General features: G+C 30.0%; 6 protein-coding genes and 2 non-coding genes across 11 annotated transcripts; 3 read left to right on the top strand and 5 right to left on the bottom strand.

Moving 5' to 3' along the window:
* Nucleotides 1–1962: 1962 nt before the first annotated feature.
* Nucleotides 1963–2913, bottom strand: LOC109802860 (protein METHYLENE BLUE SENSITIVITY 1). The gene has a single exon (XR_014433376.1). It is a non-coding gene; the product is annotated as a protein METHYLENE BLUE SENSITIVITY 1 (transcript).
* Nucleotides 2914–5219: 2306 nt separating this feature from the next.
* Nucleotides 5220–6018, bottom strand: LOC109802301 (protein METHYLENE BLUE SENSITIVITY 1). Its single transcript, XM_020363611.3, has one exon. The coding sequence runs from the start codon at nucleotides 5850–5852 to the stop codon at nucleotides 5538–5540; it is 315 nt and encodes a 104-aa protein (XP_020219200.1). The 5' UTR covers nucleotides 5853–6018; the 3' UTR covers nucleotides 5220–5537.
* A 6999-nt stretch (nucleotides 6019–13017) lies between these two features.
* Nucleotides 13018–15109, bottom strand: LOC109802211 (inositol diphosphatase DSP3). Its single transcript, XM_020363462.3, has 5 exons — nucleotides 14814–15109; nucleotides 14617–14710; nucleotides 14163–14220; nucleotides 14023–14066; nucleotides 13018–13637 (listed from the first exon to the last, which is right to left on the bottom strand). The coding sequence occupies exons 1-5, from the start codon at nucleotides 14969–14971 to the stop codon at nucleotides 13380–13382; spliced, it is 612 nt and encodes a 203-aa protein (XP_020219051.1). The 5' UTR covers nucleotides 14972–15109; the 3' UTR covers nucleotides 13018–13379.
* Nucleotides 15110–23269: 8160 nt separating this feature from the next.
* On the top strand, nucleotides 23270–25135 carry PSAL (photosystem I subunit l). Its single transcript, XM_020363306.3, has 2 exons — nucleotides 23270–23471; nucleotides 24493–25135. Exons 1-2 carry the CDS (start codon nucleotides 23319–23321, stop codon nucleotides 24982–24984), a joined length of 645 nt encoding a protein of 214 aa, XP_020218895.1. The 5' UTR covers nucleotides 23270–23318; the 3' UTR covers nucleotides 24985–25135.
* Nucleotides 25136–25826: 691 nt separating this feature from the next.
* Nucleotides 25827–27947, bottom strand: RIC4 (ROP-interactive CRIB motif-containing protein 4). The gene is made up of 3 exons (XM_020364338.3): nucleotides 27639–27947; nucleotides 26899–27048; nucleotides 25827–26292 (listed from the first exon to the last, which is right to left on the bottom strand). The coding sequence occupies exons 1-3, from the start codon at nucleotides 27769–27771 to the stop codon at nucleotides 26045–26047; spliced, it is 531 nt and encodes a 176-aa protein (XP_020219927.1). The 5' UTR covers nucleotides 27772–27947; the 3' UTR covers nucleotides 25827–26044.
* Nucleotides 27948–30225: 2278 nt separating this feature from the next.
* LOC109803019 (pentatricopeptide repeat-containing protein At2g03880, mitochondrial) lies at nucleotides 30226–39478 on the bottom strand. The gene is made up of 10 exons (XM_083073778.1): nucleotides 39039–39478; nucleotides 38897–38962; nucleotides 38651–38764; nucleotides 38072–38170; nucleotides 37801–37873; nucleotides 37087–37175; nucleotides 36487–36570; nucleotides 36342–36401; nucleotides 36025–36210; nucleotides 30226–34309 (listed from the first exon to the last, which is right to left on the bottom strand). The coding sequence occupies exons 1-10, from the start codon at nucleotides 39132–39134 to the stop codon at nucleotides 32027–32029; spliced, it is 3150 nt and encodes a 1049-aa protein (XP_082929904.1). The 5' UTR covers nucleotides 39135–39478; the 3' UTR covers nucleotides 30226–32026.
* Nucleotides 39479–42638: 3160 nt separating this feature from the next.
* On the top strand, nucleotides 42639–42710 carry TRNAQ-UUG (transfer RNA glutamine (anticodon UUG)). Its single transcript has one exon. It is a non-coding gene; the product is annotated as a tRNA-Gln (tRNA).
* Nucleotides 42711–48352: 5642 nt separating this feature from the next.
* On the top strand, nucleotides 48353–56081 carry LOC109801862 (zinc finger CCCH domain-containing protein ZFN-like). 4 transcript variants are annotated; one of them, XM_083072995.1, is made up of 7 exons: nucleotides 48353–48740; nucleotides 50005–50162; nucleotides 50651–50713; nucleotides 51921–52094; nucleotides 52486–52776; nucleotides 53484–53801; nucleotides 55458–56081. In XM_083072995.1, exons 1-7 carry the CDS (start codon nucleotides 48692–48694, stop codon nucleotides 55737–55739), a joined length of 1335 nt encoding a protein of 444 aa, XP_082929121.1. In that variant the 5' UTR covers nucleotides 48353–48691; the 3' UTR covers nucleotides 55740–56081. The 4 variants fall into 4 exon arrangements, with proteins under 4 accessions (XP_082929121.1, XP_020218595.1, XP_082929122.1 ...); XM_020363006.3 differs by having other exon boundaries at nucleotides 48357–48740; nucleotides 51921–52040; XM_083072996.1 differs by lacking the exon at nucleotides 48353–48740 and adding an exon at nucleotides 48796–48958.
* Nucleotides 56082–60948: the final 4867 nt, after the last annotated feature.

Here is a 60948-nt window from a genome sequence, read left to right as displayed (position 1 = left end):
TTATTTATATTTGTTTAATTAATTGGTCCATATAGAAATTATTTCAAAACCATTCAATTTTTAAATTTACAATAACAACTTTTATTTTAATATATATTAAAGTGATGTGATATTTAGTGATTAGAGACGACAGAAATTATAGACAGGATTTAGATATAAAAGATTTTCATCCTTCCTCTATCACTTTCTCATTCATGGGCAACAATGTGTGGTGCCATTTTTTTAATTACCGTTTCTTGTATCCAACTTGGCTTCTAGCCTTTGCTTTTTGTTCTTAATTTGTTGTTTTGAATCTCTTACACCTTTGTTCATGCATTTGTATGGATTCTTGGTTGCTTACCTTTACTTATATAAGCTACAAGCATCGCCTAATGCAATATAGGTGTTGCATTACACTCTCTAGACATTGTTCTATTCTTGTTAATTTAGAGTCTTCCATATTATCATATTTGTTTGATTAAGACTTGGATTCAATTTTTTTTTATTTTTATATTTTATATCTTTCCATACAAACTAGCAATAAATAGGATAAATTATTCATAGTTTCACTAGAAATTCTCATAAAAGTAGATAGTAAACTTTGATCTTATATAATCGTGTATTACTCTAATTTAAACTCCTTTATTACTAAAAAAATATTCGTTTGATGTCAACTTGGTCACCTTCATTACAGTCACCCTAACATTAGCCTCCATTGTTGTTGCATCTCATATTAAACTATCTACATGTTGAATACACATTAGTTTAGAGCTTCCCTCATTGATAATTGATGTGGATGTGAAATTTTTTCTATAAGCTAGTTTACAACGGGGAAGTAAACACGATAAAGAATCACCATGTCTAGTCCAAACCAATATTGATACCACTACCATCAACCTTCAGTATTCCAAACCAATATTGATACCACTACCATCAACCTTCATTATTGACAAATTATGAATGTCTGTCTTTATTATGAACCTATTTGTTCACATTATCAATTTTCATTTTGAAGATCGAGATATAGATATTGCGTGTTTTTGTCTTAGGATTTCAGTGTAAAATACGAAGCGTATGTAACAAAGCCATGTCCATAAAGAAAAATAACCCAGAAGCTGCAACTTGTAACGCACGTTCCAGTAGTTAAAAAGTGCACATCTTATAACCCTACCCTACCCAAATACAGTTCCTAACATCAGCACCAACAAGGACAAAGATGTAAAATAATAAGAAATAAGATGCGAAACCAGTAGTTAAAAGGCAAAACCAAACATGCACATCATATAACCTGCCGAAATAAAGTTTCCTAATATCTATACCAACAAGGACAAACTAACAAAGATGTCAAAATTATAGGAAATAAGATGAATGCTGCTGCAGATACCTTCAGAATAATAATAAAAAAATTTATATTAGAGCTCAAATTATCAGTTTCCAGCTAGTAAAAGACTGTCTTATTAACAACTCTAGTATTTCCAGATTCAAGCAGAATGTGTTCATTGAAGTATTATTCCCTCAACATTAAATTATTCGATTAGTCCCTACAGTCCTCATTTTAAGTTTAAATTCCTATATGAGAACGGTAAGTTTTAATCCATGCCATTAATAAAAACTTTTTTGGCGGTATAAAAGTAATACAAACCACTACAAAAAAAAACTGTATAAGGACTAAAACTTACAATTTATTAATATAGGGACTAAAACTTGGGAAATACTGTATAAACCAAATGAATAGTTCAACAAGTTTTAGTCTCTACATATGTACAAAAGATAAGTTTTAATACCTGGCATTAACATTAGAGAAAACATTATAGTGATATAAAACCGCTAAAAAAAGCTATAGAAAATTGTTTACAGTCTAAAACTTATCTGACTTAAATGAATCAGAGCTACCTATCCTTGTACATTATAAACAGAACAGTAACGCAGCAAACAAAAATTAAGACTATACCTAAACACAAGCCATCAATAACAAAAGAAACAAAAACAATCCAACGGAGTTATTAATTAATATACACAACAAGGTTGTAAGTGGTAGGTGAACAACACGATATTATGGAGAACAATATACATTTCATCCTTTAAAAAAAAGGGGGGCAATAAACAACAAAAATCTCATCCTAACAAAAAAGTCCTTCTCTACGATGAATGACCCTAAAAAACATACCCACATCAAACCACCCTAAAAAAATAAACTTGAGGAATCAAAGAAAAAAAGAAGTGAAAAGCATGAAAGAAGGGGTATATGGAATCACTTCTTGAGGCTTCCGCGAACGCCGGGGCGGGGCTTGGAGGGCTCTGGGACGTAGGTGGCGTGAAGGTTGACGACCTTGTCCTCTTCGAACGGGATTTTGGGGTGACGCGCGTCGTGGTGAATCTGCATGGATTTAACATCGGGTGCGGTTACTTTGCAGTGAGGGCACTCGTACTTCGCGTGGCCCCCTTTCTCCACGCCGGACCGATCCGCCAGGCCGGCCTTCCCGCCGCCGCGGTTGGTGGTGGCGGCGTCCGCCTTCGCCGCGATCTCCCTGGCTGTGTGCTTCTTCGGCTTCGCTTTCCCCGTCATCAGCGTTCACTTTTTTGGGATTGGAGATGGTGCGAGGAATTAATTGGGATTTGGGATGGAATGGAAAAAGTAAACCCTAGGGTTGGGAAAACCCTAAATTGTTGTTTTGGCAGGAAAGGGAATTTGGTAATTAATAGGCATGGAGCGAGGGAGGCCATCCATTCAATATTTGAATCTGAATGTGAGGTCAAGCTATGGAATTTGTAGGAAAGAGAAAAAGTTTGTTGAAAAGTTCTATGCTTCAAGCACTGCAGATTGTTTATCTCCTTCTTTCATGGTATCAACCATACTAGAATTTTAATTATTCATGTTTTATTTTTATTTGGCTTTCATCATATCTTTTTACTTTCTGGTAAATAGAAGATGACATGCCCCATAGCCAATGGCATCTTAATTTTTTATTATTATTTATTATTATAATTATTTATAAATTAAATTTTAATATTTTAAATAAATTATCAGTAAATTATTCTTTTTACAATATAAATTCTATCATAAATTTAAAATATAATTAATGTATTTAAAATATCTATTTATATAAATTTTAAATAAAATTTATATATTCAAATATAATATTTATTTATATATATAATCTATAATTTTGATTCTCTTATTAAATATTTAATTTTTTAATAATTAAATTTATAATTTTAATTATGATATGACATTAAGTAAATGACATAAAAAAATTAATATTTAATAATATTTTTCCTAAATTTTACTATTTCCTTTTTTTTCTCGTAGTAGAAAAATAAAATGAAAATATGAAAAAGTTAAAAATTAAAACTACTAATTAGTTTAAATTTTATTAGATATTAATTATTATATTATTTATTCAATATTAACTCATGAACAATGTTAAAATTTCATCAGATAAAATATTTAATAAAAGAATAAAATTATAAATTTTATAAAATTAAGAGACTAAAATTATAAAATTGTAAAAGAACCAAAATTATAAGTTAAGAATTATGTTTTAGTGTATGTATAGATTTTAATTTAATTTAAAAATGATTTACAATCTATACAAAGATTTTTTTTTCTTCTTTTAGATTTACTATCTAATAACATATCTCATAACATATTTTTATATATTTTTAAGAAAACAATATTCTCTTAAAATTGTTCATTCAAATAAATTAGGAATTTTATTAATTTGGTTATAGGCATAATTTTTTTGTATGTTTTCTAGAAATGAAAGCTATTTAGTTGAGTTAAATGGGATAATTTGATTACAAAGAAATATTATTTTCCTTTTTCATTAAAAAATATAAACTTGAAAAAAATTTAACTATTATGAGTATAAAATTATTATTAATAATAAATATTAATGCATATCGTTAGATTAAACTACCATAGTATATTTTATTTACTCCAAATATTAATTTGTGTTTGATTTAAGACTATTGACGAAATCCAAATTTATAAATATAGTTAAAAGTAAAATAAAACTTGTTTTAACACTATTTTTGTTCTCCAAAACTAATTTATAATTTGAAGTTAGTCATATTATTATTTTATAATCATATTATTCATCATAGACCTCACTCAACCAATTCCCGTCAAGAAAAGTCGCTGTTGACTTATAATGGAATGTGGTCTCCCAAGCACTTGTAATTCACCTTGCTTTAATATTATCATATAACTGGTGTCTGGAATTCCACTGCACCAATACTAATTTAACAGGTAACTATCCTTTCCCTATATTGACATGAAATGAGTGTGGCCAGTATATAAGTGAAACATATCAAGATGGAGAGCTACAGGTTGCTTTGCACAAGTAATCTGTCCAGAATAAAAAATCACATTATATTAGAGCTCAAATTAGCAGTTTCCAGCTGATAAACGGTATTTTTAACAAATCTAGTATTTTTATATTCAAGCAAAATGTGTTCATTGAAGGATTATTACCTCATCGTTAAATTATTCACTTAGTCCTTATAGTTATCCCCATTTAAGCTTCAATTCCTAAATGAAAATGGACGTTTTCAATATTTGCACACATAAAAGTTTTAACCCATGCCATTGACAGTGATAAACTGCTGTAGAAAAAACTGTACAAGGACTAAAACTTATAATTTATTCACACAGGGACTAAAACTTAACAAGGGGAAATACAATAGAAACCAAATGAATAGCTCAACCTTAAGAGAAAAATGTAAGTTTTAATATCAATGTATGCATAAAAGATAGTTTCAATACCCGGCAATAACATTAGAGAAAACATTTTAGTAGTATAAAACCGCCCAAAGAAATCGCTAAAAATAGGTTGTATACAGACTAAAACTAGGGAAAATAAAACTTAAAAAGGGGGACTATTATAGGATTCTTATCTTACTTAAATGAACCAAAATTACCTATCCCTGTGCACCATAGTCATAACAGCCTTCACCAAACCCAACAAAGAAAAAACTCACATCACACTAAGATAACACTTACATGGTAATACTATGTCAATTTTGCGTGTATCTCAATCCACAGTTAACAAATATCCTCCTCCGCATTAAACGAAGTGATTATAAAGTGACGGAGAGGAAAATGCACAAAACTGGTGTAATGAACAATTTTCTGTTGTATGTGCCATTACTCAAACTAACCCTATATGCACCAATTAGTTTTCAAAAAAAAAAAAAAAAGTCCAACAGAGTTTATCTTATGAGTTCACACAACAAGGTTGTAAGTAGTAGTAGGTCAACAACATTATAGGGAACAATATACATCCCATCCTTAAAAAGAAGGGCTCAATCAACTACAAAATCAATCTCATCAGACCAAAATAGCCCTTCTCCGTCCCTCCATACACAGCATCTTCAGATTCACACCTAAGATGCATCATATCATAACCCTTCTTCCCCGAAATCAAGAACATACCCACATCCCGATTACTCAACACCACCCTAAAAAAACATCAACTTGGACAAAGAAAAAAAAAGTAAAAGAAAAAACAGAGAACTATGAATGAAGGGACCATGATGATAGGATCTGATTGGAATCACTTCTTGAGGCTTCCGCGAACGCCGGGGCGCGGCTTGGAGGACTCTGGCACGTGAGAGGCGTGAAGGTTGACGATCTTGTCCTCCTCGAAGGGGATCTTGGGGTGGCGCGCGTCGTGGTGAATCTGCATCGACTTAACATCGGGTGCAGTTACCTTGCAGTGGGGGCACTCGTACTTCGCGTGGCCCCCTTTCTCCACGCCGGAGCGGTCCGCCAGGCCAGCCTTGCCGCCGCCGCGGTTGGTGGTGGCGGCGTCCACCTTCGCCGCGATCTCCTTGGCCGTGTGCTTCTTGGGCTTGGCTTTCCCCGTCATCGCGGTCCTCTCTTCTTTTCACCAATCAATGATTGTTCCCTTTGGCTTCGAGTCGAGGTTGTTTGGGTTTTGATTTGGGGGAGTAAACCCTAGGGTTGGGAAACCCTAATTTTAGTTTTGGCAGCAGAGAGGGTTTGTCTTGCGCGTTTGGGTGATGCAGTTTGCTAATTAATAGGCATGGAGCGAGTGAGCCTTATCTGGAACCCATTATTTCCACTGTTTTTCATAATGTCTGAACCTGGACACGTGGCTTTTTCCTATTGATCGATATTCAGGGTTTTAGTTTGCACCAATTCTGTTTTGCCACGTGCTGGTATCAACTTGTGCTTAACGCAGGGTATTAGATTCGGAACGATCTTATCGCCTATCACAGTAAGGATTCTTTATTTTGCAATTATTTTTACATGGGTGCATTTAGTTTAAGACTAGAATTATGCAAGTGCGTTTGTAAGACTCTCGTTTTTATGAATAATATTTATAAAAAAAAAACTTAACTTATCTTAAATTTAAATGTTTTTATTTTAAAATTTAAAATGATAAATAAAAATTATCATATTTATAATTTGATAAACAATATTTTGAATATGTTTGATGGGTTAATAAAAATTTATTAGAAGTGAAAGTATCAAAATACTAAGTATTTTGTCCATCATTCCCTATCCCATTTAATAATTAAAAACAATATAGTAAGATGTGTTTTTAGTTATAAAAATAATAAAATATTTTATATGGCAAAAAAATTATATATATATATATATATATATATATATATATATATATATAAATCTCATACAATTATATAAAATGTTGATTGATGTGATGAGAGAGGGAATAAGAGACATTGATTGACATAAAAATAGTATTTAAAAAATGAAAGAACAGAATAAGATTTGTTATAAAAAAAAAAATTAAATTTTTTGTGTGACAAAAAGAGTATGAAAGTGTTGACACTTGTCCCAAAACAAACTTCTTTTATATATAATAAATAATAAATGATATGATGTTTAAACAATTTTAGTAGTGAAATAAACATAACTACGGTTTGTTGGTTTTAAGATTGGATACGATTAAATTTGTGTATATTGGTCTGAATCATAAATTTTATATTTAAATATATTCATAATGTATGGTAAAGTGGTACATTAGTTATTATTAGTTGATTTAGTTATATAAAGCTAATAACGATTAAGTTAGATAATGATAGATGACATATTTGGTTAATTAGTTGTGGGGGGAATTAAGGCTTCATGAGTGCATAAACATATAATAAATACAATGTGTAAATATTTTGATACTTTAGTATAGTAAAACGACTAATTACAGGTTCCTTACCAAAATATTAGTCATCACCACATAGTTCGTCGCTTACCAAAATTTCAAAATTGATGGTTCAACATCTTACGCAAATCCAAAATTTAAAATGTACAAATCTCAACTATTTTTGTCTCTTAAACCATCCTTGTTGTTTCAGTTCCTACCTTAAATCAAACATTATCTCACCCCAAGCAAAAAATGCTCCATTGGAAAGCAGCACTGCATATTAGTGTCGAAGTTTGCACCACTAAAAGATTTGTGTTTTAGTGGGTTCAATCATTGTCTTTCACCAATCAGTACATTGATTGCTTGTTACAAAGATAATATGCTTTTGATGGACAACTTATTGTATGAAGTTTTTAAAACTTCTTTATTTAGTGGGTTCTAATGTAGTAAGAGTGATGGGACGGAGAACAAAAGAGGGTGAGGAGAGAGGGAACGGACAACAAAGGAGAAAGCGAAAACAAATTGATGTAGAAGGTATAAAATCATACATATGAGTTATAAGGATGATGAAAAGTGGATCACCATGATCCACACATAAAAGTGGTTCACCCTAAAATTCATCTAGTAAAACTTACTTTTTTTCTATGGTTCTTTGACAATTTGCTTACAATTCCTTGAGTTGAATATAAACTTTTGATCTTTTACATGGTATTTGTTAAAACCATAAATTCATTGGTGAGAGTAAAGGGAATAGCTTCAATAGTTATAAATAATCCTTTATTGATAATTGACAAAATTCATTATTCTTCATTGGAATGAGCGGCTAAATAGTAGAAAGACATTGTGTAACTCTCTTAGACAAAAAAAAGGATTATTTGTACGATAACTTGCAACTTGTGATGGGCGCAAAAGACAATAAAATTTCATAATTGAAATGATATGCATAATTGTTGAGAGATTCAATTAATGTTACATATCACAAGTTATGTGAATGACAACATCGTTTGATGCATTTCCTAGTAATCAACATTAAATGCACCTTGAGAATTGCAAACATCAAATTGAGCCTTCTTATGATATGTCAATTGATACATTGAGTCTAATATTGTCATTACAGTATTCTCTTGGTTGTAATCCTTTTCATCAACTTGTTTAGCTCATGGTTATTAGGATATGTGTCCTCTAAGTTATTGGGTTGAGATATTAGATTGATTGTGAGCCTTTTTTTTTATAATCTTGTTGGACTTAAAGTTGGGGGTTGTGCACTCTCTTGAAATTAGACTCAGGATTATCGAGTTAGGTCCCCTTGCATTAAAATATATACATAATGTATGTCAAATTGAAAATTTTATTATAATTAATTAATCCAATTGAAGTTTGTTAACAATAGTTAAAGTTGGATGATGATAGAAAAATACTTGGTTAGTTTTGTGGAGGTTACACAAAACATCATATTAAAAGCAATATGCACAATAACTAAGAAACATACAAAACATCTCATTTTAATTAACATAGAGAGTGGCCAAGAGACATAGTTAATGCCACCCAACGTGAGGTTATGATGACAAATGACACATGCCTAATGTCGCTAGACAAGAAGCCAAAATTTGCATATATATCATAATAATCAAAATTATATGCACATTAAGAAACTATAAACTGTCTAAGTAAGCCAACTTATGATGCACTAACTAGCATGATTTAATATAGTTAATAGTTATTCCAGTATCATCTTCACTGTAAAACTCCACAGTAACTTGTTGTGTTCTAGGCTAAATTTCAAATTTAGGATTATTGGTTGAGATCCCTTTACATTACTCACATTTTTATACAATTTTGGTTCATGATCATACATCTTCCTTGATGGTAAACCTGGATAAAAAATCAATATATTAGAATTTCATATTATATGTGTGTGTTAGAATTTTACAAATTAAACATGCTAAATATGCCATTTAATGAGTTATTTTTTAATTCAATAGTGATACTAAAAGAATAGTGATTTTTTAATAAATTTTAATTTATAATAATGAGACTATTATAAAAAAAAGTGTGTCTGATATTCGTCTAATTATAATAACAGAATACAATATTATTATTTTTACACAAATCATATATTTAAGATTATAGAAAGAAAGAAGAGGGGATAGTGAGAGAGCCAATTCTGTAACAAAAATAAATGAGAGGAAGAAAGGAGTAGAAGTGTAGATGAAGAAAATTTGTGAGAATAGAGCTTAGTGAAGGTTGAGCATGGAGAAAGACACGCGAAAGCCCAAAGAACAGTAGAGGTCTCTTCCTTCTTGGGCCGATGGGCTCATTCCAACCCGGCCCGTCTTTTATGATCAGCAGTTGGGCTTCTACATTTTTTTGTTGGCTCGTGATATATACACTTCCTTCTTTTCATAAGTACACTTCCTTTATTTTATTTTTTTAAATTATAAAATATTTGTAATCTTTTTATTTTTCTAATATTATATCTTCAACTTTTAATTTGCTACTTTCTTTTTCTTTTTCTTTTTCACACATTTTTTTTCTTTTTTAGTTTTAACATGCACTATTTTGTTTTTCTCTAATTTCTTACCTATTATCGAGAAAGTTACACACACTTATAATATTATTAAAAACTAGTTATACGTTTTATATGTGTGTGAAAACTGAAATCGGGAAGAGAGAAGATAAGAGTAAGAAAACTAAAAGAGGACGGGAGAAAGTAATGTAAAACCAAAAGAATTAAAATTATCTATCAAAATAGGTGAGGTGAAAGAAAGGTAAGGGAGTACATCTGAAAATTGAAAAAATGAGGAAAGATAGGTAAAAAAAAGGTACTAAATTAAATGTTGTGAGTGTAAAATAAAAAAATTAATATATTTAAAAAAAATTAACTATTTAAAAAAAAACAGAGATGTACTTATAGAAAAAAAATGAGGTGTATATATCATCAACCTTTTTTGTTTTTGTTAAAAATTTGGGTTTGCGTTGCCAAACTTTTGGTCTCGTTTAAAAAAGAATTCAGGTTACACTTGATTTTTCTTATTGTTGGGTTTATTAACGTTGCAAATCCTATTTACTTTCTATTTTATATAAATAATATCATAAAGAAAATTTGACTGCTGGGTAAACGTGTTAAAACGAAATAGAATAAAAGTTAATCATCTATATAATATCAGTGTAAAATTTTTTTACTGGCAACCAATCATATCTTTTAAATTATTTTATTTTTTTTATTTGATTAAATAAGTAAATGACATAACACTATTAAAATATATGATTGGTTACCAGTGTATGGGTGATTAACTCAGAATAAAATATATAAGTTTTATTTTATATTTTGGTGCATTTGAAAAATTATATAGAATGTAACAAAAATAAAAGTGAGTTAATCATTCATACACTGCCAGTGTAAAGTTTTTTACAATGGCAACCAATCATGTCTTTTAAATTATTTTATTTTATTTTTATTTCATTAAATAAGCACACTATTAGAATATATGATTGGTTGTCAGTGTAAAAAAATTTTACACTGTAAAAAAACTTTATACTGACAGTGTATAAGTAATTAACTAAAAAAAAAAGGGGCACATTTTGATTTCTTTAAAAATAGTGGAACTAAATAGAACAAACGGGGAAATTTTTTGTTTTGTCATTTTCACTCATGAAACGTAATCGAAATTTTTTGAAAAATAAATAAATAAAGTTAATAAGAAATTAAGAAAATATTGAATATAAAATAAAAATATGTTGAAACAAAATTGTAAAGTCAAAAGGATTTGGAAGAGTAAGCCAAACACAAATCCTTGATATGATAATTAACAATTCCAAATAAAACCTAAAATTAGTTTTAGAAAGACAAAGTCATTTTGTTTGTGATATTTTACAATTAGTTATTGATTAAAGTGTTATAACATATTTTTTCATACTCATATTTATGCCTTTCAATGATAAATGAAAAGAAAATAAACAATTTTTTTAGTTGTCCTATCAAATTGTTTTTTTTAAGGAAAATTCTAAAAAAAATATCCTTTTTGTATTTGAGTCTGTGCACGTTTTGCTTCTGATCTTCTTTCACTTTCAAAATGTGTAAAATGATTCTTAAGCCTTTTTTGAGTTATAGACGAACAAAAATGCTACATGTCATGCCATAATCAGATTGTAAGGCCTGTATTTTTCCGTTCATTCTTTACTAGTTGAAATAGAAGTGCACAACTCGAAAAATTTAAGAATCTTTTTTTTGTTTTTTAAAAGCCTTCATAAGTCAAAGTATAGGGAAATTATTTTAAGAGTTAATCACTTATACACTTACACTAATAATCAATTATATTTTTTAATAGTGACATGTTAGTTGCTTATTTAATGAAATAATAAACAACTAACATATCACTATTAAAAGATATGATTGGTTGTCAGTGTAAAAAAATTTACATTGACAATATAGGAATGATTAACTCTTATTTTAATGCGTTCACTTTTTTTTTTAACTTCTAAAATACACTTAGTAACCGGCATTATTAATTAGATGCTATCCTTAAATATTGTAGGAATTATTAGGATTCATTGTATAATTATACTATCTTGAATCTCATGTAATAACGAATCCGTACGTATGATTTTTTTTTCTTTTAATAAATATCTTTTTATTCAACTTCTTATTCTTAAAATGTAAGGGTTGATTTAGTACTCTCAAATTCAATTTTTGTTTATGTTAAAAATAATATTTATTCAATGAAAATTATATTCTATGAGCATAAATTATTTCTTATAGGTCATATTCATGAAAAAAAAATCAACTCCTTGCTAATGTATTGATTTAAGGGAAAAAAATATAGCTAGTGTTTAAGAATAATATTTTAATATTATTAAATTTATACAAGAATTTATATGTGACAGTATTATGATACACAGACGTAATACATATAAGATCTTTGTTTAAATATTAATTCCGATATATTAAATATGGACATTCAACAAGAGAGTTAGTAGAGATTTATTTTGACTTCTTAAATAGCTTTGTTTTTATTTATCATAATTATTTATGAATTACATATTAATATTTTAAAACAAGTCATTAATAAATAAAAATACATATATATTTTTTTATCATAAATTTAAAATATAATTTATATGTTTAAAATATTTATGTATATTAATTATATATATATAATTTATTAAAAATTTTAATTATATATAATAAGCATGTATGTGACTAAAATACTAGTTTTATAATGAAATATAAAAGGTCAAATTGCACATTTAGTCCCTTTATTTTAAAATAGAAATATTTAATCTCTCTAATTTTAAAAATATTGAATTTTAATTATATTATTAAATTGACATCTATTAATTAAATTTTAATAATAATCACTCATTAAAATATATACAAAAAATATTAAATATTACATCACTTGATAACAAGTCACTAAATCAAGTAAAAATTGACCCACCAACAAGACTAAAATTTTGTATTTCTAAAAATAAAAGGGCCAAATATTTCTATTTTAAAATAGAAATACCAAAATTAAAAATTGATAGAAATAGAGAGACTAAAATATAATTTATATAGTATTTTCTTGTAAAAAATATATATAAAAAAAAATTAGATAGCTTTTTATATAAAAAAAGATATCACATATTTTTATTTTATATTTGAGTCTTATAAAAACCATGGAATAACACTGTGTATCCCATATATCAAATCCCAAATCCCAATAGAAGTTGAATTGCTTCCCACTTCATTGCCCATCCCACGAAGCTTATTATTGATACCCTTTCTTCGCGAATTTCTCATGGATAAGTCGTAGCAACACATACTAGGTCCCATACTCTTAAATATTTGTTGGCTTTTTCACTAGTCGACAATAAACAGTAACCAAATGCATCATGAAAAAAAGAAATCATATGCATCCAAATCTTGTAAAAACCGTGCCAAAAATTTCTTATATATCAAGATAAGCCATTATTTGCTCATATATACATGGCTTCAGAAGCATGCATAACACAAAATAACAATTGATATGCTCACTTTTTTTTTTTTTGAAAAGGCCATACCCATTTAAAAGAATTGTTTGCACCAAAAGATTTCTGTAGGTGTAAGACAATGAAAACTATAAAGGTAAAAGGGAAGGTGGAAAAGACAAAAAAAAAAAGAAGATCATATGTTCTTCTCTGGCAGTAGTCTTGAGGATCTTTGGAAATAACGATCATCGAATCTGGGCAACTATATGATATGAATTCTATCAAATAATGGAGAAAAGGAATTAAATCCCGCCACAGCTAAAATGATGTGAGTCGGGGCTTCTGTAAATTCTCATCTTTATACATCAACCGACGCTTCTTTGAACCATATCCATGGTACTGGTAGATGATGCTGTAAAGGCACTGCCTCAGGCTTATGATGTCAAACATTTCTATGAATGTTAAATCCATTGCCCTAGATTTAACACCTGCAAATCGTTGGTACTCCTCGAATACAGAGGACAAACACCAGTTCTGTAGCTTCCTCAAGCAACCAACAAGGCATCCTGTTCTATGCTGCATATGAGAAGAAGAGATCAGTCAGAATATTACATAAACATCCAATGAAGAAATAAATAAGGGTCACTTGATTTGAAAAATCTGTTTCCTAAAATGATTCTACGCCACTCATGAATCAAATTCTCATCCAAAATCTATTGAGTAATGAAAATTGTCGTTAAAACAAGTGTTTTAAAAACTACAAAAAAGAAACTGGGAGATGTTTTCTCATACTCTTCTTTTGATTTATGTTAAAGATGTGGACTGGTGTTGCATATAGTGAGACATGATTTTGGTGAGTGTATGCTTTCTTTGTATTTTTATTTTTTAAAATTGAAAACAGATTTCGAAAATGAAAATCAAAAACACCCTAAATTTGTACTTTTTGAGCATCATTCTATACCTTTCCTCGCTTGCAGTGGATAAGAACAGGGTGGTTTCTAACATCTGAAACCAAAATAAATGGAAGAATTTAAGTACCCAATAAACAAACACACACACACAGAAAAAGAAAAGAAAAACATCATTGTTATAACTCAGTACCAATCAAAACTTTCAGAGCATCCATGATAGAATCCTTCAGAATAGGCATAGAAATATCCTGCACACGATACAAAAACTCGCATCAGGAAAGGTTAACAAAGAGACCAACACTGATTCCTTCATGCAAATTTCACGACCAACCACCAACACGTATCCTTGTTTGACTCACATGTCTTCCTTAACCCTAGTAATTTAAGAGAAAACCCAGATTAAGACTATGCCATGATAATTGGCCACAAAAAAAAAAAAAAAAAAAGAAACTACGACAGTCCACACACGGCAGAACCAAACTCATTAATCCTCGACCTGATTGGCATTTAAACAAAATCAGTCACCACAATCACGAGATTCGAATTCCCCCCACAACATCCACAAACACTTCAAAACAACGTGCATCAGATACCATGCGACAAACCACGTTTCAAGTTCCAATTTTTAAGAACACGAAAATTACCGTTTTCCCCTCAATTCCAAATTGAAAGAGACGAATGTTGTGCGAGCGAAGGAACTCTAGATTTTCTTCCGGATAAGGCTCGGGGCACAAGTATCTGCACCAATTAACAACCTCGTACACATTAGTTTCACGCTAAACATTAAAAAACGCAAAAAAAAAAAAAAAAAAAAAAATTATATAGGAAGAGGAAAACTAACATGATGGAGCGAAGGTTTAGGGTTTGGAGAAAGGGGAAATTGGAAGGTTTGGGGAAGCTGGATCGAAAAATGCCGTCTTCAACCATGGAGAAGTTAGAAGGGGGAAGCAAAACGGCGTCGTTTTGGTGATCGTTTTCAACCTCAACTATGATACCCATTGCACTCGTCAATGGCTTTCAACTTCAACGATGGAATGAAATAATAATGGAGTAATGAATAATGAATGGTGCGTTGAGGAAAAAGAAAAATGAAAGGAAAAGAGAGGTTTCGTTTGAGAATCTCTTGAATCTCATGAGTTTCCCCCTTTTAAGGAGGCTCCGAATATCAATACAAACCTACGATACGACGCCGTTTCGAGGGGATCCTCTGATTCCAAAACGGCGTACAACTAGATTTTGCTGTTGCGAGGAAACCGCAACAATCGTCGCTCCATTTTTTTTATTTTATTTTTTCAATTTCTAGAACTACTCATAAGTCACTTCCATTTTTTTATCCCTTTTATTATTTCCTTTCATTTTTCGTACGTAATTATTATATTTCAATGAATATAATTAATTAATACATACATACATTCTAATATATTCACAAAGCATTATAGTATATAATAAGCTTTGTTAATTTTTACAGAGAAAATAATTTTTACGTTAATTGCGTAAATATTTTGTACACTATTGTTTTAATCATACTTTATTATAGTATTTTATTAATTTTTATTATAATTATATTAAAAGTTATGTGAATTGTGATTTTTAATTGATTCATGATATAATTTTTACATTAACATTATTATGGATTTAAAATTACAGTCCATAATTGTGGTTGTAATATTAAGAACTTTTTGACTTTCGCAACTATCACATTTTTTTATTATTTATAATGTCGACAATTATTGTTCATTGTCTATAATTATAATATAGTTGACAGACTTTTTTCACGTATATATTTTGGTTTTAATTTTACTTTTAAACCATTTCTTCATAAATTATAAATTACTCACCTCTTTTAAATAAATATCTCACTCTATTCTTTTTTATTTTAATTTTTTAAACGAGATAAATACACTTTTAAATAACTATTTTTTAATAACAAACACACATAGTACCTTTTTCTGTTAGTGAAATATAATAAATTTTGTTAATTTTGAAACAAAAATAAATTATATATATACTAATTCGGTAAATATTTTATACACCATTGTTTAGTTACAAATTTATATGGTAAGTTTATTAAAGGATAAAAAAAATAGTATGCTTATTAATTTTATAATAAATGCATTAAAAGTTTTGTTAATTAAGATTTTCGATTAATTAATTGTGTAAATTCATACATTAAGCATTACATAGTAATTCACAATTACATGGTAACAATTTTTATTTTAAAACTTATTAATTTATTGCATTTGTAACAATTCATTATGATTCTTAGGCTTGATGGAATTGATATCTAACAGTGGAAAATCTTCAAAACACTACATAAAATTAATACATAAACAGTTCTTGAACATGTAAAGAATATAAAATCTCATATTGATAGTGTATGAAAAACAAATTTCTGTATTATTTTGTGTGGATTAGAATATTTTTTAAAAAGGTATGTGAGTCACTAACAACGTAAATCAGCTGTTTTACACTGTTTTATAATTGCAAACTATCATTCATAATTAATTATTAAATTTTATAATAAAAAAATCAATATAAAATTGTACTAATCGTAGTATGTAATTGATTTATAGTATAAAATTATTTTAAATCAGTGCATTATTATTAAACTTATTTTTATAATAAAGAATAAAAAGGTAAATGACATTGATTATTTGTATGGTAAAATTTACATGGAACATGATAGAAAATATTCGTGGTATGAAAGTTAACTAAAATATAACCTACTTATGGTGGAAAGTATATATTAAATCTTGGATGTATTGTTTGATGGTAACTCATATATAAACAACTTTGCATCGCATGCATTGAATCTAAGGTTGCTGTTTCTTTCACCACATCATCAAATCCATTCAACATCTTTTTTTTTCTTCTTTTTTTTAAACCGTAAAATGCACTTCCACGATGGGGACTCAAATTTCAAAAGGGTCAACACGTAAATGGTACGAATAATTCTAGCTTTAAGGGGTGATTTATGAAATATGACAGAAACAATAAAAATATTAAAATTCAAAAAACTTATCCGAAATTTATTTGATATGACATAAAAGTAGATGAACTATAGTTATAGTTTTCAACTAATATTATATAATAAAAAATAAGAAAAATAAGTAAAATGCAATGTGTTCATCAGCCCCTTTCAATATTTTATTAAAAGGAAATTGGACTTGTCTTCTCAAGTGGTGACCTTCAATCTTTTTCGTCCAAACTCGGAACCTTCGACCTTCTCTCTACCCAGTAATTATTTGAATAATGTTTTTTTTTCTTCTTTGACTCTCTTTTTAAAAATTTAACAGAAGTGTATATTTAAAATTGAAATTTGAAATAAGTTATTGAAGAAGAATATTTTTATGTGGATCCACTTTAATCAATTGGGTGTGTGTAAAGGTTGATTCATAGTCAAAAGAATTAATTTGGACGGTCAAGATAATGTAGCATTCAAACCGTTGTTGTCATTCATTAACTTTGTCCTCTCCTTCCCAAGAAAGAAAGCAGCCATAATAATAATCTTAAAAAAGCAACCACGCATGGACATATCTTATAGGTGTTGAAAAAAAAAAAAGAATTATGATAAATAAGTATGTTTAAATAATTTGTCAAAAAAATATGTTTAAATAAAAATAAGAATTAAATATATTTTTAGTTCTTTAATTTTTATTATTAATTTGTAAACAAATTTTATTTGATTTTAATCTTTGAAAATTTTATTTTTAGTGAAAGAAAAAGTTTAAAGACTAAAAATTGAAAATTAGTTAAAATTATTAAAAAAACTAAAAACAAAAATTTAAAAATTGTGAAGATATATAATCTAAAAATTTAAAAAATAAAAAATCTTGCATTGGGAACTAAGGTCCTGTGTGGGGACTGTGGAGTGTGGAACAAGTATTAGAATTAGATGAGTCAATAACTAAAAAATAAATAAATAAAGAATTATATGACCAATCACAACGCTTTTGACTCGTTCCTCCTTTTTCAAATCCCTTGACTCAGCTGCCACTCAATAACCTAATCCATCAATATCGTAATTTCACCACGAAACAAATACCACACTTGTATTTTATTAATATATATATCTTTTTAAAGTTTGGATAAAGATAACAATATTTTTTATTTTAATTTCCTCTCTGTAGTGTTCGGACTTTTTTTTTTTTAATATACTGTTTTTATTTATTTATTTAAATAACCTAAAGTGAAATATATTTACCTAAATATACCATCTAGTTTTGTAGGTGAGAAATCGGTTACAAAATAACCGATTTCTCAAAGGGATTTTTCCACCTTTGAGAAATCGGTTACTAACCGATTTCTCAAAGGCCCCCCCCTTTTTTTTTCTTTTTTTTCGTTTTCTAGTTTTTATTTTTTTTTAAGTTTTTTTTTTAGATTTATAATTTTTTTTTAGTTTTTCAGTTTAAAATATATAGATTTTAAAAAAAATTATAATGAAATTTAAAATAATTAATTTAGTTATTATTTTAAATTTAGATTATAAAAATGTATTTAAAATTAAATTTAATGAATAAAATTAAATTTAAATAGAATATTTAGAAAAAGAAAATATTATGATAAATGACAACTTTAGATAAAAACAACATTAATTGAGATGAACAAGTTGAAATAAAAACAAAATACAACAATAAAATAGGAGATCGAATAAAAAAGAACAACAACAGAATTATAATGCAATAAACTAGAATCCAACTTTAATGATGTCTATGGCCACCCGTTCCACACCTCGGAGGTTGTCGGTTCCTTGTTGGGTTTCGACGACCAATGCGTGGATGTTGTGGTTCAACCTGGTCCTCGTCATGTTGTATATTAACAGTATCGGTGACTGGATTTGATGAACCACTTCCACCGACCTCAGAGTGATAAGACGAAAATGAAGGGAAATTCATGCTTTGCATGTAATTATATGCACTTTGTGGCGTGTGTACGTCGACGCCGAAAAGATTACTCATGAAGTCCGATGTTGGAGTTGTTGTTGATGGTGGTGTGTACATGAATTGTTCATGGTGTGTATGAAATGATGGATAAGACTGAGGATGTTGTTCCACACTATAAGGTGGGTGATTATCTCCAGCCATTGGGAATGTTGTTGCAGTTGTTGTTGGGAGTTGCGTACTAGAAGTGGATGCATGAGATGAAGAATACTGGCTACAAAGAAATAATTTAAAATTAGCACGAAACCATTGTAAATATTCTGAAGTGTGTTGGAGAGGCCCCTGAAGTGGTTCCCCAAAAATAACATGTTTGCATCTGTCTTTCCAAATGGAAATCCAGTTTGCATGTTGTTGAGCCCAGTTGGTGTCGTTATGTCCTCTCATGTCTATGTCGTGCATTTTATCAAGATTATGAGCTTCGTTGGGGATTGGTTGCCATAAGCCAAATTGCAATTGGACTCTATCAGTTTGATGTCAGACTACAACTGCAAATGAAGTTAAAGCAGTACAAGCAGTCCATATTCTAGAATCCTTATAAGCACGTGGTGACAATGAAGACTGAAATTCCCTATATGGCATCCATAGAAACTGTAAAAGAAAAAGGTTAAATATTTTACTCGTTCGATGTAAAAGAGAGTATGTTTGAGAGAAGTTTACATTGTATTACCTCGTTGTGGTTCATGTTGTCATATCTTAATCTGTAGCCTAGTAAGTCTCCATGGGGTGTCCCTGAAAATCTTAGCCCTCTTCCTGACCACCTAAAACATTTGTACAATTATAAAATTTTAGGTTAAATATTTTACTTGTTCGATGTATTAAAGTGGTATAAAAATTAATCCATACCTTGATGCTAGCGGAAATGTAATATCCCGTTGGACTCTTGGTTGGATGGAGGGCATTCTATACCAAGCCCAAGACTGTAGAAGCAAAGAACATCCACCCATTTTCTTTGAGGATGGATAGATTGCCCTACACAATTCTCTATACAAATGTGCCAAACAAGCAGAACCCCAACTATATTGTCCTGCACGTTCCAAGTCAGCCAATAATGGTAAATACATTAAGTGAATTCTATTACCTGACTTGTCTGGCATAATGACACCACCGATCAACTCTAAGATATATGCTCGACAATGTTGAAGCAATTGTTGTTGAGTGGGTTCATCTGGTAGTGCAATTGTATGGTCTCTTAACCATTTGAGTTTTATGGTTGAGTCAACTAGAGCTTCCCTTTTTGGAGGTACAAAGCCTAACAACTCGTAACATAATTCATCCCAGTCAAACAAAGTTGGTCCTGTTACTGGTTTTCCGTCAATCCTTAAACCCAATTGTAGTGCCACATCTTCCAAAGTCATCGTGCACTCACCAACTGGGAAGTGAAAAGTATGTGTCTCAGGTCTCCACCTCTCTACCAAAGACGTTATCAAACAATCATCGATTTTAAAATGCCTTATTTTCGCAACCTCGGCAAAGCCAGCAACCTCCAACAAATTCTCAATTCTTGGGTCAGGTGTAGGCATGGAATGATAGTAAGATTGAATGACTTGATCACTTGTTTTCTACGAAAATGGTAGAATTGAAATGTTAGTAAAAGATAATATTAGTTGTAAACATTATGCAAAGTATAATAACTTACCATAAGATGAGTTTCATTTGACCTATGGAGGTGTTGCTTCCACAACATAGTTGAAGATGAAGAAGACATTCTTGAAGAACAATAGCAACGAAAATCAATACTGCAATAGCTGAAGAGAAATGATCTTTTGTTGTGTGTTTAGGGTTGGATCGTATGTAGTGTATATATAGTGGAAAAAATCAATGGTTGATGCAGAGTCATCATTACTAAATTGTTCATTTTTTCCTAATCTGATTTCACAGCTTATGGGATGACTGAGCCAAGATTCAATTACTACTACAACACGCTAAGGAGCGAACCAGAAACCGAAGGTGTAATTGAATGGCTCAACACCATACCAAAAGAACAATGGACTCTTGCATGGGACGGTGGTCGATGATGGAGACACATGACTACCAACTTGGCTGAGGCAATTAACTTCATTCTTAAAAAAACAAGAAATTTGCCAACTTCTGCAATCATCATGTCGACTTATAAGAGATGTAATGCCTTATTCATCCAAAGGGGGAAGGAAGTCGATGCTAAACTTAGGGCTGACCAAGTTTATACGGAAATAATGAATAGGGCCACGAGAGATGCAGAATCAAAGGCTAATAGTCATCATGTCCTCGAATTTGATCGTCACAGTACACGTTTCTTGGTGCAAGAGACCATTAACCCAAGGGAAACACGACCTACTAGAACTTTCACGGTTAGACTACATGACAACTGGTGTGACTGTGGAAAATTCCAAAAGCTACACATGCCATGCTCCCATGTTGTTGCTGCATGTAAGCATGTTCACCATGATTATAAATCTTACATAGACCCGGTATACACATTACAATATGTTTCAAATGTGTATAACGAATTATTTGGTGAACTGCCTAATGAATCTTATTGGCCGGATTGTGAAGAACTGCAAATCATACCAAATCCGGAAAACATTAGAAATAAAAAAGGTCGTTCAAAGTCATCCAGAATACGCACTGAAATGGATATGGTTGAACCAGGGCAACCAAGAAGGTGTTCTCTCTGCAGAAATGTAGGTCACTCAAAGAAGAAATGTCTTTATCGTCAAGGGAGTTCAAGTCACCAAGCTTAAAATGTCATCAAACCTTCCAAATATTGTATTTTGTTTACTATCATTTTAAATAAAAAAATTTGTCTTTTTTATTAATTTAAATTCATATTTATTTCATTATTTATTTATTTAATAATTATTTTATTATTTATTCTTATTCTAAAAACTTAACTAAATTATTTTATTTACAATTAATAATTTTTTTTAAAATAACTTAAAATATAAAACTGAAAAACTAAAAAAATAAAATTACAAATCTGGAAAAAAAATTAAAAATAAAAATAAAAACAAAAAACAAAACCAGAAAACGAAAAAAAAAAGGGGGGGGGGGGCTTTTGAGAAATCGGTTACTGGGTAACCGATTTCTCAAAGGGATTTTTCAAAATTTTGGAAAAATCCCTTTGAGAAATCGGTTAGCCAGCAACCGATTTCTCACCTAAAAAACTAAGTGGTATATTTAGGTAAATATATTTCACTTTGGGTTATTTAAATAAATTAAAAAAAAACAGTATATTAAAAAAAAAAAGTCTCGTTGTTATTCTATCCCAGATTGTAATTTTCGGTTTTTTTTCTCCTGTTTGTTTTCCTACACTAAAAGAAATAATACTTAGTTTGTGATAAAATTAGTTTATTTTAGAAACTGAAAATTTATAAATTAGTTGATTGAGTTAAAATATTTAGTGACATTAGTGAATAAGTTAATTGATTAATATATAAAAAAAAAGTACTAAAAGTTAGCAGATATAAAATAAAAAAAAACTACTAGCTTATAAGTTGTTGGATTTATTTAGATAAATTTATTTAAAATTATTTATAAGAGAAAAAAGTTATAAGATTAAATGAAATTAACTTTTCTACAAATTAAAAAACTTTATACATAAACTAATTTTTTTTTAGAGAAGTTAATATTTGAGAATTTTTATAAATTAATTTATGTATAAATTAATTTCGAATTTTGAACATTTTTTATTTTATTTTTTTACTATAAATATATTTTGAGAACTGTATCTGAAGATATCAATTAGTTAAAATGGGTTATGAAAATAAATTAGAAACGACTAGATTAATTTCATATGGCCAACAAACTTATTGGTTAAATCAATTTATAAGTTAATCCAACTAACTTATAACTATACGGATCTACCGCAATTGACACCGCAGCTTAATATTGTACCATTGATTTTGTTTTAATTATTTTTTATTAATATTTTCATAAGTAAAATCAGTTTTCATATTTTACACTTAATGTTACACTTAATGGTTATTAAAAAAAGTTCAGAAGAACCACTAGGGTTAGCCTAATGGTTGGATGGGAGGGCTTGGAGTAGTTAGAAACATGAGGACGTAAGTTTAATCTTCATTGTCACCATCTTTGTAATCTTTCTTATTTTTACAAAAAAAAAAAAAAAAAATTCAGAAGTCATAAACTTGAGTTTGAGTTGGCATGTGAAGTGGTGATTAGGTTTGGGTGGTGGGCCTTGATGCATGGGCTTACCGACCCAAAAGAGCCCATGAATTCACAAAAATATCAAACAAATTTAGGAAGGTTGAGTTTTGGATAAGGGATAAGGTTTTGATATGCATATCTGCCAATGGGATGAGAGGGGCATCCACAGCCACAACCTTGATCTTGCATTTAGCCATGGAAGTACTTAGCCACTCAGGTCCCTCACTGTGTGTAGTAGTATTAACTAACAACACAAGGCCATGGCAGCTGCTTCTCCAATGGCAAGCCAACTCAAGTCCACCTTCACTAGGACTCTTGTCTCACCCAAGGGTCTCTCTGCCTCTTCACCTCTCCAAATCTTGCCCTCTAGAAGGCAATTTACCTTCACTGTCAAGGCCATCCAATCTGAAAAGGTACACTTCTCACTCTCTTTCACCTTTTCTAATTCTAACCATTGTCCTATCTATGTGCAACTATGGATGACCCTTTTATTTTTTCTATGAAAATATATACGAGGAATGTTAATATGTTAATATAGATTGTGGCAATGTATAATTTTGATTATGGATGTGTTATCAGGTATCTGACTTACATACACCCGAGTAATTGGTTAACACACTACATCTCTGTAATGGTAGGATAGAAACACATCACATAGTATAGTGTAGTATTATATACAAAAAAAACAAAACTTACATTTTGTTCCTTAGGACTTTTATGTTATTTTTTCAAGTTCACTTTGCTAATCTATGTTATAAAATGTTACATTAAAGATCAATATGTGGATTATGAACATCCAAATTTAAATTCCAATTAATTGAAGGCCACCAGACTTGTTTCATCTCATTAAATGAATCCCAAGATGATTATATTCAATAAGAAACCAATGAATTGGTTATAGATGGTGATATTAATATATTGGGACTTGATGCAACTGCGAGTGTAATGGAATAATGCTTCAATTGATGTAGAATATTATTGGGATGCATTAGGTTCTTAAGTGGTTTTAATATTCAATCAGAAATTTAAATTTTTATCTTAATAGTCTATATTGATCTTTAATAAAACAAAAACAATTATTATGCTTGAGATGAAATAATTCTAATTAGAAAACAATATTAAAAGTATTTAAAGTTAAGTTTTATCCTAAAATAAACCCCAACATGAAATCATTAAAAAAAATTGAAAAATATTCATACATAAAAAAGTTTTCAGTAGATAAATTGATTTTTTATTTTATGAAATAGATCATGAATGAATCATGTTTTGTTGGCACTTTTCTTTTGATTAATTTTAACGGATCATACATGAATTGCGTTTATTTTAATTCACTCATTATTCAAGCAAATTTATCCAACCTATTAATTTTCATGGCCCAAAAGCCATTAATAAATTTATTGTTTTTGGTTTGGGTTATTGCACTTGCACTGGCAGCCAACCTATCAAGTGATTCAGCCAATCAACGGTGACCCATTCATCGGAAGCCTCGAAACCCCAGTTACATCAAGCCCATTGATCGCATGGTACTTGTCCAACCTTCCCGCATACAGAACCGCAGTGAGCCCACTACTAAGAGGAATTGAGGTGGGCTTGGCCCACGGCTACCTCCTAGTTGGCCCATTCGTGAAGGCCGGGCCTCTAAGGAACACCGAGTACGCTGGAGCAGCGGGCTCTCTCGCAGCCGGTGGGCTTGTAGTGATCCTCAGCATTTGCCTCACAATGTACGGCATTGCATCCTTCAACGAAGGAGACCCATCCACTGCCCCATCACTGACCTTAACGGGCCGCAAGAAGGAGCCCGATCAGCTCCAAACCGCTGATGGTTGGGCCAAGTTCACTGGTGGGTTCTTCTTTGGAGGCATTTCTGGCGTTATTTGGGCCTACTTCCTCCTCTATGTGTTGGACCTTCCATACTACATTAAGTGAAGTACTTAGGTTTGTTTGTTTTTTGTATTCATTCTCTATGAATGGGCAATGAATGGATGCTTATTTGTGCAATAGAGATGGATGTATATGATGTATTTTATGACGACTCTCACCATGTTACTATGTTAATTTCTCTATCTTTTTCCGATCATCTCTTAATGGAATTTGTGAATAGGATCTTCTTGAGTGGAATGCATGGATGGTGATGAAACTTTGCCTAGTTACTAAATGGTATACGTTCATGTTTGGATCACGGTTAGGGAGTCTCAAAAGTACTTGTACTTTTAAAGAAACGATTTTTTCCCTCTCAATTGGTGCCTTGAAATTTGATAATATGCATTGGAATCTCTAAAAGTATTTTTGTAACTTCAATCCAAACATAATCCTTCACATAATATGTCATGTTAACATGAAGGCAAAATCTATGATAGACCTATGATTCATGTGGTTCATGGATGATAAAAGTAGAATTGGACTCAATCCCTTAAATAAGGCTTCAGATTCTATTTTTGTAGATGATAAAAGTGTGATGAAGAGAAGATATCCACTTGAAGTGGCCAATCAAATTCTCTGATAAATAGTAAATATCAAGAAAGTTGATAAATATTTTACATTAATAACATAATTAAAAAATTAGACCCACTAGTGTGTTTATCACAATTTATAACATGTATATATGTATATCTTTCTTTATTTTTTGATATCACTTTGTGTTTGGATTAGCTTATTCGAGATTAATTATTTTTCCATTCATAGCTTTGTGAGAAAACTTACTAAACATACTTCTTTCTAAAACAATGAAATTTTCCTATCTTGGTTTAGTGAAAAAGTTATAGTAGAGATTGAGAGAAAGTAGTACATATATATACTAGGATTGATTACAAACTGATAAGAGATATTTTTATCTCGATTTAATTATACATTTACATAAAAACTTAATCAAGACTAACAATATTGTAAATTCAACTCACCATACTACATGTATATTTATATATTCTTAACAACACATCAAATCACATTTCTAGCTTCACATATATGATGCACAAAATAAAACTTTCACTTAATTAGGAGATGGGTTCTGAGGAGATGATGTTTCAAGTTTTGTGTCCAAGTTAGAGGCTTCTTGGCGCTTCAAAGATTGAGAGGATAGAGAGAGGAGCTCAGGAGGTATGAGAGCATCCCATCCCCTAATGGGTTCAGCAGAAGATGCAATGCCATCCCAACCAATGTGTGTTACATGCTGCACATCTGTTGGGCACCCTATTTCCATGTCTATTTCCACTTCTTCAAACTCATCATCTTTCTCCACTGCAAAATATGTGCAAAGGTTTTAATTTTAAGATATCATTTGATCCTAAACTATCATAAAATATAATAAGATTTTTATTTTTTATTAGGATAATTTTTAACTAGTTAGATGTAATTAAAGATTTTTTTTACTCTCACATAAATCAAATTCATATATAAAAGATGGGATTATAAAACTAGGAGTTTGATTTTTATTTTTTATTTTTTCATGTATTGTGAGTGTAAAAAACTAGAGTTTGATAAAATGGTTATGCATTGATAGTGTGGAATAGTTGTATATCCTCAATTAATTAGGTATTATTATTGGTATAACTTTTTATTAAATAAGTCAACAATTTACTATAAATAATGAATTTGTGATTGAATTACAATATAAAATTACTTTACATGGTTAATACATCACCTAATTTTTTTTAAAAAAATTATACTATTAATTAATTAGACATCAACATCAGTAAGACTTGTAAAGCAACTATTATAAAATTAAAGTTAACAAATTTAGCATTAATAAAAATTTGTGATTAAATAATAGTGTAAAGATCTCTTATGAAGATGATGTATGTATATATTTATTCTTAAATTAAACTATAATGTTAAATTACTCACCAAATAATTGGGAAAAATTTTTGAAACCCTTGAACAACCTATTGAAGCCATTGGATAGGTTAGGTTTCGGTACAACGTCCAACAGTCTCAATGAGTTCTTCATGTTTTCACCAGACAAAATTTCTGAATCCTCAACACCTTTAGATCCTTCTACACTTGTCTCATAATTATAGGAACAAGATCAGATGAAACAATTTAAGTATATCATAATTTAGTGCACATGACACCTAAAAAGTAATTTTTGATTGATTACTTAATTTTATTATTTTCTTTATAAAATACAAACTTAACTAATTTAACCATTAAATCATGTGTTATAATAAGACTAAATCTTTTGATCAAATGATTATAAATTTTGTCCTTTAAAACACTATGTGAATCATATTTATGTACAAAAGAAAAATATATTCTAATAAATTATCACCTATTTTTTAATATTGATACACGTACTAAAAAAATAGTTAACCCAATATGATTGGATTAATAAAATTCATCCTATATTTTTATAGTTTTACACACACATAATATAAATATATAGCTAACAATAATTCTTTTTACCTTTATCATGTTTTTGTCAAACGTGCATGTCTCATATAAATGGGAAAGTGAACATGTATTTGTGTACAAGTGCATTGCTTTTATTCTATCTAAAACTATATATATAGTTGTATATAAAAATGATGAAAAAGAAAAGAAAAAGAAAATTAGTCAAATAAACTAAGAGAGAGAGAGAGAGAGACTTATTGTAGCAGCTGGTAGATTGGTGCCTGGTTTTGATCTTCTTGGTTGTGGAATGCCAACAGCAACACTGGCCTCAGAGATGCAACCAGCAGAGAAAGGAAGAATGACAAGCCTTTCCATTCTTTGTCTCATTCTTTCTTAGAGGATAAGATCAAACTATTGGAATTGGAGCTTGAGCTAGCAAGCGAGAATAACGCAACCTTTGAGTTTAGATTAGACAAGTACCATATATAGCTACCACCTAGGGCTAGCAACCTAGTTGTTTGTTGTTATAATACAATAATGAGGCACAACACGATGGCTTAAATTCAATTTGTTGTGGAGCATGTTATTATTACGTATAGAAAGTCAAGCTACATCTTATTAATAAATCCGTTTGGTGAGTGAAAGAGACATACACACACATACGCAAGATCATATGTTTAGACTTATTTAACATAATATATTGTAATGCAAATGCAATGTATGGTATACTTTTTCATATCGATGGATCCATCCACTTTATGTGTCTCTAACGAACATCACCTTGAAAAAGTTGGTTGAGTAGTGAGTGACTAAAGCGAAATCAAACCCTATGAACCAAAGATAATATCACATCATAATTTTCCCCTTCAAGTGCTCTCCTTTCCTTCACTTACCTCTCTTCTACAATAAGTAACCAATGATATCTTTTTCTTTTAGTTGTTTATAGTGTACATTTTATTTTTCTTTTTAAAATAATAAAGGGTATTATCCGTGTTCTTTTTGTTTACTTGTTTTGGACTCGAACTAGAAGTAGTACATCCCAAGCGAACCTCCCAATGAATCTCCAACTTCTGGCGATGGAGACCAAATTTGATATTTCTTGAATACAAAGAAGAAGGGCATCATTGATTGTAAGAATTGAAAGTGGATTTGTTGAAGGCAGGTTGAGTTGTCTGCCTTCCGGGGCATTTCTCACTAAATTTGATGTGAGTTGATTAACGGAAGCTTAGTAAGTTAATAAAGTTGTAATCAACTCTTACTTAGGGATGAAATTATGTGATAACATAAACTAGATTAAACTTAAAAGTTATTTACAACATCAGTTAAAAGTTTTTATTTTAAAAATATTTAGTTAAAAAAAAACTTTAAAAATATTTTAAAAATATTTAGTTATTATTATTATTATTTATTAATTTATATTATAAACCATAAGTGTGTCTTTGAATTGTCACACATTTTGAAGCTTTAAATGAAAAAGTATGTATGTCAATGAATTAGGGAAAAAAATCTGTTACATTTGATCCAACATTTGTTCAAATGTCTTACGTTATTGGGAGAATTTTTTATTATTAAAAGTAGTTAGATAAATTCTTAACGAAAATTAATTATTAATAAAATTAATAAATATTTCGTATCATTAATATGATTAGTAAGTTATGAAAAAAAATATTATAAATTTTTAAAATTATATACTTGATTTATTTAAGAAATTAGGTCCATTAACCTGCACTATGGCTTACTATGTAAAAAGAAAAATTACTACAAAGTAAATTTTCAACCAAACATTCGAAAAGGTCATATCTAAACCTTAAAAAAAAACGTCCGTGTCAAATAAATAGATAAAACTTAAACCTTAGATTTTGAGAAATAAGTGTGACCTTTTAAAGATGAACTCTAACTTGATTTGTCTCATTTATACTCTTACCCTTTTATTTTTTTATGAAAACTACGGAGTCAAATTTTCTGCAATCAGATTTTGACACATTGACCGCATTTAATGTTTTGTCGAAGAATGAATCAGCGAAGGGATGAATATAGAACTATCTAATGGGTTACATTGCACATCATTATTTACTACAATGAATCTGAACGAGAAAACTACAGGTTTAACAAATTCCTATTCATGATAGTAACAGTAACGTATATACTTATAGTTTACAAAGACCAAATTGTCCCTGTAATAATGCAATTTAATCACTCAAAATAATGGTTAACTTACCTCTTTCTCAACCAGTAATATTGTTCATTTAGTCTATGATTGGTGCAAAGCAGTAAAGAACAAATAATGCGTCCATATAACTGAGAATTAACTTATTCTATGGGAGACAAAAAGTAGCAAGTGGTTCTTAAGCTGTGTCTCACCTATAACGACCACAACAACTTGAATAATAATACAAGATTAAGTCCTTTTCTACACTGCCTTTTTCCCGTAATTTGTAATGTTGATTAGTGAAGAAGTTAAAACATGCACAGCCATACATTGATAAAGCCAATTACCCATATCATTTATTTCTTTGAAATCCAAAATATGAGAAGAAAATGTCAGTGACGTTTCTTCTGATTGAAATTATTAATTGTAATACTAACCACTATATTTTTCATTTGCTTCAATTCAATATCCCGTACAACTGTTTTTGCCAGTTCTGCCTGAAATTATCATTTTATGAAATGGAACAGCAGTCATCAAGATTTTCTGTTAAGAAATAGATTGTGCATATCACTAATACATGAGAAATTAGAGAGCCACTGAGCATCAGAGAAATTCCAATTTGAAGTAATATCAATTAAAAAATAAAATAAAATGAGTTGTGCTTTGCATGATTATAGCAAACATGAGAATAGTGCAAGGAATAATTAAAGTAGTATTGGCTTATAAATAGAAGCTACAAAACCAGAGCCTAGATAACTAAGAAATTGTGCCAGAGCTTCCTTGATGCACACGACCTTGAGTATCAAGATTCAAAAGTTAGGTGAGTCCTCTGTCAGAAAATAAAAAACACAAGACAATCAAGTAGGCAATGAAGGTTGCTTAACATACTGGACCGAACAACGCAGACAAGAAGGTCTTCCATTAATAGGTCATTTATAAGTATCACTGCAAGTTTTTGCTTAGGTTTGTGCCATGCAACCTCCCCAACCTGCTAAACTTTCTCCCCGCAAGCAAACTATAAATTGATTAAATTCAATTCCTTTCAATCAAAAGTTGAGTATTTGGCTGGGAAAAGGTGGAAATACAAGAGCATCATATTCATCTGAACTCTGAAGTACTATTACACCAAACAATTAAGCCATTACTATACCAATGATTTATCTTTGTCAGTCTGTGACGTATAAAGCTGAGCAATTGAGGTGTGAGGAAGTTTCACAATTATTTTATCTGACAAAGATGACCAGAATCATCAGAAGCTATTTCAACATCTTTTTACTTGCATTTATTCACGTTTTAATTTTGCTTTTACGCTATTTTGTACTAGGAATTGAACATTTTTTAACTTGCTATATAAATTTCCCTCCATTTTCCTATTACATTTTCCACTCTTTCATTTTTAATAGTTTTCAATTTTCTCATTTGTTTATTTTTATTTTTAATTTAGGGGACTATACAGGCTAACTTGTTTTAAGTTCTTACTCAAAAATGCTGACTTGATTTTAATTTTGTTAAGAGGAAAAAAAAAGGATGGATAAAAGTAGAGAGAAGAGAAATGGGGTATATGGAAAAAAGGGAGAAATAGTGCAGATTTTAAGAGTGTTTCATTATGGAGAAATAGAAAAAGGAAAAATAAAAAATAAAAAATAAAAAATTGTTTGATATTTCATCGGTACTAATTTATACACTTTCCCCTAACCTGATTTTAAGTTATTTCCCTTCACTTCACCCATTAATTTTTTTCACAAGATCTACAACCTTTTTTTATTTCTTTTGATATTTCATTGTACCAAACAACGTGAGTCAGCGAGTGTTACTGTTATCCACCCACTCTATGTCCACTGTATTTCAGCTCTACCAAACAGAGCATAAAGGAGGAATTAGGAACTCCAACTTGCCAGTCCTGGCCTGGCTTCCCTTGGCCTGGGTGATCAATGCCATTTTGAGGGCTAAATACAATAATAATAATAATAATAATAATAATAATAATAATAATAATAATAATAATAATAATAATAATAATAATAATAATTAATAAATAAATAAAAATAAAAAAAATAAATAATTATGACAATAAGAAAACTGTATTTATAAATCATTTCCCATTCCATGTTTTGAGATTAGCTCCCAGAATATAACGTTCATCTGATCTGATGCTTTACTGCATCAACACATTGTATAGGCATATAGAGGATGAAACATCATAAGATGATATCAAGATTGAAACGATTGGTCAGTCTAACTTCTGATAGCAAAAAATATGCAAATTAGGATCTGATAATAAACAAAAAAAAAAATATAGAAAATATGAACCATAGATTTAGTCTAACATGGAACCAACAACTTAGATTCCCTGCTCTGTTTTACTCCACTGCAACTAGCAGTATCACATGGACTGTTAAGTTGAGATGTACATACCACACTATGTTACCATGAGTGGTTTCAGAGCATCACGACTATATGTTGTAAACTAGGTAATTGTATATTTTATCTTTGTCACCAATAATCTCCACAAGAGCAACTGCCATGCTTAAAATGATGAAACCTATGAATATCTCTCACAATTATTTCGCGATCTAGAAGCTGGGAAGCATTTTTAATGAAGCTATGGCAATCGGTACAAATGCGGAGGTTTTTTATAATTCGAATTGGGCTCCTATTGGCAGTGTTAATGATGCCAAAGACAACTGCAAGCTTTTCACTGTGATGACTAATGAGTACTTCCCCTTGTTCTTCTTCTACATCCTGCATGACCAGTTTCACTTCAAGGGAATATCCAATTTCCTTCAACCTTCCAATTAAAACGTCCAGATATGAATATATCTCCTTGTCTTGAGGGTGAGACCTATCTCCCATGACAAAAGTGTGAATTTGATCCTTTATTTGGATCCAAGATTGACCAGGCTGCTTCTTGACTCCTCTTTGATGCATTAAACTCCTTACCCTGGCAGCCTCATCCCATCTATGGTTAGAAGCACACATATTTGATAGCAAAATGTAGGCTTCTGGATCAGATGGTGCAACTTGAAGTAGCATTTCGGAAACCCACTTTCCCATTTCGACATTTCTATGAAGCCGACAAGATGACAAAAATGATTTCCACACAGAAGTCAAATGAGAGATATCATTTTCAAAAATAAAGTTTTTTGTCTCCATTAAGCGACCTGCTCGACCATAGAGATCAACCATGGAAGTGCAGTGTTCAACTCCAGGATTGATATGATAAGCATCTTTCATCATACTAAAATATCTAAAGCCTTCTTCAAGCAGCCCTGCATGGCTGCATGCACTTAAAACCCCTAGAAAAGTAATCTCATTTGGTATAATTCCCTGTTTCAACATTTCTTCAAAAAGACCAATTGCTTGCCTTCCTTGACCATGTAGTGCACAGCCAGATATCATTGAAGTCCACAATACAACGTTTGGTTCATTGATTTGTCTGAAAACCATCCATGCATCATCCAAGCTACCAGATTTAGAATACATATCAATTAAGGAAGAGCCAACATAAGCATCTATTCTATGCCCAATTTTCTGAATGTAGGCATGTATATGCCTGCCAAATTCCAAAATTCCAACATTAGCACAAGCAGAAATAACGGTTGTAACAGTTCTAATATCCACTACAACCAGTTCACGAACCATTAGTTTGAAAATTTTCAAACAATCTTCGTACATTCCATTCCAAACATAACCAGAGACCATTGAACCCCATGAAACTATTCCTGCCTTTGGTTCCTTCCAAGTAACTCCAATATTCCCTTTTCTCAGAAAATTCAGAGGAACATCTCTGAGAATTATAGACGCCTTATCCGTTCTCCCACACTTACAGTACATCTCAACAAGTGAACTCCTTATGAAACCATCACTATCAAGGCCAAATTTTAAGACCATCCCATGAAGTTGTCTCCCAAGCTCTTCAAGTGACAAAGAGGAAGCCAAAATAAGAGCTATGGAGAAACTAACTGCAGAGAACTCAGTCCCACATTCCACCATACAATAGAGTAATTCCAATGCACGTCTTTCATAACCACATTGCATCAACCCATCAACAATCGTATTCCAACTCACAACATCCTTGTAAGGCAAGTTCCTGAACATGTCAATCGACTTCTCCACATCTCCTGCACGCAGATACGCACCGATCATTATATTCCACGACACAACATCTCCCTCCTTCATCAACTCAAACAACCTTTCAGCGTATTCAAAAACTTTGCATCTCAAGTAAAGATCAAGAATAGAGTTTCCCAGTGCAACATCCACATCAACCCCATTTCGGAGCATCCACGCGTGGATCCCCTTACCCAATTGAAGATTGTTGTCAAGTGAACAACACTTGAAGACACTGGACAAGGTGTATTGATTTGGAGAAGCACCCTTTGTTTGCATTTCTCTGAAAAGGTTAAAGACCACTTGCGAAGAGCCAGCTCTGGCAAAACCAGATATAAGGATGGTCCATGTCTGAGTGTTCTTCTGGGGAATTTCATCAAACAGCTTCTGGGCATTGCCCATGTTGTTGGATTTAGCATAGAGATTTAAAAGATGGTTAGCCGAGTTCAAAGTTTGAAGGGAAGCATTCTTGATGGAGAGGGCATGAAGAGCACTCAGTGGTGGTGGCGCATTGGTTATGGTGGAGTGAAATAAGGAACATGAATGGCGCCAAAGTGGGTGAAATGGAGTAGTAGCAGCAATGCGATAATTGATCACTGAAACTAGACAGACATGGTTGGCGTATTTCAGAGAACACAACCCAAGGTTACGATGACCCATAAAAGGTCATTCATTGAAAGATATAAGTTTCAAATCAGCCTGTCTCATATGATTCAAAACTTAAGAAATTAAATATAAAAAAAAAAAAAAAGCTTATCTGATTTAACATAACACTTTAATTTATTACCAACGTCTGTATCTCAATTCTCAATCAGTATGAGACAATTTTTCTTTTTTACGTTGTTCCTTTTTACAAGATTTTTTTTAATTGCTCAAAAAAATTATTTTTTATTGTCTCTTGTATTAATTATTTTATCTAAAATATTTTAAATTTTTAATTAACACTTTTGGACAAAAACAATAGAAAATATTAGAAATTAATAATTTTTTTTCTCTTATTAGAATTGGAGTACATAAATTTTAAATATTAATTAATTAAGTGATAAATAATTAAATGAAAAGAGATAATTAATTTTAAAAATAATTTATATTATTAATAAATTTAATGCTACTAATTTTATTAATTAATTAATTAGTCCTCATATATTAATCCCGAACATTTATTTTTTTCAAGTGTTTTTAGAAACTTTACTTCAATGATGAGAGATTGTAGAATGTTTTGTAACCTTTTATCTAATTCAATTTTGATTTATCAAATTTATTTATAAATTAAATATTAATATTTTAAAATAAATTACCAATAAATACAATAAATTTTGTTATAATATAAATTATTTATATATTTTAATTTTAAATAAAATTTATATGTTTAACATAGTATATATATATATATATATATATATATATATATATATATATAACTTTTTATAAAATTTTCCATTATACAACTAGAAGCAGTCAAACCATAAACCATTAGCCGATAATCAAAATCCAAAATTTGGAGTGTCACTATTAATCATTCAATCTCAAGCTAGTTAACTAGAACTCTCACCAGTTACCTCTTCCATAACTAGAGGCTTCTCCTAAATCTTCCTTATCATCTCATCATCATCAAACCTTTGTCTTTTCTTGAATCTCCTTGGCAACAGTTTCTTTTTCTTCTTCCATGTTCTTGTTTTCTTTATCTTTGGTGCAGAAGTGATGGAAGTGAGTTGATTGGCATGTTTCCATCAAGAAGATGAAGGGTTTTGTCGACATATCCAAAATTCCAACCCAAATGAAAAAGATGCTTCTTCGCTTTCAGGGATATGTCCCTGCTTAAGGCACAATGGCACTTATAATCGGGCAGTGACGCGAGGATGTACCATTCATGCACCGCTTGAGGGCAGTTTTCGCCTTGAATGTTGATCTCAAGAAGAGCTAGTGTGAGATAGCTACTCAATCCCACATTCTAAGATGGTGATGGGTTATCAGATGAAGATGATGAAGAGGAGTTGGGAAAAGCCTCTAGTTCTATATGTGGAAGAGGTAAGAGTTTATGATTAATTAGAAGATTGAGACAAGATATGGATTTTTCCCAATACATGAAGAGAGTGTGATACTTAACCTTTTGAAAATAATGATAAATAACATATTAACAATGGCTGTCTATATGCTAATATGAGGAGATGAAAACGTAATACAGTATATTTTACAAAAAGAATGGGATTCAAAATCTCACGTTCAAGTTAGTATCGAGCTTTCCTAGGGAATAAGTACAACAAATTCTACAATAAAGACAATTAAGTGAAAGAAAAGAAAAAAAAAAAAAAAAAAAGCAAGATAGAAAGACCACAAACAATTACGAATCAGATTACTCTGCGCTTGTATTTATCATATCATAGAGGTGGGTAGAAGTATGAAGATACGGAAAAGCCGAGGAAGAGCAAGCCACCAACAGTGGCTACTGAGCGTTGGGAAATCCTAGATGCCAGCATGCTTCCTCCCACAACTGCCAGTGAGGTACAAATGGTGTGTCCTATAGTGGCCCCAACTGCAACTCCCAGTGCATTTTTGTGGGTCGCCAGCTGCAGAGGGAAATTAAAGGAAATGAAAAATAGAGAAAATAAATTACTGATGCAGCCAACAAACTAAGACATAGAATCAATAATGATAGCTGAAAATGTTCAATGATCTACAGGGGATCGGTTTTCCTTACAGCAATGGTTGCTATCTGGCTACGATCACCCCACTCAGCAAGGAATGTTAAAATAAAAGACTGCATGAAAAAGAAGATAGAATTAGACGCAGTGTAAATGTGATTATTATCTCGGTCCAATAAATTATGCAAACGTTGTACTTGCCTCCAAAAATATAGGTGTACAAAATCTTGAAAAGAAGCGCCGAACTGAAGTTTTCCCTTGTCCACCTTCCAGTTTTTCTTCAACCTAGTTAACAAGAAGAATAAATTCTTAGCCTGTACCTGATTTGACCCGGATAGTTTTTTTAAGAAAGAAATAAACCAATCAATACATCAAATATTAAATCCCAGCCAGCTGCAGCATGTCTACAGGTAATTAATTGAGCTCCCCTCCCCCTGGCAAGTGCCAGGAGGTGTAATGGAGAAACTACAAATGAAAAAATAAAGCAGCAAAGAAACTAGCATCTTTGTGAAGGAAGATGCTAAATCTTAGCATATTTTAAGATTTGAAGTGTTATCAACACACTCTTTACTACACTCCTTTCAACACTCATCCATTAAAATTTATTAAAAACTGCAAAATGATTAGCAAAATTCATTAAACAAGGAGTGAGACCCACACAAGTTTGTGATTTCCAACAAATTTCAACCAATAAAGGATGTGTCAGAAAAATTGTCAAAGAGTGTGTTGTTAGCATTTTTCTTTTATCATCAAGATAGCCCATCTTCGTTATTTTTCTATACAGAGTTGATAAAAACATACCTCTTCCATTTCTTTCTTTTGTGAGGATTTTGAATCTGATGATCTCCATGCAATGTACAGTAACCTTAACCCAAAGAAAGCATAAAGAACTGCAGGTGACAAGATCGGATAGGGTTAGCTTCATCTTACACAAAAATTGAACTTATAAATGAAAGAAAAACCCATCCATACATAAACACGAGATAATGAATAGAAAATTGGAAACAAATAAATCACAACTGTATAAATGTAATCCAAAAGCAAATGCCTCACAGAATTTTGACTTATAAAACCACAAACAAATTTTAACACAAATGACAATAATTATTTACAACTTCTGACTTTCTATTGCTCACAAGAATTTTCAATAACTGAATACAAATAAAAGACTACCATTTGGAACAGCCACAAATAAACAACCAATGAAGCTAAATCCATAATAATTCTTTATACTAAACACAGTCAAGAATTCGAGGAAACTCCAAAGGCTAGGCACAAATGGAATGAAATAGACATAAGCAACTAACAATGAAGCATAAAATAGTATCTGGAATTAAACAGCATCGATCAGGCACATTGTCAGATCCCTAAAACATCTGAACAATGCTAATGTGCAGAGAGCAGACTTAACCATTATAATTCATAATAATTACTTTTAACCTACTTCTTTGCCAATTTCACAAGTTATAAAATACAAATCTGCTCAACAATAAGCATCAAACGCAGGAATTGTACCTGTAGCAGCACTATTTGTATGCTTCCTAGAAATCAAATTTGGCACAATCCTTCCTAGGCCTGTAGAAAGTACCTAATTGACACGTACAATAACTTTAATCCTGATAACATTGATAAGAAAAGTTAGAGCACCCAGAAATAGTGCTCTGTAGTTGTAGAAACCACTCCATCATATCAGCATAAAAAAAAATATAAAAAAAAAACAGCTTCCCGTGACGAGAACAATAAAGCAGAAAAATTAAAACCAAAAGTCAATTACTGTTGCACTTACTGTCATTATAACCAGGGCACTGAGCGCACCAGACAAGACAATTGACTTAGGGTGACGCATAGCCATAAGAGCTGCTATTATAAACGTCTCATCCCCAATCTAGCATAAGAAATTTCAGTTAAAAGCCATAACCCAAACATAGAAACAGGTATCACTTAAAATAAACATTCTTAATGACATAATCGCAACTATTTGTTACAATACAATAATTTTGGTTAGCATTAGTTAATATAGTTGAGTTAGTTTGCATAATTATCGATTAGCAACTAATCGGTTTCTTTCCCTAGCCTCTATAAATCGCACATTACCTTTGTCTCACACTTCACTCATTCAATCAATTTCAATTTAGTTTACTCTCACAATACTCATCTCTTAAATTTCTCTAGCTCCCGCCATCCTTCACGAATCAATACAACGAGATAAAAACGAAAATTATTATATAAAAAAATAAATAAAAAAAACTCTCGTTCTTGAGATCCGAATTGTATCCAGAGAAAACGCCTGACAACACGTTAGCTATAAATACATAGTTAAAATCAAGCGATGAATGCGAGCACAGCGAAGCTTCGTTAAACTAACCTCACTGACAATGATCATCGACAAACTCGCGAAAAAAGCATCGAAGAGTCCAGGACCGGTGGAGTCCAAGCCAAGAGAAAGAATCGAATCATTCTCCAAAGCATTCAGCGCAATCTGTTCACATAAAGCACACAAATATTCATTTCCAGTTTCCATGCATTCGATTCAGTTCTATCTACAATTCAAACACCGAACAAAGCAACAAATAACGGTTAAAAAATGGAAAGAGAGGCGACGGTTGCTTACCTTGCCGCGGCGACCGAGATCCACGGATCCGCCGGAATCTTCCTTCGCGCTCTGAACGAGAGAATCCTTAACATGGAAAACAAACGCGTTATGGACGCGATTCGTGCGTGGAAACGCGAAGAACGAAGGAGAGGAAAATTACCTGAGCGAAGGTCGGCGAGAGGTGGAAGAAGACAGAGATGAGAAGGAAGAGGCGAAGAGCGTGAACGATTCTTCGATTGTTGAAGCTCGGAGCCATAGCGAGGGAAGGAACGAAGCGGTGGAGAGAAAATTAACGGAAAGAAATATTTTCTCGGGAAAGTGGAAAGGAAAATTTGAGTAAAAAGGATGGAAAGGTAGGGAAAGAGAATTGAATTCAGTTAGCGGGATCTGGTTTTCGGATCTGAAAAATGAAGACGTAAAGAAACTTTGACGGAGAGATCCGGTGCAGATCTCTGAACATTGTATTCATTTCTTTGCGCATTTTATATGAATGAGATTCTGGCTTTGCGAGTTTCTGCAACTAACCAGACAAGAGCCACATAACGCGCTCCTTCCTTTCTCTCTGTCTCTCTCGGCTCATGAAAGGTTTAAACCCACTTCCACAGTGCACAATTAAAATAAGGTCGGGTTAATAGGGGAAATTAAGAAATAAATAAAAAAATGTGTTAAAATATATTAAAAGTTGCAGTAAAAATATTTTTATTTTTAGTAAGTGTATTTAACAGACTGTTTAACCTTGTCTCAAAATATGCTAACTTCTCTTTGTTATTTTGATATATCTATGTGAAGGTTTTTTTCTTAAAAAAATTATGTGGAATTAGTTTTGGTAAAATTAATTATAAATCATTAAGTATAAGTGAGATGTGTGTTTAGATTAATCTCATTCATAAAATTTACATCAAAATTGTGTATTGTGGTAAGATAAGCTGACTTTATATGTAGTATTTGTCAAGTGTTTATATTAACATTTGAAAATAAATTTTAGAACATTAAGGTCAGTGTTTAAGCATGTTTGATAACAAGATGATGTTGATTTGTAGTTACTGTTTTTTCTTAAATAATAAATAGTTGTTTTGATATAAACATTTAGGATCGATTTAATGATAAGATTGAGATAATATATTTAAAATTTAAAATTTATTATCATTATTTTAATTCATTTTAGTATTTTAATTTTTACATTTTACATGCTAAATGTTTATAAAGATATTAAAAAAATTATAATAAACTATATGGACAAATAATTATTGTATTTGAATATATAGATTATATTTTTTTTTATAAATATATATCTTGAAACATAAATATTGTATTTTAAATTTATGATAATTAATTTAAACTGCATCACAATATTTTTTTAATTATTGATAATTTTGTAAAAATATTAAAATTTAATTTATAAATAAATATTATAAATAAAAAAAATTGAATTAGATAAAAAACGTTAAAAGAATTCTTAAAAATGTTTTTGTTGGAAATTAACTCCTAAAAATGTTTTTAGACAAGATAAATTCTGTGTTAAAAAATAGATAAATAAAAATTTGTATTAGATAAGAAATTTAAAAAAATTCTACAAACACTATCATTAAATAATAATTTTTAAAAACATTTTTGCACAAAATAATCATTCACATTTAATATATAAAAATTCATCGATAACAAAAAAAATATTGATTTCATTAACATTTTATAATAATGTGAAAATATAATAATTTTTAAAAATATTTAGACTTAATTGTATTTTTTATATTTTTATGAATTTTGTCACTTAATTTTTTAAAATTACACATTTTATCATTTAATCTTTAAAATTTTACAAATTTTATCGCTTAATATTTGAATTTTTAATGTGACACATTAACATGTAGTAAGTTATCTACTTTCCATTGCGCTCAACTGTGATAAGTGTAGAACCTGTTAGGTCGTTTTTAGCGAGTAAATTTATTATTTACTCATACTTTTATGACATAAATAGGATAATGATTCGCATTTTAAATTTATATTAATTAAGTTCAGGATTTAATTAAATATTTTCGTTATTATGACTTTTAACTTTTAATGTATTTTTCAATCTGTTTTAACTTTATATATATATATATATATATATATATATATATATATATATATATTCACATAGTCATGAGAAGTAAAACATATGTTACTGCTTTCTATAAATGATTCCTGATATAATTTATATTGTTTGGTCTATTGATATGTTTGTATTGCTGATTGTAAACACGTGTAATAGTGTAATTTTGCGTAGTTTTCCCTCGTGATCGTAAGTAGTGTTGGGTTGTGTGAGTTCAATGATGAACCGTACCTAAAAAATATATTTTGACACTCATACCAAAGGACGTCTTCTTAGCAAAAGTAAGATAATCCCCAAGTTTTTGAGGAAAATGTTATGTTTTGCAAGAAAAAATTGTGTTTCTAAAGGGAAGAAAAAATGTTTTAGAACATTGATATCTCTTTTAGTGATTATAGGACAGATTCTTTGTGGACATAAGAAGCTTAATAAATATATATATATATATATATATATATATATATATATATATATAAATATGACTAATTTGTTAGTGTACATTTGTAATGAGATATCTTTTAGTTATTAAGGTATGAAGAATTTTATGATTAAAATTTCAAACAACTTATATAATGTCTTTGTTCAATAGTGAAGTTATGCGCGATTATGCATTTTTGAATTTGATCAATTATTATTTTTCTTTTATTCACCATCAATTGTTGTTAATACAATAGGTTAAACTATGAGAGTTGAGTAAAGATAATTAAGATGAGAGACTCAACCTAACCATAAAAATTTGTACAGCACTCATACTAACTTTATGTTTGTAACACATTTTCAAGTAAAGTAGGTGAACATTAATGACGAAGAGCTTGAAACTTGCATGAGAAAAATGCTTGAATTTTGTGTTTCCAATATATGGGAGTTTGTTTTAATTTATGTATCTTTTCTATTTGTAATGTATGAATACTTTGTCCCGATAGTTTTGTATTAAGTTTTGTAATAGATTTATACTTTAATTCTTATTTAGTTTGGTAAATGATTCTCTATATTAAAAGTTTTTTATGTCTAATTATTTAGGTATGAGTAAGATAATGTCGCCTAATATGTTACATATAATACTAAATAATCTATTTAAAATATAATACAAGTAAAAACTTTTAAATTTAAAGTAAATTAATATACATATATTTATTAATCGCATAATATAAAATATATGATAATTTTAATATATTAAAAAATAAAATAATTATAAATTATTGATTTCTTTATATATATATATATATATATTATTTTATGTCAATAAATGGAATGAAATTATTATAATAATTACACAACTTTCAATTTAAGAAAATTAAAATATTGAAATAAACTTGTTTTTTCCCTTTCTTTTTTTCTCTTTATTTCCCTCATTGTTTTATTCTCATAAATTTAGGAATAACACTTCATTTAATTAAGTTTTTCTTTCTAAAAAAATTTGTTATCACTTCATTTAGTCCTTTTTTCCCCCAAAGTTATCTTTGATAAAATTATTTTATCTAATGATCTTTACAATTTTTGCTTCACATTTAATATTTTTAAAATATTAAGAGAATTCTTTTAATATCTCTAAATATTACAAGTGTGTCAATATTCGTTTTCCTTTTACACATGTTCAACTTCATTTTTTCTATTGTTTGCTTGAGGCGGATGATAACTTATATATACAAATATCATGGAAGCAATAAACCACCTGGTTCTATGGTGTAGTGGTTAGCACTCTGGACTTTGAATCCAGCGACCTGGGTTCGACTCCCGGTAGGACCTTCTTTTTAGCTTTTTTTCACCCCTCATTTTAGATGTTCTAAAATATGAAATTACCAAATTAATATTTCTGTTTTTCCCCCCTATATGAAGTATTCTTAAATGATATGAAGTCTTCTTAATGGTGGAAAAGGTAAACAACGAAAGGAAAACAACTAATGATTATTTTTTTTTATAAATTCAAGTATTTTCTTTTAAATTGAACTTGACAATAATTCAACCAGGCAAAAGAAAAAAAAAAGTTAGCATTATATAAAAAGGCAAATCGACACACTTGCTTCTCACCCCTATTTCTAAGATATATATATATATATATATATATATATATATATATATATATATATATATATTCTGTTGAATTATATTAAAAAAATTCATTATCTTTTACGTGTTTTTCAACAACAGTCAAATTGTAAAAAATATATACATCGTACTAATAAATATTTTATTTATCAAAAAGTTGATATTAGTAAATAGTAACAAATTATCAGATTTGTAAAATGAAATCTTAAACCTTAAAAACATTTTTAAAAAATATATTTTTTATTTTATGAAGAGATAATTTCACCACTTAATTAATATATATATATATATATATATATATATATATTATTTTATTATTATTATATGTTTGGTTCATGCATTCAAAATGCTTTGGCTACCTTGGTTGTTCTTTTATTTGTTTCCTATTTTTTCATTGTTTCAATGAATAGTAAATTTTTAATCTAACGACAATGAATTGTGAGTAATTTTAAAAAGAAAAATAGTAATAGTTTAATTTTTTTCTTCTCAAAGTTTTGTAAAAGGAAATCAATTCCTTGTAGTGAAGAGTTCTACAAGATTGTTCTCACTAATGTAAATATTATCGCATTCAAGGTTTATTCTTCAAATCGTAAATGATCTATATACTTTTTGACACACACATATATATATATATATATATATATATATATATATATATATATATATATTACTTTAGTCCATTATAATTTTTTTCTCAAAAACTTTCATACATATTAGATTATAAATTGACCTTAGCTGAAAAAAAAATTAACAAATTTCTTGACAAAAACGTTAGAGGACTTGATAATCTTATCAATTGTCATTTAGTCTTATATATATATATATATATATATATATATATATATATATATATATATATATATATATATATATATCCTACAAAGATTAAAGTTTGTAAAGGCAACCTATTTATAATTTTCTTCTCTTCTAACTTAATTTTGTTATAGACAATAGTTTTAGAGTTAATCATCCATACATTGCCAGTGTAAAATTTTTTTACACTGGCAACCAATCATATTTTTTAAATTATTTATTTTATTTTTATTTGATTAAATAAGCAAATGACATTGCACTATTAAAAGATATGATTGATTGTCAGTGTAAAAAAACTTTACACTAGCAGTGTATAAATTATTAACTCATAGTTTTATTGAGATGACTCTTGGTAAGCTTTTTAATGATCATACTTCAATTTTTTAGGTCTAAAGATACAATACAATTATGAATTAAGAATGATCATCTATATAAAGTGAAAATCCACATTTATTATGTCATTCTCTAGGTCTCAAGACTCATGTCCCTAATTTTAGGGTCACAAGATGAAATTAAGCAAGAGGCAAACATCTAACCAATATGCTCCTAAAAATAAACTAAAAGGATGACATATTTTACTAAGCAATAAAGAATTTTGAAGTTGAGAAATATGATAGTAGAGAGAAAAAGAGTTAAGGAAAATGATTCAATACTTGATCATGAATAAGAATATTTTTAACCATTCTTTGAAATAACAAATTTTCATTATCCTTCAAGACCAAGTTCAATGAAAGATTTAGACTTTGACCTGAAAGTTTAAAGTTTAGAAGAATCTAAATTTTTTTTGTGTCTTTGAAAAACCTTTTGATGTGACCAAAATTCAATAGGATATTTACTTTAAAGATATTTTTACTAACCTTAAAAAAAATGTTTTACTAGCATTCATAAATAGATTTTGATATTCCTTGTGATTGAGCTTCTCGTTAAATCTTAAAAAGTAATATCATTCTTCAATACTTAACTCATGATTGTCTTTCATATGTTGTCTAACTTGAAGTGAAACATAAATACTGACACACTAAAATAAGATAACTCTTCTAATATCAACTGATCAAAACAAGTAGTTGAATTGATTATGACAAAGGTAATTAAATATAGAAACAAACCAATTTCAAAGAGACTTAACAAAATTTACAAAAAAATGTTCCTTAGGACAAAATGGTCATCATTGAGTTGGAAAAACTACTTTAGAAACTGAGAATGGATAGTTAATTTTGAGCTTGAAAATGACAATTTTTTTTTACCACACTATTATCATGGGATTTGTTATAATTAAAAAGAAATCCTTTGATAATGTTGTTGAATGTCAAGGGCTCAAGATGATTGTATAAGGAGATCAAATACAAAGACTTATTTTACCCATTTATATATTTTTTTTTATAATTTACTTGTAATGCCCTGTAATATATTTAAAAACAAATACATTTTCTTTAGTACTTTTACTTTTGGGATAATTTTAAAAGTTACAATTTAACTTAATAGCTATGTTTTTCCTTTTAATATCACATTTTTTTTAATATGCATTTGTTCCGACACATCCTTGCTAATGGATCCTTGGCAAGTTTTAAATTTCATCACCCTTTTGGTAATTTGGTCTCACACTCTATGATTTCCAATTTTATTAGACTTTGGTCCCAATAAACATATAGTAGTGAGTCCTAGGCATATTTATAGAATTTGGTCTCCAGTACTTTGGTACGTTGGTCCTACATGTCTTATTTGTAATGGGTTCCATCAAAATGTATGAAATATAATATAGTTTGGAGAACTTATAAGTCATAGTTCATTATATGAAGTTAGTTGAATAAATCTAACCTAAATTATCGTCTAATTTGTGACCAACTGGGCATAGTTAATAAATTTTTCTCTCAGCTCCTTTCTTCTCATGCCATACAGTCCATGATTTTTCTTAGGACATGACGTTGGTTTTGGCCTTAACCTTCAGTTTGACCATTGTTTTTCCCTGACTCATTCTTTTTCCTTACTTGCAAATTGAGAGTATTGGCATCTATTTTGACTTGTTTAAGATATCACTCATGTTTGAGATAATTGTTTGCACAAATCCTAAACTCCTCCATATTTTTTGACCTTAGCTTGACTAGGGATAAGCCAAATAGAATGTCTCTTCATGTCAACTTTATCACCATGTGAAGTCGGATATATTTGAGCAAGTTGGAGAAGAAAGCTATTTCTTTCTAGAATCTCCCTAAAAATTCTTGAAAGCATCTTTGCGTAATTGAATAACCATAACAAATGTATATGAATCCTTAGGGTTTCTAATTTTATGATAATTATTGAAAAAGCCAATACAATATTATCTTTCCTATGAATCAATTTTTGAGGAACAAATCAAAACAATCAAAAATATTATCTATAAATGTATTATAAAATTTTCAAAATACTACAACACTAGAATCTTTATAAATAACATTTAACTAAAAAAATAATCAAATCTTTGTTAGGACTTTTCCTTCTATATAGGGCATTTGATATATAAATTTTTTTACTTTATCGAGAATTTGACTTTAGAATATTAGTTTTTCATGTTTGATTTGTTATTTAAAAATAATATTTTTAGAAAATTTGTTTCTCCAAAATAATTTTTAGATAGGTTTCACGTGAAATTGATCTTATGAAAATGTGAGAAATTAGCATTTCTAAGTTAAAAATAATGTTTTAATATGATAAAAATGTTATATTACTTTTATTTGTTTGTTTAATGTAATAAAATTCATTAATTCATATGTAACATTTATAAACATTCATAAAAGCATTTATGATTAACAAAATAAATTTTTATCATCATCAAAAATCACAATTTTAAGTCAATTACCATACTAATATATTACAATAGCATGAAAGATGAGTAAGTGTGTACAAAAATGCACTATGAAACTCAAATCAATAATAATCTCACTAGGATAAAATGAGTATCTTTTATAGTTACATTAAATATTTATATAATTAGACTAAATTTTTTGGCACAAAACCAAATACAAGTGCAAAAGAGGACATTCTACATCGAGTAAATCTATAACCTATGCAAAAGAGAACATTTTCTACATTGATTCCTTTGCAAATGATGTAAAAAAATTGTCAAAATTTTTTAATTATGTCACTGTATACTTTTATTATCTAGGTTATTTAATATAAAGTCCTGACATAAAATATTATTTTTGTACAACTATAAAACTTTTTGTGAACAATTATATTTTGTTTATAAATGTAGTAACACGATAACTTTAAACAAAATGTTTTAGGTGGACGAAATTGTTTGAACCATAGGCTTAATCTGTAACACCAATTAAAATTAAAAGGTAAATATAGGAATTATAAAAAAAATGAAATGAAATAAACTCACATGATTATTAATTTTAAATAATTTTTATTTATTATACTTTATCAAATTATAAATCAGAAACATAAGTAGATTCAAAAGTTAAAAAATAATTTATAAAACTTGAAATAAGCCATTGGGTTAAAAAGACTTGTACTTTCATACAGCTCGAGAGTTAAACGCAATCAGTTTCTAGAGACAAGCTTGATTTATTTCCGTATTTTTTTGTTCATAGCTTTACTTGTTTTTATTTCATTTTATTTTGTATTTTTGTGCATTAATTTCCATTATTTTTCATGGGGGGTCAACTTCATGCTAAAACTGCAAGCCGTCTTCCACGAACTCTTTTTCTGCTTTCCTTTCTAAACCAATGGTTCCAAATTCGATTATCCACTCCTTTCGCCTTTTTTTCTTTTTCTTTATGCACCAATCATCAATCACCACATGATCGTAAATATCAACCATACCTTTTCTTTTCTTATTTCTCAAAAAAATAAAAAATAAAAATCAGCTTTACCAACACCAATAAATTAAAAACAAAGCAAAGAAACAAAAACAACCAAATGAAAGAATGTTACTTGTTAGTTGTTACGGTGACTGTAAATCAAAAAATATATATAAACACTTAGCATATTCTCATGAATATATGAAGAATGTGTTTTATCATTCTTTTAGAAATTCTTTTTAAAAGTATTCTTCAACGTAAAACGCTTTTAAGAAAAGAATAATTTCTATATTCTCATTTTTCTTTATCAGAAAAAAGTGACGAAAAAACACCATTCTCATTATTATATTCTCAGAAATGATATTTTCATAAACAAAAGTAGATAATTTTCCAAGATTGAAAATATTACAAAAATGAAGATTGAACCCTCAATGCTTATTACTTAAAACCAACTTCTTTAATTTTTTTTTCCACACATTTAATATTTTTATTTTTTTCTTTCAAAAAGAAGTTCGTGCGAGTCGTGACAGAGAAGCACTAGGTCACGTGGGAGTGAAAAAGTAATTTCATTTTTCCCATTGTTTTAATCAAGAAAATAATAATATAATAATATTACTACATGTTGACGTAAAAAAGGCATAGAAGTCAAAATTGGCTAATTAAATAAATGCAAGAAAAAGAAAAAGGGTGTGGAAAAAGGATACGCGGTACTAATAGCGATAAACGAACGTGTGTTGTGGAAGACGCGGGTGAAAAAAGCGAATAGTGTCATAGTAACAGTAAGAGATGATTGGCGTAGTGTGATTGGTTGGTTTTTATTCCTTGTTCTCGTTTGTGGAGTGGAGAACACAACGCCACCTCTGGTTCTTTCTTCCTTTTCTCTCTTTCTTTCTCTCCACCAACACACACACTCTCTCTAACACTTTTTTTTTTAATTAGTAAAATGAAAATTATTATTATTATTATCGATTTTATTTAATTGTTGTTGGTGTGGGAGGGTGATCGTAGTTATAGTGAGTGGCGAGTGAGGGGAACGAAATAATGTGTAGAGTGACAGGGCGGTGATGATAGCAGTGTTGTGCGTGTATGGAATTCGATGCCGCGATTCCCGTGTCCCGAGAGCACCTTCCGCAAGGTCCTTTGTTTTTTTTCTCTCTGCGTACTTTTTTTTTTTTTCTTTTCTTTCTTCTTTCTCTTCTGTGATAAATAGCTTTGTTTCAATCTCGTTCGTTCCGATCACGTGCGTTTTCGTGATCTTCTCATCGCGGATGATCCGCGATGGATGATCATCGCGCTTGTTTTTCTTCCTGTTTTGTTGTTCTGAGGTCCGATTGCGTTATTCTGAGATCTGAGGTGCTTCGTCTCTCAATTCTGCATCTGTTATGTATTTTTCACGTTAGGGACTAACTTGCAAATAATTTTTTTATGTTTTTTATTTTGATTGGATTTCACTTCGCTGTATGTGCTTGTTTGTGTTGGTGTTGGTGGTTTCTTAACCGCTTTGGGAATGTTCGTGTTCATGTGCGTGTAATTTGGTTGTTCTGCTTTTTGACTGGACAATAAAAACCGCAATCGGAGCTACTTTTTCTGATTGCGCTTCCTTGTTCGCTTGAATTCAATTTAGTAATGAATATAATATGACTTTTCCTGATTCAAACTAGTAATTGGTTATGCTAGTGCTTTTGTGATTTTAGATTTAGATACTTTCTTGTGCTTTTGTGATAAATTGTTTTTATTGAACACTTTAATAATTACTAATCTAAGCGAGGCGGCCGCAGGCTGCAGTTGTTAAAATAATGTTTAACTGTAAAAATTTCGTCACAAAAGTGTAGATTATTCTTTAGTGTCATATTTAAAACACTGAAAAGAAAATCTAAGTGCTGTTTACGGAAATTTTTTGAAATTTCTTTTATGTTTAATGAATATTTTACGAGTTTAATTTATATGCATGTATAAAAAAAATTATTATCAAACAGTAATAAATCATGTATAAATGAATTCTGAAGTAGTTATTGTAAAAATAATAATAAAATTATTATACTGATTATTTATGATTATGTGAGAGTGCAATACGCGTTACTTTAGTCATAATTTAAATTTTAAACCATTTTTCCCGATCATGCTTTTTAAAAGAAGCCAGGAAATTCAGAAATGCCTTGAGCTCATATCGCTCCCAATAGGGGTTTTAATGTGGTTTGGACGAAAATATCAAACTGAAGAAAATGTCCTTGAAATTTTAATTTTAAATTTCATACAAGTAACTTTCTATGTCAGATACATATTTATAAGCCTAAGCCAAGTTTGTAATGCACTGAGATACTTAAAGTGACAAATAGAAGTCTAAATTAAAATGATGTCTCTTTTTGAGAAATTGACCTGTTCGTATCATGTGATTTCAGATGCAATGTGGCAAATTAACTTGAGGTCAAGTGAAACAATGGAATCAGGACCTTATCCTGAGCATCCAGGAGAACCGGATTGTTCATATTACATTAGGACCGGCCTTTGTAGATTTGGAGCAACATGTCGATTTAATCATCCTCCTAACAGGAAGCTGGTATGATCCTTGCAATGCTTTTGGACAAATTGTACTTGCATATTTGTTATATATGTATTAGATATTATCTACATAGAATATCCCGTAGACAGTTGAAACTATTTTCTGTTGTCCCTTTATATTCTTTCGACAAGCATTTTTTGCTTAGTTTATCCCTAATTTCCTATTAACAATGCTTGCATTTTCCACTTTCTCAATTGGATCATGTCAGTGAGTTAGCAGACAACAAAGATGCACACACACACATACACACCTGGGAGGATATAACTTGCATTTGTGTATAGCTTTTGTTTTCTTTACACATCTGTTTTTTTATGGGCAAATTTCTTTTAGCTGTTTTCACCTTTTTTTTTTTTGGTTTTAAGCTTGTTTCTGTGCTGTCTATGGTCAAAACTATGTTGCTGTATTGTTGGTAATTTTCATTTTGATCACACATTATTAGTTAAATAATATAGTTACCTAATAGTTTTTTCTTTGAATACTGTCAGGCTATTGCCGCTGCACGGATGAAAGGTGAATTCCCAGAAAGGATAGGACAGCCAGAATGCCAGGCATGTACTTGTTTCTCAATGAATGCATAAGGTGCACATTGCTTGTTTATGTGCATGCTCTGTGAATTTTCTTTTTTAAAGGTGGAATTTTATAATTTTTCAAAACTACTTGAACTCTTTAGGATACTTGCAATTGCCTGAGAGAATTCCTCTCAGCCCCTATGAATGTATACTTAATCTAATTTCAATTCAAATCCTAATAGAAGATAGATCCTAAATTGTAAGGATAAGAGATAAGCATATGTTCTATAAGGGACAGGTGATTTGGATCCTTGGTGAACATATCTATTAGTTGATCATTAGAGTATACAAACGAAGTAGTGATATCCCTAGAAAGAATCTTCTCTCGCATAAAATGGCAATTAACCCTGGTGTGTTTGGTTTGCCCAAGACTGGATTGGGGGCAATATGAAATGCAACTAGATTATAACAAATAAATTTATAGGACTTGTATTGCAAAATCTCAACTCTTCAAATTATGGTCAAAGCCATATAATAAGTCCACAAGTTGCAAGAGCCATATCTCAATGCTCTATTTTTGTACTTGATCTTGCAACTGCAATTTGCTTCTTGCTTTCATGAGATGTGGTTACCCCTAATAAGGATACAATATCCACCAGTGGATATTCATCTTCATACCCAACAATGTCTGTATGTCATTTTTTCATAAATCAACCCCTTTATTGGAGAGCTCTTGATATATAAGATCTGAATTACTATAGTCCAGTGGAAGTGGTATTTTGGGTGGAAACTTAACAGAATTTGAATTTTCTTTCTGCATGAATGTCTTTGCCAAAACTTTTAGGCAGCTGATTAATGTTTATCTAACATTAGTTCAGTTTAGCATTCATCTGTCCGAAAATCAGTTAAAAAATTTAGTAGTTAAACTTGAAGTGCACTTTTTAAAATTTTTTAAAAAATTTGAAACTATAAAAAGATTTTATACATTGATTTGAATTGATAGAACAAAGTATTAAATAGTTTTCAATTTTTTTAAAAATTTGCTAACTTGATCTATGCATTAAGAATTTTTAATTCAATGGTTGAATCATTTAAATTTGATATAAAACATGAGTTATTGAATAAAGTAAGTCTAGATAGACTTATTCTTGGAGTAAGTGGATCCCTCCTCATATATATATGTACTTGTATATTTAAATGTTCACCACATTACAAATACTGATCCCTTTTTTTTTATGCTTTCCAGTACTATTTGAAGACAGGAACTTGCAAATTTGGAGCCACATGCAGGTTTCATCATCCTAGAGACAAGGCTGGGATTGCTGGAAGAGTTGCCTTGAATTTTTTAGGCTATCCACTCCGCCCAGTTAGTATTGAATACTTATCTCTTATTTTATATCTAAATACAGCTAAGCCTAAGGTAGTAATTGTTTGTAATTTTTGGCCCATTCTTGTTTGATTGCTTGTTTGGTTTATAGCACAATTAACTTGCCTGATACGTTTCTAGACTTAAAAGCTTTAATAAAGATGATGCTTCTTTCTCTTTCTGTTCTGTATACATTGTCTAAAATTTTGTGGCCTTGCAACTTGTATACTTTTATTCATATAACACTTCTATTATATATACGACACTGGAAAGTTTTGCTAGATTGTTGATATTAATAGTCTAGTTCTATATTTTCTCGTTTCTTGCTGATACGGAATGACCCTGAGCAGATAATGATTCTATTTAATGTCTGACACCTGATTGTTTCGTGGGTTTGTTGATATTTATAGTCTAATTGTATATTCTCTGTTTATTGTTGATACAGAATGAGCCTGAATGTGCCTATTATTTAAGAACTGGACAATGTAAATTTGGTAACACATGCAAATTTCACCATCCTCAACCAAACAATATGGTGCTTTCCATGCGAAGTTCTCCTGTTTATCCTACTGTCCATTCTCCAACTACACCAGGTCAGCAGTCATATGCGACAGGAATTACAAATTGGTCTAGTTCATCGTATATTCCTAGCCCACGTTGGCAAGGCCCTTCAAGTTATGCACCTTTAATTCTACCTCAGGGAATGGTTTCAGTGCCTGGGTGGAGTGCGTACAGTGTAAGTCATCCATTCTTTCATTGAGAAGGTAATAAGGAAGAAATAAAAAGATGTGATATTCTATGCTTGTGACAGATTAAAAGGCACATTTTTCTCAGGAGATGCATGTTATGTAATTTTCTTAAGCAGGAGTTTTACCATTTGTTAGATATAAAACCCTTCATGTGCTTTAATCTAATAGCTAAGCTTTTGGGATACTTTGTTCATGACATGGTATCGAAGTTAAATTAGAGTTTGATTATTGTTGTCCTTGTTATTCTAAATAATAGTTAAATTTCAACTTGTGTGAGGGGGTGTGTTAAAAATAAAACCATTCCAGTGCTTTCATCCAACAACTTAAATCTTTGAGAGAGTTGGTTGATCATATTGACACCATCATTTATATTTCCTTCAGATTTTGATCTGACTTTGTGAATGGTTGTTTGACTCTGGATTTTTAATTTTATATGCTAGTAGGATATATTTCCCTCCTATGTTCTTCCCTACCAAGGTATTTTTTGTGTAAAAAGTTGAGCTTGTTACACTGTTAGAGAGAAATTTATTGCATTTATGTTTCAAATAATACATTGGTGTCATTGTCATCTATCTGGTTTTATGGTGAACAATTACTGTCATAATGGCACATGGCTGATATGTACTGACCTGTTTTACAGATCTTGCTTTTTCTGAGATGTATCAACATCCTAATGGAATATTCATTTTTTCAGGGCCAAATGGGACCAGAAAGTCCACAACAAACAATGGGAAATGGCCAAAGCTATGGAACTTCTCGGCAAAGTGAACCAGCTACTGCAGGATCCCAGGGGGCATATTCTCAATTTCGATCTGGCTCTGTTCCTGTAGGGTTCTATGCATTGCAGAGGGAGAGCATATTTCCTGAGAGACCTGATCAGCCTGAATGCCAATTCTACATGAAGACTGGAGATTGCAAGTTTGGTGCGGTCTGTCGTTTCCATCATCCACGTGAAAGGATGATTCCTGCTCCTGACTGTGTTTTGAGTCCCATTGGCCTTCCTTTACGTCCTGTGAGTTGAATTCTTGCTCTTGGGTTCCATATGCCAAGTTTATATTTCATTAAAATAAATTCTCTTTTTTCCTGAATTTAAAACTTCATAATAGTTCTCATAGGTTTTGAGTTTAGTATGGCCTAAAAAAAAGATGAGTGTTCTTAAATTTGCTTGAAGGTTAATTACTTTGTTACTGTATTATTCTTTACTCTTTACATTTGTCTATTTTTTAATTTGAATCCTCTAATTTTAGCTTCTAATAGAGAGATAGACATGACACATTTATGAGACTATATGGAGGAATTTTAGGAGCCTGTGCTGAAAATTTGGGTTCTCTGATATAGGGTATTGTACTTGTATCTATCTCTTCTAAAATGACTAACTCGGGAGCTGAAATGAGCAAAATTGTAGTTTGTAAGCTTGGCAAGGGGGAGTAACTAATATCCTATGGGATAAGGGTCTGATGTTAGAGAGAGGGAAAAGAACCGAGGCAATGCAGAATATATGGTATCAGTTTCATTTCTATCAGTGTTCAGTTAACATTTTCATGAAATAAAAGGATTCAAATCACTACGTTTGACTTTTTTTATTTTAAAATATTAGGAAGTAATGTGCTTGTTTAAACTTTTTTATTTATTTAAATAGAATAACAGTTTTCTATTTTTTTATATGGTTTAAACTTTTTTTTATAAAAAAATAGTTATATGTTTTTTCATGAAGCAACTCTTATCTGGTTCTTAAAAAAAATACTTTTTTTAAAAATCATTTTGTTGGAAATTTTTTAGACAAAGTGGCATAATATGTCCTAGTTCCATTCATGACAGCCTATAAATTGTTTAATCAAAATAAATGGAAACCCTTTCATTGAACTATGCAACAGCATTACAGATGTTTGAATCTGAGACATCGAAGAATTGTAGTTTTAAGTGCAACAGTAATCTGAAGTCAACTTAATGGTTTGAAGCAATTGTAGAATTGAAGACAGAACAGATAATGAAAACTATTGAATTTGGACTAGGCCTAACTCAACCCCTAAAGCTAGCTTATGAGGTGAGAATTTCCTTCAGCTTTTATAAGCTCTACTTTGGCCATATATTATACTGGGAAAGCCACAGGGTCAGGTAGTTTGCACTGGGAAAGTGGCAAGGTCTGTTGGATTTTTGGACAGTTGATGGGTGCCAATATCAAATCTATGACACTGATACCATCATGAATTTATGTTGGACCTAACTCAACCTCAAAAGCTTGCTTATGAGATGAGGATTGCACAAGTCTTTATAATTTTGTGCCATATATATAGTCAACGTGGGATCTCAACAAAAACAAAACCAATATAAAATATCTTAAGTGTGCACATCTCTTGTTACATATAAATCAAATTGCGATATTTGATTGCACCAGTGTTGATTCCTGTGCTTTTTGATGTAGCATATCATTCCCAAAAAATTGTGTCTGGTTTAATTCCTTCTTTGAACTGTGTGAAATGCAGTTTAGTATTTTAACTAGATGTGACCTTTTTTTCTTGGGTAAAGTGAATAAATTCCATAAAAAAGATTAGTTTGCTGTGATTAGACAGACAATTTGCAATTATTTTTTACATTATTTCCTTCACATTGATATGATCTTTTTATTGATTTTGGTACATGCTAATAGTGGTTGTCCCATTTGCTACAGGGAGAGCCTTTGTGTGTCTTCTATTCACGTTATGGCATATGCAAATTTGGGCCAAGTTGCAAGTTTGATCACCCAATGGGAATCTTCACCTATAACATATCTGCATCACCTTCAGCTGATGCCCCAGGTCGGCGATTGTTAGGTTCTTCATCAGGAAGTGCTGCATTAAATTTATCATCAGAAGGACTTGTTGAGTCAGGCTCAGCAAAGCCAAGGAGGCTTTCATTATCAGAGACCAGACAGATTCCTTCTGGTGATGATAACATTGATGAAGAGGGATAATGATGTCTCTTGGAAATGGGTCATTTGCTTTTTACAATTTTTTTTCAGGGGAGAAAAGGGTAATCTGTAAATTGATTTTCCCATTGCTGGAGATGTACAGACTACAGAGTTCATGTCAAGCTGAGTCTGTCATGCTATTTAATGCAGTTGACAGATTCAGTTGTTCTGAATTTCATGCTGTCACATTGTATAAATTTTACAAATATTTGTCACATTTGGTGAAAATCCAGTGTGAACATTTCTTCAGTCCTTAAGTCAGTCTATCTATTTAATGTTTTCCCAATATGTAAAAAAAGTTTCTTTGAAAATCATAATGATCAATATTTGGCTCCTGTGTGAATCTTTCTTTGGTGCAGGTTTGAAATTCAGTGCAAAGACTTTTCTTTCTCAAAACAGTTGGGTTTATGCTGTTTACTGTGCATGCATAGAAATCTTTTTCAACAGCAAGTCAACAGTATGATCAATATCCTTTTATTTTTCACATTTTTGTACATTCTTATCAGAATACAGCAGCAGTCCAAGGAAGTTTTAATTGTTGCATTTGTCATATTTTCTTTAAAGTAAAAATAAAAGCAACTATTCTATAATTTTATCTGTAATTCTACTTTCCCATGGTATATTTGTTCTTTTTGTATGATTGATTGTCCTAGATAGAATTCGTTTTGCAGAAGTTGAAGGGAAACAGAAGCACATTATTTTTATGCTGTTTTGCATTTGTCAAGCCTCATTGCAATTGTGACTTCTGTTCTTATAGGGTTCAGGCTACAAATTACTTAATTACATGCTTCAATTAATTGTGGGTGGATGGTCCTTTCTGGCTTGGAGTTCGGTTAACAGTTCACATGCAACTAAATCATGGTCGGCAGTTTAAATCTTTTCTGGAGGCTTTATTAGCATTAATTCATTGGTGGAATATAGATGTAAATGATGTGTTGCCCGCTGATTAGCAAGTGTTCTCAGGTACTACGTCCATTCTTTCTTTTATTTCCTGATACATAGAGAACGGTGTGATGATCATTGTCATGATTTGAACTAATTCTGTTTTTTGCAGTCCTGTGCTGACAGCCAAATCCTGAGAAGTTTGTTTTATTGTGCTAGACTGTTTTCTGAATCCGAATTTACTATTTTTAAAAACTTGCTTGATTGACCTGTTTTATTATAATTAATTCGCAGTTTATACCTTAATATTTCTTGGTGAGTGATAGCGTGTTTGGTTTTATGTTGCCGATGTGATTTTCTTTATTTAGCTATGAGTTAAGAAGCCAATACTTATAGTTTCCTTGATTTTAGGTTAAATTGGACTAATTCTTTGCTTTCTGATGAATTTCCAAACCTGCACTGAGTAAATTTCCAAGCTTCATTGGTTATTAGTTCAAAGAAATACGCAAGTTTTCTGAGTTCTGTGGGATACAGCATTGATTCAGTGGGTTGGTTGGTGAGTCATTTCTGGGCTATAAAATCTGAATTACTAAGAAGGATCATTTCTTTTTCATTTCGATCGGAAAAGCAGTTCAGATTGGATTTTTCTTTTTTTGGTAAAATATTCTTTTTGCAGAAAATATTATTAAAACCATGAATAACACTAACAAATGCTGCATATTAACGTTGTAAAGCAAAAGGATAAGAATATATTGTAGACAGTTATCTAGCTATTGGTATTTCCGTGGTTGTCAGGTCTGCTCTACGGCTTTACTAGGCACTCTCTTTAAACTTGTGTTTTTGCCTTTAATTTAGTGCGTGCACGAATTTAAAGCTGTGTTTGTCAAAGAATAAATCTGTTAATCTCTTTTCCTTTTCTATATTTAGTGACAACCAGTGATTTAAAACTCGGATTGAACCGGCCGGTCGGACCGGTTGGACCGGAAACCGGTAGTCCAGCCAGTCCGAATCTTAAGTTGGATCGGTTATGCAGTCGACCCATTTCAAACCGGATTGAACCGGTAAATTTTCTGGTTCAACCGGTGAATCAGTGGGTCAAACTGGTTCAATCACTTTTCTTTCTTATTTTTTTTAAAATTTTTTTTAAGAGACCATAAATCACAAAAATAATAATGAAAATTGAATCTCTTAATGGAAGAGCAAAGAGTCTTATTAAATATAACAATGACTACTTGTTTTAATGTATTTGTTTGTAATATATACAACTTAAATAACTTTTATAGTATATTATTAATTTTAAATTATATATTTAATAATATAATATCTATATAGATATTACATATATTATTTTGTGATATCAATTGCAAACATATTATATATGTACATATTATTTATATTTTTAATTTGTATTAATATACCGTTTAACATATAATTTTTTATGTATTTTTTTACAAAATAAAAATAAAAATAATTTTAAATAAGATAGAAAAATTGAAATTTAAAATAAAATATGAATTTATTAAAATTTATAAGTATAAAATATATTTAATATGAATATTTTTTTTAATAAAAATAAATAAAAATCGAGTCATACAGTTCAACTAGTGATTTAACGGTTTAACCTTTAATTTACTGACACAATACCTTAATCGGTTCGATTACCGGCCTAATTTTTAAAATTATGTGTGGAACACCTCTCTAAATCAAATACACTTAAAAGCCGGGAAAAAAAAAGAAGGAAAAGTACATGATGAATACCACTTCCGGAACCACGATTATGTAAAATTGGGTAAACAATTGATCCTCAAACAAAAAAATTCAAAAGAAGTGTAGGAGATATTTCTGTACATGACTTTACGCGAAGTCAAAAAGTTATCAACTTTTTATTAATGTATTGTGAGGATTTTGTGATTGTTTGTCTGTATATTTATCATTTCTAATAAAATCATGCAAAAGCTCACAAGCGCGTTTAGTAATTATTATGAAATGACCTAGTTTCAAACTGAGTAGTTGAGAGATTTGAGAAATGTTAAAAATTCATATTTATCTGAAAGCACAAATACATTGCGGCAGTCCAAATAAGGATTGTTTAGTTTTCATATTTATTTAGATGTGGAAAATTTTGGTAAGACTAAACTACTTTTTTAAAAGTCTGAAATATATCATTAATGTTTGTAGTTTTTAATTGTTATATTTTTTTTATTTCATTTTACACAAGTCTCTAAACTTTCCTATTGCTGTGGGCTTTGTGTCGTCACTTGACTTGGAGACAACGTTGCTGTCGTAGGCATTTGAGAATTGTTATTTTTTAAAAGAGAAATTACTTTTTTCTTTTGTTTTATCGGAAAATTGTTAGAAATAAGTTAATATTTTTTCTAACATTAGTTGAATTTAGCACACGCTAATAGTATGAAAGATTTGGTCCCCAAAAAAAAATTCAGTACAGAAGACAGTGAAATACTTCGATGTTCATTTGGAGTCCCATTTTTTTACTTAGGTTTGGTTCTCTCATTTTTAATTTAGTCTTAATAATGTTTTAAATTAACGTTGTCTCTATCAAGGACTTGTTTGCATTTTTGGAGGAAAAAAACACTTTTTAACTTAAAAATATGTTAAATTTTTGGTAATTTAGATAAATATTTTCATGAAAATGTCAAAATGTTATTTTTTTTTTAAAAGTTAAAAAAATGGATTTTTCTTTCTTTCCAAATATAATATCATAATTTAAAGCTTATACAAGTGCTCCCAACCCTTTTATTCGGTTCTATGAATTTTGAGTAGAAAAAGTGTAATGAGGAGAAATGGAGTCAAGATTAGAGTGTTTTCATATTTGGAAACCAGAAGTAGGCTGGACGTGTTAAAACTTAAAAGTTGCTTTTGATCTAACTTTTTTAATTTTTATTTTCATTAGAGGATAGATCGAGTTGAAATGGGTCCAAAATTTTTTGAGAACCTAATTTATCCTTTTTCATAAACAAATTATATATTATTTTATATAATGATTGAAATGTTTTTATATCGTATTTTTTACTTACTTTTTCTACTCAAACAAATAAATTGAGAGAATTTTTTTTTTCTCTCTTTGTATTTTTCTTTTAATCCAATCAACCAAAACAAAGAGAGTCATGATGGAATTTATGACTTTGATCGTTTGTAAATAAATGTAATTTCAGGGATTAATTTAACGAAAAAGATAGGAAATTCAAAAGAAATATGAATACAAAATATGGATCAATCAATTATTATAACAAAAAAAATTATAAAAATGTACAATAACGAAAAAAAAGTGCAAACGAAAAAACAAATTTGTATGTTTATATTTCTTAAGCCATCAATCGAGTTTTACTGTAATAGAATAGTTTTTCAACGATAACAACAACAAACAATTTTTTCATTAGTTAGGATTAGTTACATCAGTTGCACGATGACATAATATTTTATCGTGGATCATGTTTTAAGACAAATTATTAACCTTTTTAATTGTATTATATAAATTGAACTATCAAACGATGTAAATATATATTTCTTTAAAGTTGTTTTATTTTTTAAATTTAATTTTGTATCACATTATGTAATTTTTCAACATATATATATATATATATAATTTTATAATATAAATATTTCATTATTCCAAGGCTAAGTTCATCTTAAAAATGGCTCATAGTTTAATTATTTTAAGTTGTCTAACAAGAAGACTGTTTACCATCTTACACAAATCAATTTCATATTTGCATTTATCCAAATACGTGACACATAAGGTGTCTTTGTAAACATTAACGGATAAGTTAGTTAAAAATTGAAAAGCTAGTTAAAAGATTAAAAGCTATATGAAAACTGAAAGTTGACAATTTAGTTGATTCAATTAAAAACACTTGGCAAAACTATTTGTTAAAGTAGTTAAAAAGTATAAATATATAAAAAGAAGCATATTTAATTACTTGGACATAATATGAAAATTTGTGACTATATATTTTTAAATAGTAATATTTTTTTTAACGATCCGACAATTTACTACATTTATTATAGTTTAACTATTATACATTGGAAGAAAGTAAGTAACAACTAATCTAGGGTTATCATGTAATAATTATATAAACAATCATGTAATTTACTACATTCCTCTAATACTCGATAAGAAACTAAGTCTCTAACTTTGTACTTTAATCAATTAATTGTTTTATACACGTATGTCTTGACTTTGTCTACATATAGATACCACATAAAACCTAATGGAGACAACTCTTACTAAAGGGTTTCAATCGGGTTCTAAGAGCACCACAAAATATATCCATACAACTTGATATTTTAACTTCAAAAATAACACTCACTT

This window comes from Cajanus cajan, chromosome 4, assembly GCF_000230855.2.
Source record: "Cajanus cajan strain Asha chromosome 4, NIPB_CcT2T_4, whole genome shotgun sequence".
Taxonomy (NCBI): Eukaryota; Viridiplantae; Streptophyta; class Magnoliopsida; order Fabales; family Fabaceae; genus Cajanus; species Cajanus cajan.
The sequence above is the reverse complement of the archived record's forward strand: the minus strand, read 5'-3'. Positions and strand labels throughout refer to the sequence as shown.

Bases quoted from the DNA above. Each gene is read 5' to 3' on its own strand.
- LOC109802211 (XM_020363462.3), bottom strand. From the start codon at position 14,971: ATGGGTATCATAGTTGAGGTTGAAAACGATCACCAAAACGACGCCGTT. The intron at 14,221-14,616 runs GTAATTTTCGTG...TATCGTGTGCAG, and splicing joins TTGGAATTGAGGGGAAAACG to GATATTTCTATGCCTATTCT. The intron at 13,638-14,022 runs GTATAGAATGAT...TCTCATATGCAG, and splicing joins TCCACTGCAAGCGAGGAAAG to CATAGAACAGGATGCCTTGT.
- LOC109802301 (XM_020363611.3), bottom strand. From the start codon at position 5,852: ATGACGGGGAAAGCCAAGCCCAAGAAGCACACGGCCAAGGAGATCGCG.
- LOC109803019 (XM_083073778.1), bottom strand. From the start codon at position 39,134: ATGGCTCCGAGCTTCAACAATCGAAGAATCGTTCACGCTCTTCGCCTC. The intron at 38,765-38,896 runs GTAAGCAACCGT...TTATGTGAACAG, and splicing joins ATCTCGGTCGCCGCGGCAAG to ATTGCGCTGAATGCTTTGGA. The intron at 34,310-36,024 runs TGATATGATAAA...TTCAATGAATGA, and splicing joins CATACTTCTACCCACCTCTA to CCTTTTATGGGTCATCGTAA.
- PSAL (XM_020363306.3), top strand. From the start codon at position 23,319: ATGGCAGCTGCTTCTCCAATGGCAAGCCAACTCAAGTCCACCTTCACT. The intron at 23,472-24,492 runs GTACACTTCTCA...TTGCACTGGCAG, and splicing joins AGGCCATCCAATCTGAAAAG to CCAACCTATCAAGTGATTCA.
- LOC109801862 (XM_083072995.1), top strand. From the start codon at position 48,692: ATGGAATTCGATGCCGCGATTCCCGTGTCCCGAGAGCACCTTCCGCAA. The intron at 50,714-51,920 runs GCATGTACTTGT...TATGCTTTCCAG, and splicing joins TAGGACAGCCAGAATGCCAG to TACTATTTGAAGACAGGAAC. The intron at 53,802-55,457 runs GTGAGTTGAATT...CATTTGCTACAG, and splicing joins TTGGCCTTCCTTTACGTCCT to GGAGAGCCTTTGTGTGTCTT.
- RIC4 (XM_020364338.3), bottom strand. From the start codon at position 27,771: ATGAGACAAAGAATGGAAAGGCTTGTCATTCTTCCTTTCTCTGCTGGT. The intron at 27,049-27,638 runs GTCTCTCTCTCT...AGACAAGTGTAG, and splicing joins TCTACCAGCTGCTACAATAA to AAGGATCTAAAGGTGTTGAG. The intron at 26,293-26,898 runs GTGAGTAATTTA...CATATTTTGCAG, and splicing joins AAATTTTTCCCAATTATTTG to TGGAGAAAGATGATGAGTTT.